The sequence below is a fragment of the Podarcis raffonei genome, chromosome 6 (assembly GCF_027172205.1).
Source record: "Podarcis raffonei isolate rPodRaf1 chromosome 6, rPodRaf1.pri, whole genome shotgun sequence".
Taxonomy (NCBI): Eukaryota; Metazoa; Chordata; class Lepidosauria; order Squamata; family Lacertidae; genus Podarcis; species Podarcis raffonei.
Genome location: NC_070607.1, coordinates 80,462,890 through 80,534,978, shown reverse-complemented (window position 1 = coordinate 80,534,978; position 72,089 = coordinate 80,462,890). Strand labels below are relative to the sequence as shown.

General features: G+C 45.9%; 1 protein-coding gene across 1 annotated transcript; it reads left to right on the top strand.

Moving 5' to 3' along the window:
- Positions 1-39,417: 39,417 nt before the first annotated feature.
- LOC128416449 (opsin-5-like) lies at positions 39,418-67,328 on the top strand. The gene is made up of 5 exons (XM_053394220.1): positions 39,418-39,505; positions 48,017-48,179; positions 49,709-49,836; positions 61,285-61,613; positions 64,947-67,328. Exons 1-5 carry the CDS (start codon positions 39,418-39,420, stop codon positions 65,532-65,534), a joined length of 1,296 nt encoding a protein of 431 aa, XP_053250195.1. The 3' UTR covers positions 65,535-67,328.
- Positions 67,329-72,089: the final 4,761 nt, after the last annotated feature.

Genomic DNA, 72,089 nt, shown 5'->3' with positions numbered 1-72,089 from the left:
CAATCAACACATGAGGAGTGCAATTTTTCAAAAAGAATCCTTTCTCTCATTAAACCTACAAGTGATGGCATTGAAGTTCTCGGTGCCTTGTAATGGAGATGTTTCCCAAGCGCTGCACGTCCCAGCTGTCCCCCTCTCTTCTCCCCATCCCATCCCACCCCGCCTGCCCCCACCCCCGTGGCGGGCCAGCCCTCCTTCTCCCCCTCTCTCTCCCCCACCCTCTGCGCCTCGTCCCTCCCCCTCGTGGTCCCGGCACTCACCCGCGGCTCTCCGTGGGTGGCAGGCAGAGGAAGGGCTGCGTGCGACTCCGCTCCTACATCAGACACACAGTCCGGCGCCGCAGTGGTGGCGGCAGCAGCAGCAGCAGCCAGCCAGCCAGCCAGCCAGCCAGCTAACCTTGCCCTGCTAGCCAGCAAGGTGCGAGCGCGCTGTCGAGGAGCGCTGTCCGCCCCCTGTTGGTGCTGAACAGCCCCTGAGCGCGCCTCTCTGCGCTCTCCTTGCCCAGCCGCGGGGTAAGGGAGGGCGGTGGCAAGAGGGCGCTGCCATGGGCGCCGCGGCTGCTCTCCAAAGTTTGCCGGTGCACAGGACGGAGCCCAGCTGAAGGAGGAAGCGCCCGGGAGTCCCCCTGCCCACACGCTGCACGCCTCTCCGCGCGGAGAAGGTAAGGGGAAACGAGGCTCGCCCGGTCCTGCTTGGGAGGGTGCGGAAAGGGAAGTCGAGGCAAAGTCGTGCGGACGCCCACGGGCTCCTGACACGCGCGGGTAGAGGGGTGCCTTGACCTCCAGTCCACACGAAAGCGCCAGGGGGCGGCGGGGAGAGAGACTCGGCAGCGCTGTCGTATTGCAAATCACTTGCCCCGAGTTACTTCCTGGGTTATTAGCTCTGATGGGGGGGGGGGTCGTCTTCTTCTTTGCAACCCGTTTCAATGCATGTTGAGGGTGGAAAAGAGTGGTTTCCGATCCGCAGGGATGGCCCGCCATACAGAGGCAGGATGAGTAGTAGCTTCTCATCCGGATTAATACATGCTGGGTATGAAGGGGCAAGGTTCTGCGTGCTATTACCTCGGGTAATGTTCCACCGCACTGTTTGGATATTACAAGGGGCCGAGGGGGGGGGGGAGAGAGAGAGAGAGAGAGAGAGAGAGAGAGAGAGAGAGAGAGAGAGAGAGAGAGACTGTGTACTGGGATAGGCGGCAAGTAGGACAGAAACACCCTGGCAAAGCAGAGATTGTGTGTTTGCAACTACCCCCAATACTTTTTTCTTTTTAAATCCACCACTACTTCCAGAGTAGGTATGGTAATTAGTCCTCAAGACTAAGGGCTCTATCCACAGCTATGGAAGAGCCATAGCTCAGTAGCAGAGCACGCAGAAGGTTCCAGGTTCTGTCCCTGGAATCTCCAGGTAGGGCTGTGAATGTCCCCTGCCTGAAACTCGGGAGAGCAACTGCCAGTCAGAGTAGTGCAATACTGAGCTAGATGAATGAATGACTCAGTTTAATCAGGGATTGTGTGTTTGTGTGTGTGACAACTTCACAACAACTGAGGATGGCTCAGTTGGTAAAGCAGGAGCCACATAATCTCAGGGTTGCAGGTTTGAGCCCCACATTGGGGGAAATATTCCTACATTGCAGGGGGCTGGACTCGATGACCCTCCTGGTCCCTTCCAACTCTGTGATTCTGTGAAGATCATTACATTACAATTGTGTGTGTGAGAGAGAGAGGAGAGAGAGAGAGAAGAAAGAGGGAGACAATTTGCAGAGCAGGTGCTGTGCTAGAGATTCCTCTGCCCCCCCCCCCCCAGTTAGAAGATTTGTGTGAGTTGGGGATCTTTCCAGCCACATCACAGAAGCAGGTGGGATAATACTCTGGACGGTAGTGGCTGTGTGCAATGCAGCATCCCCAACCAAGGGATATGATATCGAAAGCCAGTGTGGTGTAATGGTTAGAGTGTTGGGACTATGGCTCAGGAACCCCAGGTTCAAATCCCTGCACAGCCATGAATGAACCTCACTGGGTGACTTTGGGCCAATCAGTAACTCTCAGCCTAACCCCCCTCACAAGGGGTAGAGGGAAAAGCCACATGTGCTACCTTGAGCTCTTTGGAGAAAGCACAGGCTGTAAATGTAATACAACAAATAGATACATAAAAATAAGTACTACCCTCTATCCAAGGACTATGCTTTTCACCTCACTATTTTAAAAGCAGAAGCTGAAAGCTAAACTGTGCTGGAGGAGTATGCATATAAGTTTTCTGTCCTGTGAAGGAACATGTCTCGGACTGTAGACATGTTCACATGTTGCACTGAACACAGGTACAAGCTGCAGGTACACGGGTTTGTTTGAAAGTGCACACTTGTTGATTTGTACAGCTCAGGTGCACATAGGAACAAAGGAAGCGGCCAGCTTCTGTGCCTGATGTTGGTCTTTCAAGCTCAGGGTTGTCTGCGACACTGGCAGCAGCTCCCCAGGGTCTCAGTCTCTCCCAGCCCTGCCTGGAAATGCCCCGGGGGATTTACCAGGAACCTTCTGTATGCAAAGCAGGAGCTCCCTGGCTGAGCTATGGCCCTCCCCCCAAAAACACACACACCCAGATTGCACATTCATTGGATGTTATAGGTGAATAACTCTACAAGTGTGCAGCTAAACTCTTTGTGTGCACAGGTACACTCCTGTAATGTGCAAACACTCAATCTGAAATTCTCATATGCATTTGTGAGCTGGAGGAGAGGGAATACCAAACAGTAGGTGTTGTGTGATTCCTGCTCAGAGATCATGGCTGTGTTTACAGGCTTTCTTCCAAAGCCTGCAAGAGATTTCTTTAGAAAAGGATTTGCATGATACAGTATTCCTTCCAAAATAAGCAGGCAAGGAGGAGAAGTAGTGTGTGTGTGTGTGTGTGTGTGTGTGTGTGTGTGTGTGTGTGAGCTCCTCCCTCTCTCAAATATATGCCCATACACAAACACACCAGAGCAAATAATGTTGTCCTTAGTGCCAACGTAAAGGTTAGATTTTCTCCAACGGGAGGTGTGTATACATTTCTTTGTACCATCTCAGCTCCCCAGATCAGAAGCTATGCACTAGCATGAGCTGTATGTGTGCGAGACCCAGCCAGAATTGGGAGCTTAGTATGACCCTCAGTCCAACAACAGAGTATGTTCTATTAGCCTTTTACAAAGGTGGAAAGACATCTCCAAGGCCAGAGTGTGTGGTGAGAGAGATCTTTTCTCTTTGGAAGCATTTATATAGGCATTCCTCCCAATCTTTCCTTTAAGAAGTTCAAGGTGGAGCACCTGATTCTCTCACCTCTGTTTTATCCCCACAACAACCTTGTGGGGTAGGTTAAGCTGAGAAATACTGATTGGTCTAGGAACACCCAATGAGCTTCATGGCTGCATGGGGAATTGAACCTGAGTCTCTGTTGTCCTAGTCCAATACTCTAGCCCAGGAGTGGCTAACCTGTGGTCCTCCGATGTTGTTGGACTCAAACCCTTATCAACCCCAGCCAGGGATAATCAGGGGTGCTGAGAGTTGCAGTACAGCAACATCTGGGTGGCCACAGGTTACATCCCTGCTCTCTCCATCGCACCAAACTGGACCTCAGGAATACACTTCCTGTGTATGCATGAAAGAGAGACACCAGCTCTTGTGACTGGTCACAACCGAACCATACATGCAAAGCACATCTCTCCCCACCCCAAGCATCCTGGGATCTGTTGTTCGCCAAGAGTGCTGGAGATGCTAGCTTAAAAACTACATTTCCCAGGAGTCTTTGGTAGGGGGTGTACTTTAACTGTACAGTTTGGCTGTGACCGGTATGTCTCTGAAACCCATATAAGAGTCTGTGACCCACAAGTCACTCCTAAACCCTTCTGCCTAGGAATCGAGAGGGAAACACATTGAGAGGGTTGTGTTTCTGCATGAGAACAACCTCCCCCCCTGCCGCTGGATCTGTCTGGAAGAAGGGGTGGAGGAATGCATGACTAGGAAATCTTAGCCCAAAGGCAAGAAATGGAGATGGAAAAAAGGTCTCCCCTGGGAAGGTACACAGGAAGCAGTCTGGTATACTAAGCCAGGCTGTTAGTCCATCAAGCGCAATATTGTCTACAGTGACAGACAGGGAGCCTCCAGAGTTTCCTGGGCTTACCTGGCGATGCTGAGGACTGACCTTCTGCATGCAAAGGATGTTCTCCACTTTTGAGTTGCAAATCCTCCCTGCTGTGACTGTGTATCAGAAAGACCCTTCATAACATTGCTATTATGTTCGATACACCCCCTCAGAGAAGGAGCTATAAGTGGGAGAACTCTCAGAGCAAAGACTGAGTGGGTGGCATGTGTGTGCGATTTCGGGGTACGCAGATATGCCTTTGTGTGCACACGTACATTTCTCAGACAGACACTTCCTTTTTTCTTTTTTCTTTGCAAGAGCACCACCCCGCTCTGTTCTTTATTTCCTCATGCGACAGAGACACAGAAGAGGCATACTCAGGGCCAGTTCTGACGCAATGATTTGGAGGAATATATATTGAAAACGTCATGGCGGGATGGAAAAAATCTACATATGGTTCTGCAGGGATATGCCAGCAAAATCTTCAGGTTTTGCACTGTGGGCATAAGAGTTTGCTACTATACCCCAATACATAATCAGTGTTCAAAGGGGAAATATGTTGTATTCTGAGAGAGAGAATGAGAATGAACAAGTTACTCCAATGGGAGTTACAGTAGGAATAGTGATCGTGGAATCACAGAACTGGAAAAGATCATTGAGATCATTCAATCCGCACCCTTGTCCAATGCAGGTCTTACTCTAGGACATCTGACTGCATTGGGGGGAGGTAATGATCAGTGATAAGTTTTGAGGGAGACATAAATCAAATGTTTCTTTCAAAACAGGCCCATTCCTTGTTCATTATCTGCTACATCCAAGTCAGACCTAGACCCAAAGTTCAGAATCATTGGACCTTCTGTCAGTTTGTTTGTGCTGGTGTTATGACCCCTCAGATTTGGGCTGTGCCTGTGTTTTCTAGGGATGGAAACTGATAAAAGGATCGCTTATTCTTCTGTCTTTCATATGATCAATCAATTCATGAACTGGTTTACATTTCATTCAGTTTGCATATCCTTAAATCAGGGCTAGGGGCCCTGTTGTTGGACTCCCAGCATGCCTAATGGACTCCCAGCATGCCTAATGGTCAGCGATGATGGGAAGTGAAATTCCCCATCCCTGCCCTGAACCTTCAGTATAGCTCACTATAGTTCAAATTGTCTAAGATACCTGCAATTTTAATGAGAAGAAGTTACCACTCTTTGCTAGAAGGGAAACTTCTAAATATTACCTTTTTCATTCCCTTTTCATTTTGCCATCACCCAACAGTCGTCCCCACCCCACCCCAGAACTTGTGAATTTTTAATCCGAGTAGCATTTTGCCTCACTGAATGAAATTTGTTCCCCCCAATTAATCTGGTGAATGTAGCATAGGGCAGTGGTTATAGAGTGCTGGGTTTTGACTGAGGAGAGCTGGGTTCAAATTCTTGGCCAGCTACGAAGCTCACTATGTGACCTTGGACTGGTCAGATAGCCTCAGCTTCACTGGATTGTTGTGAGAGTAAAATGTAAGCCTCCCCAAGCTGTTGGGAGGAGGAAAAATATATTAAAAATGTGATGCTGATTGGAATCAGCTGACGAAAGCTTCCAGACCTAGCATTTTCTTCCCACACTATTCTTCCTTCCTAGAACTCGGGTGACCTCTTTACAGCAAGATCTACCATACAGCTTATATTTTTGTGAGCGAAGCATTCTTCTTTTGTGGGTGGAATGTGCACGTATAGCCATTACGTTTGTGTTCACGTTGTTTAGTGCTGTGGGTCTATTGTAGACGGACTTTATTGATGGGAGAAAGCACTCTAGAGAATAGCTGTCATTAGCTGAGCAGGTGGATTCACTTGAGAAGAAGTGATTGACGTAGAAATTGCTTGTCGTTTTGTCGACACATAGTGCAGATCCCCTCTTCTTATGAGCACATGAACCTGCCTCTTACTGAATCAGACCTCTGGTCCATTTGGGCTGGAGGTGACTTTCTATACAGGTCTCATGCAAGGGTCTTTCCTAGCCTTGCTAAAGAAGCTGGGAATTGGATGTAGGCTGTTTTGCATGCGAGAGCCGTGCTCTCCCACTGAACTATGGCCTCTTTCCCCTGCCTAAGGGCATTCTATCACTCTCCATTAAATATAGAACTTCATATTTATCAGTGACACCCTTTCCCCCCCACCCCCCTTCAGAAATACTAGACATTCAAAGCAGCAGAAGCTAAGATGAAAATCTGCCATGTTTCAAAGCTGAATGGCGTTCTTCAGATCTCACATCTTGCTGGTTGAAATCCAAACTTGGGGTAAAAAATTGTGCAAATTTAAGTTCAGAGACAGCTTGGCTGAAAAGGCAGAATCCAGCAATTTCACAGAATGGTATCTCAAAGTTCATGGTGCTCTGTACCTTGTCTGTGTTGAATTCCAAGACACAGGTTTGGAGAGTCAAATAAAAACCCAGAAGACATAGCCTCTCCAGCATAGCAGCTGCAGTTGTGGCTTCTTGAAAAACTTCAAAAAAATATTGTTTTTTAAAAAGACACATTTAAACTTTTTTTAAAGTGGGTAAGATGTGTATCTGTATCTTTTCCTGCAACCGGCTTGAGCAATGGAGCTTAAATCAAATCCAGCAGCAGATTTGTACATCTACAGAGTCCATGGATAAGCAGTTTTATTTTTTGCTTAAAATGGGAACAGTTTCACGCTAGGGAAGAAAGGTCAAAATGAGTTTACCCTTGGAGGCTTAGGGCATTAAAGGTGTATGTGTGTGTGTGCTTGCAAGCTTCCAAATGTACAGTATGCATTTTATATTTGCAAAAGGCACCCCTGATACTGAAGCATTGGCATGAGGAGCAGTACTGCATACTGTCTCTGTAATGAGCTGGCACGCTGCACAGAAGGTCTTATTGCAGTGGTGGGCAAGAAAATGCCATTAAAAGCTTAGAACTGATGAGAGCAGTAGGAAGACGGCCCAGAGACTGATTTCCTCCTCAAATTGGTGAGCAGGCCCCATGGTGTAGCAGCTACCAGAGCATGGAGAGATAGCTTCTGCATGGCATTTGTATCCACCCTTCCTCCAAGGAGCCCAAGCCAGCACCTCTAATTCACCCCCCCCCACACACACAACCACCATTTTGTCCTCACAACACCCCTATGAGGTAGGATAGGCTGAGCAAGTGTGTAATCCTCCCAAGTCCATAACTGGAGATTGGAACGTGAGTCCAGTTCAATTTGCTCTAACACCCTGGCTACCTTTTGAAGCGAAGCGGTCCGGAGACAAATGAGAAAGGAACCCAGGGCGGCAAACACTTCTGTGATAAAACAAACACACACACCCCAAATTAAAATGGCTAACAAACAAAAAATACCTAAAACTGCTTAAAGCATTCTTTAAAAAAACATGAAAGCATCTAGAACAAACTCAAGAGCAGGTATGGGCTTCCTCCAAATGTCAGTGCTACTCAGAGTAGAACTGTTGAAACGAAAGGACCTAAGTGAGTCATGTCCATTAACTTCAGTGGGTCTACTCTGAGTAGGGCGAGCATTGGCTACAGCCCTCTGTCTTTGGGCAGGCCTACCAAACAAGAAAATTATGTCTTTAAAAAAGCAACATGTATTACTCAATTCATTTCAAAATGGAGGGCTGTAGTTATGCCAAGTTTGCCCTCCCCTTGCTCTGAGTGGCAAGTCATGCCCTTGTATGCGCATTATATGTTTATTTCAGAAGGTGGCTTTAGACAAACTGTTATCTTTTAACTCTTCCCCTCCCCCAAATTGCCATAAGGGGACTTGGCCAGGCTCGCAAAGCTATTGCAAAAAAATCCCTACATAGAATTGGAAGGAACCTAGCCCACCCCACCCCCTTGCAATGCAGAAATCTCAACACACAGCCTCCCATCCAATTTTAAACCGTACTAAGTCCTGCTTAACTTTGCAAATGTGCTAGTAATTTTATTGCTACACCACTAGGGGAGACATAATTTGCATGAAGTATTTAGGAAAATAGGTAATTGCACGCATATTAAGTGTTGCCTGCCTGTGGCCTCATTGTGATCTTGTAAATCCAGTTGGTTCTATGTGCCCTCCAAATGTTTTTGGGACTACAACTCCCATCATCCCTAGCTAAGAGGACCAGTGATCAGAGATGATGGGAGTTGTAGTCCCCAAACATCTGGAGGGCTGAGTTTGCCTATGCCTGTAGTTGCACATATTATCAGACTCCTTTCAAAGAGGAGACTGACGGGAAATGTCACCATAGCTCTGGGATGAATTTTATTTATGTCATACCTTTTCACCCCACCTTTTCCTCCAAGGAGCTTAGGGCAGTGTGCATGGTCCTTTTTCATTCCCATGATATCTTCACCACAACCCTCTAAGGTAGGTTAAGCTTACAGATAGTGTCTGGCCTAAGAGCTCACCTAGAGAGTTTCATGACTGAGTGGGGATTTGAACCCTGGTTTCCACAGCCTCCCCGTCTGACACTCCAGACATCCTGGCTCAGAAGACAATTGTGACTACTGCGCAAGACTCTGGGATCCACCAAGAACCTCCCTCTGAAGCTGGTACACAGGCAATGCTGTATCACATCGCAGCAGCAGCAGAACTGTGCCGTGCTATTTATGGAAGAAAATAAACCCATGACATTTGGATCTATCTGCTTCAATGGCGTCAGGACGCACATTGACCTAAGACCTCATGACCATATCCTCTGTTCCCATTACTTCGTGCTAACATCAAGGTCAGGTTTCTCCAAAGGGCTGTGCCCCATTTTATTTCTCAGGGCAGATTTCCGCAGGAGTTGAATCTGAAGGTGGGATGAGCTCTTTAAAACAAACAAACAATAACAGCCCCCTCCCCACCCTCAAAAGCAAAACCCTGTGGCTTCTGCTATATTAAAATAAAATTATATATTTAAAAAAACCCACCACAAAGCAGAATTGGCACATTAAATACGCGGATGCTTTTTTATTTTATTTTAACCGTTTCTCCAGCAATATTACTGTAACTTCCTTAGATGTACCTGTGTCCAGTGCAAGGTGAATTTAAAGGACCTGGTTTATGGTCTCCCTTCAATGGCAAAAATTGACAAATCTCCTTGTTTCTGCACAACCACTTGCAGTAAGCGTACCTTACTGTTAATGATAGCAGCACATCTATCACTCTGATCCAGACATGCCTTTCATTATAATAGCCGAAGTGATAGATGAACGCCTTACAAATGGCTTCGGCATAACCATAAAAACGGACACATCTGATGTAATCTATCAGAAATAAAACTTCATCTCCTGGATTTCTTTTTTGGCCTGCCTGGTTTTACAGCTATACTCCTCCCTCCCTGCCCCCAACCCCTTCAACACTTGTTGCTTTGAATCAAAGGTTTAAATGGCAACTTGGATGGAAGGGGGGAGGGAGAGATTTACCTAGAAGAAAATCCCAAGGTTTCACAATAATTTATGTGGATAAACCACAGAGCCTAGGGCTTGCCGATCAGAAGTTCGGCGGTTCGAATCCCCGCGATGGGGTGAGCTCCCGTTCCTCAGTCCCTGCTCCTGCCAACCTAGCAGTTCGAAAGCACGTCAAAGTGCAAGTAGATAAATAGGTGCCGCTCCGGCGGGAAGGTAAATGGTGTTTCCGTGCGCTGCTCTGGTTCACCAGAAGCGGCTTAGTCATGCTGGCCACATGACCCGGAAGCTGTACGCCGGCTCCCTCGGCCAATAAAGCGAGATGAGCGTGCAACCCCAGAGTCGGTCACGACTGGACCTAATGATCAGGGGTCCCTTTACCTTTTTAAGAAACATCTCTTCATGATCTAAGTGGATGGGTAGGCAGAGAGGTGGTCCAGCAGCAGATTTTGAAAGACAGACTTGAGGGCAGCAGAATACTTGAGAACAGATGGATCTGACCCATGGGGCACAAGGCTGTAAGATGTTGTCTTCTGTAAGCCCTGCTCAAATGACTGGGAGCTGAGCAAGAGTGAGACCACAGCGCCAGGAAGGCAACTTTTAAAATGGACTATTGTGCTCTTCCTTTAAGCCCCCGCTTGTTCTGCAGACATTAGAAGGTGACTTTTTTTCTCAGCACAGAGCAGTTTATCGCCACAGATCAAATGCCTTTTAACACTCGGTGCAAGGGACAGTTTTTAAAGCTCTTGCAGTTTCCCTTCTCCTCGATGTGCCTTTGCGCAGGAATAATTGTCCCTCAGCCTGTGTGCGCCGTATGAATGAATGAGTGGTAAGGTACCATTCTGGATTTTTCTGCCTCGGGAGATCCCTGCTTTCCCCCTTTCCTCCTTTGTTAAATAGAAAATGTTTTCTGAATTAGTGCGCGGACATACAACTTGCCTCCTGTTCTGTGCCGTGGTTTCAAGGAAGAATAAAACACAGCTCCCAATAACCAGAGAATTCAGAAATTACCAGAGTAGAACTAAATAAAGGTTAGGTCCAATTAGGGTAATGAGGCTGCAGGTTTTGTTTATTTATTGCACCGAGGTCTGCAGCAAATATGGCCGAGTCCTTAGAACACCTTTCCATTGTGAGCCTGCGGCACAGCATGGGCTGAAGACATATGATGCTGTAACCTGATGAAGCTAAGCAGATTGCTGCCTGGTCAATGCCTCCATGGAAGGCTGCCTGGGAACCTGAGTCAAGCTGCCTGGAGGAGAAGCTGGAAACAAACATAAGAGCAATGAGCAATGTGATGGACCACAGTCTTGTCTTTTGTTGCCAAGAGGAATAAAACACACCTCTCCACATCTGTTGCACCTGAGGTCCTTCACCTAAAGAGGGTTGCTCCTAGTGAAAGCAAAAGAAAAATGCAGCCCGTAGAAGAGAGCTGGGAAGAAGGCAAATCAGAATCTACTCATCTCTGGATGATCTGAAGTTGGTCATCAAAGATTCCTGGCTCCCAAATAACTTCCTTCCCCTACTCAAATGATACCTCTGGTTTAGACCACAGTTTAGTCCATTGAGTAGGGTTTATTTCATAGCTCCCATCGTTATTTTGGACTGAGAAGAGGGAGGTTGTGGGTTTCTGGAGTAGTATTTTGTATATCATGAATAACTCCCCTCCTTTCATCACCCCCAAACTTATACTGTATGCAACATTAAAGTCTCACACCGAATATAACTGATATGTAGAAAGGACGTTATGATCTGAAAATAGACAATGTATGTACTTTTGTAACCCAAGAAAATCTGAATAAAAACAAAGGAAGAAAGCAAGGGGAGGAGTTACCCAAGAGTGGGGTGTTTTGTGTAGAAAGGTCTGTGAGCTCTGATTAGAGCTAGCGCCAAAGCAAACTCCCAGGCTCCGAGTTCTTTACTTCTAAGTGGATGCCTTCTGTGGCTGGTTCCTGTTGGTGGATCTTGGGGTAAATACCTATTGCCCCACCACCACTATAGAGGGCTTGCTCTGTTGAGAGCTTGCAGGAACATTCCAAGGGGATGGAATGTTCAGCCCAAGGGGAACATTCCACTCTGGTCAACCTTCCAGGGGCCACATGCCAGGGATGGGAGGGGCCAGAGGGCAAAGAGGGTGGAGAAAGGAATGCAAATGTCTCCATTGCACAGTAGGGTCTGGTTTTTTTGCGCACACGTTTCTCTATCCTTCATCTAGGCGAGCAAGAGGCATTAATGTAAGGGGTACATTAAAACTAGGCAAAAACAGATGGAGTGCAAAACAGGGTCAACAAGGCTCAGAGGCATAGGTTGGGCCTGGGAGGGTTCTGAGGGCCAGATACTGAGGAACGGAGGGCCATATTTGCCCCCTGCTGTAGTTCCCCATCCCCGATCTAATGGATTTGTTGTGCTAAGTCTTTTGTTGAGTTCCTGGAAACCTCAATTTCCTCTCCTTTGAATAGTTCTCAATGCTTGTAGGAAGTTTGATTTCTCTGACTTGGTCTCTGGGTCACTGGGCATGAAATGAACAGGTGAAGCTGCAGTGGGGCTGGCAGGGCAGGGCTTTGGAGCAGATGTCTGGGGCACAACTCAGAGAATGGGCTAGAAAGCGCCCCCCCAACGCAGCTTGCTCTGCTGACCACCCTTTGAAGTAATGCACATTACCAGAGGGGGACGAGAACTTTTGGCCCTCCAGATGTTGCTGAATGTCCCATCTGCCCCAGCAAGCATGGTCAGTGGCCAGGGATGATGGGAGTTGTATTGCAGTGTAAAGAGACTCTGATGTCCAGGAGTCTAAGGTGACTTAACTGCACCACTGCAGAGCTGCCTTGCTCGGAGTTAGACTATTGGTTCATCTAACCCAGAATTGGCCACAACCAGCAGAAATTCCTTATGATCTCAAGTTGAGTTCTTTCTCTGTTCTGCTACCTGAGATGCAAAAGAGGCCAGGGCATCTTTAACAGGGATGTAGAATAGAGGGTTTCAGCAGGTGCGGGTTGCAGGGCAGGCTACAGCTGCCCTTGCACTATGCATTTTAAGCACATGGCTTCCCTCAGAAGATCCTGGGGGAAGAGCTGTAGATCATCTGCTTTGCATGCAGAAGTTCCCAGGTTCACGCCTAAGCATCTATAGCAGGGCTGCCGTATGTCCAGAATTTCTGATTTGTCAGTCGAAAATTGCAATTTCCCTGAAAACTAGGTAAAGAAGGGGCAACTACTGCCAGTCAGTGCTGCCAGGACTGAGCTAGCTGAACCTATTGTCTGACTCAATATGATTCTTATGGAAACTTTAGTTTGCTAAAGGTGCTGGGAACCGCAGCTCTGTGAGGGGTAAACTATAGTTCCCAGGGTTCTTTTTCGCAGGTGCCATGTGCTTTAAACTCATATGAAGCCTACACCTGCTGAAATTAAAGGTGCAGGAGCCCTGACTTTTTAATCCAGAGACTTCATTTAACTGGGGATACCATAGAGTAAATTTAGGACCTGCTGAATGTGCAATATTGATCAACCCTCAGACTGCTAAATATGTCCTTATTTGGGATAGCTCAGAGCAAGAGTCCTGCATTGCAGGGGGCTGGACTAGATGGCCCCCGTGGTTCCTTCCAACTCTGTTATTCTCTCTGCTAGGGATTTGAGGGCTTGAACCAACTTGAGCAAACCTACCTGGCAATTTCATACTTCGGGATTGCACAGTTATTTTGGTTTGAGCTTCCAGCGTGCGGTATATCTAACGACCTAGTGATGGTCTAATAAGTTTAAACTTAGCATCAATTTAAATCAGCCAGACACAAAAGGAAGCAAGAGGTGAGCTCCCTTAGACATTCATCATATAGAGCACACGGAGACTGGATTTTCATTAGCTGTAAAATTAAACACTGCAAAGCAGCTTCTTCATCCTGACAATTATGGAAACATCAAAAGAGAATGATGCTCGCAAGCGCCTTTCTCCACGCACCGGTTGGGAGGCTCTAGCTAGTTAATATAAGGCAGCAACAAAGAGCTTGCATTCCAGAGCCTCCTTGAGCATGACCTCCGTGTGGGAGGAAGAAGGAGGGCCAGAGGACCATTTTCGTTGTTCCTCCCTTTTTGTGTTCCTGCTAGCTGAAGTTCTGTTGAAGGTGAAAGTTTATACAAATACATGAGCCAGATGTGATCATCACATGTAGGGACTGGTGAACCTGTCCATTTCAGTTTGTCTCAGTTTCTCTTTTTTTTTTCCAATCAAGTTCAGTGGTCCATGATGCAACATCCTTGTGAAAATTCACCATCATTTAAGCGTGATTTTTTTAAATTCACATTTTTTCCTAATACTGCAATTCATTTTTATTTGTTATTTTCACTAAAATGCATTTCATGCACACACAATTTTGCATGCATTATCTAATCTGAGAACCATATTGCAAAATTCAAAACAGTGTAATTTTGAAGAATGAGTGTTTCTGTATTTTTCAGAAAGTGCAGATTAGATAGGTTTGCCTTTAAAATGCCAACTGGATCCAATTTCTCTCCCATCCTTAATAGAAATAGAAGATAGATCCTGAATTCAAATAGGTAGCTGCACATAAGCATCTACAATCAAACCATCGTTCCTGGCCTGGGGGAAGTTGCTTTCAAAAACAAGCAAATGTTTGACTCTGGCTTGAGGCGAGCAAGTTCCTGCAGTGAGGAAGTCTGGCTTAAGTTAGATATAACTAGATTTTAAAGATCTGCCACTTGCCTCTGGGAAAAGTTTTGTGGTATTTCTCATTTTGAGGTCAGGCGATGCAAAAATGTCAGAGAGAGGGCTGAAAAATAGAGTTAAGTGTTTGCAGTAAAAACTTTTGTTTCAGGTCATAAAAGTGGTAGGTTTCAGATAATAAAAACCAGGCTGCATAACAGTTTTCCTTTACAACATTCACAAGCAAAGTTATCATCATATTTAACTCAATGGACTAGCCAAATTTAATGACCCAATATTATAGATTATCCAGCTACAATAACAATTGTCCTGGAGCTTTTCTGGCTAGATGCAAATAAGGACTTTTAGTAGTCATGCATGAGATGGGATTTCAGCAGATGTAGCTCACATGACAAGCTACACCTAGGAAAATAAGAAGCAGACTTACACCGAGTCAGACCATTGCTCCAGCTAGCTCAGCGTTGTCTACACTGACTGGTTTCCAACAGTGAGTCTCTCTCTGGAACCTGGGAATGTCTGCATGCAGATGTTCCACCTGGGAATGTCTACCACTGAGCTGCAGCCCTTCCCCAAATCTGTTGTCGTTTAGTCGTGTCCAACTCTTCGTGACCCCATGGACCAGAGCACGCCTGGCACTCCTGTCTGCCACTGCCTCCTGCAGTTTGCTCAAACTCATGTTGGTAGCTTCGAGAACACTGTCCAACCACCTCGTCCTCTGTCGTCCCCTTCTCCTTGTGCCCTCCATCTTTCCCAACATCAGGGTCTTTTCCAGGGAGTCTTCTCTTCTCATGAGGTGGCCAAAGTATTGGAGCCTCAGCTTCAGGATCTGTCCTTCCAGTGAGCACTCAGGGCTGATTTCCTTCAGAATGGATAGGTTTGTTCTTCTTGCAGTCCATGGGACTCTCAAGAGTCTCCTCCAGCACCAGAATTCAAAAGCATCAATTCTTCGGCAATCAGCCTTCTTTATGGTCCAGCTTTCACTTCCATACATCACTACTGGGAAAGCCCCAAAGCTACCACCTGCTAAAAGGCCTCCTTCTATGCCACTATTATAGGTGAAGGCAGTCTGCTTTTTTTCCTTCTGCATCTGCCTACCTGAGATGGAGCCTACTTCCTGGAGCAAGAGATCTGCTCAGGGTAAAGTTACCCCCAACATGATGAGAGCAAGCTCTCGGACAGGGCTGTCACACTGATATTCCCATTTGATCTTTCAGTCCTCGGAAGCCAGCTGGACAGAAACCATATGAACAAGCAACCTGCCTTGCTCCTCACAGGGGTTTGATGTGCAGAACTCAGCCAGGCCAGCTTTTCGTGGTGTGGAGCTAGAAGTCACCTGGCCCACTAGCAGCAGATCAAATGACTATTAAAGGAATAGCTGCAGGTACCAGTTCAAAAGAGAGCAACCTTATTTTAGTACACTGATGAACTGAGAGGCAAGCCAGCCATGCACTCTCTCTCTCTCTCTCTGCATGCACGCATGCACACACACACACACACACTGGTCTTTTCTCTTTGTTTTGTCCCACCCCCTCTCTTCTGGCTGTACCACACACCTGGACTCCTCTGCTGTTGGTTGCCAACTGAGCTCCATACTTGTTCCTTTCAGCAGTGGATTGAACTCCAGCAATTATTAGCAGATGGTCATAGAATCTTGGAGTTGGAAGGAACCCCAAGGCTCATCTCATCCAACCCCCTGCAACGAAGGAATCTCAGCTAAAGCATCCACGACAGATAGCCATCCAACCTCTGCTTAAAAACCTCCAAGGAAGGAGAGTCCACCACCTCTTGTGAGAGTTTGTTCCACGGCCGAACAGCTCTTACTGTCAGAAATATTTTTCGAATGTTTAGTCGGAATCTCCTTTCTTGTCGCTTGGATCCATGGGTTCGAGTCCTAGCCTCCAGAGCAGGAGAAAACAAGCATGCTTCCTCTTCCATGTGACAATCCTTAAGATATTTGAAGATGGCTATCGTATCGCCTCTCAGTCTCCTCTTTTCCAGGCTGAACATACCATTATGCTTCCATTACCTGCCATGATTTGTTTGCCTGCCTTCTTTGCTTCCTGGCCTGTTGAGAGAATTAAGGGGAACAAATAGGCAGGGCAGGGCAGGGCTGTGCCAGTGTGGTGTAGTGGTTAAGAGCAGTAGTCTCGTAATCTGGGGAACCGGGTTCGCGTCTCCGCTCCTCCACATGCAGCTGCTGGGTGACCTTGGGCCAGTCACACTTCTCTGAAGTCTCTCAGCCCCACTCACCTCACAGAGTGTTTGTTGTGGGGGAGGAAGGGAAAGGAGAATGTTAGCTGCTTTAAGACTCCTTTGGGTGGTGATAAAGCGGGATATCAAGTCCAAACTCCTCCTCCTCTTCTTGCTTCAGTGGCACACTGAGGGCTTGTCCACACTTCCGCTTGCTTTGTGTCTAGAAAGCACAAGTCTGGGAGGTTTTCTGCTCATGCTTTCTAAGCAAGAGTCCAAGTGGTTTTCCATTTGCCCTGCTGCTTTCTCCTGGCTAGGCTGAAATGGAGCAGTTGGCGCAAGGTCAGTAGACTTTGTAGTTGAATAGGGATTTGAACCAAGGTTTCCTAGGTTCTAATCAAACACTCTAACCCAAGCATAGGCAAACTTCGGCCCTCCAGATGTTTTGGACTACAATTCCCATCATCCCTGACCACTGGTCATGTTACCTAGGGATGATGGGAACTGTAGTCCCAAACATCTGGAGTCTGCCTATGCCTGCTCTAACCCAACCTTCTTCAAGCCTTCAGATGCCATTGGACTCCTACTTCCATCAGCCCTAGTCAACATGGCCAACAGGCAAGGAGTATGGGAGTTGTTGTCCAACAGCACTGGGTGGTCTCCTGACTGAGGAACACAACTCCAAGTGCTACACTGCACTGCCTGTTAACTGTACGTGACCAGATCTGGATCATGCCCCAAGTGCATAAAAGGTGAAACCCAGCAGAACAATGGTATGAGAAATGACAAATATAAATGATAATGACTTGATTCCATCACGTAACCAGGTCATGTGCTACCATATCGCAAGAGAAGCAAGCTGAGGGAGAGAGAGAAATGAATGAGGGATATATTCATAAAGGATCAAAGTAGGTGCCCAGAAATTAATCAAGAAAATGTAAATATGATCTATCTGGTGGGGCTGCTGAACTATTTGTTTCAGGTCTGTTTGAATGGGTATGGAAAGCCTATTTAAAGCACAAGCTTATAGGCTGTTCTTTCCTAAAACCCACTTACTTCCAAAGATTAATTACCATTCTGGGGAAAGGAAACCTTTGTCAAATGGGTTAGTGCTCACTTTTCTTCTCTTAAGACAGCAGAGGTCCTTGAAACTTTATCTCTACGAGTTTCTAGCATCCATAGGGAATGTCTCTGGCTTTTTCAGTTCTGAATTGCAAAATATATGCACGAGATCACACAGTATATGCATTTATATGAAACCATATATATGTATACTGTTATTCTATGAGCTAATGTTGTGGGGAAAATATTCAGGGATGGCCCCAGATAAGGAAGAGGAAGAAAATCGCTGCAGTTAGGATTTAAATCCAAAACCTGTCAAATTCACACTTTCTGAGACAAAAACACAACCATTGTTCACAATTCACACTTATCCCAATTTTGCAGTGCTGTTCTCCAACCCAACAATGTTTACAGAAAAGTAAGCTTTAGGGGAAAGTGGACAAAACAATGAACATATTGGTTAAACTAACATACAACACTGCATTATATTAGGAAAGTTTGCTGGGGAAAACGGGTATATTAGTTTGCCTTTTTAAACACACACACACACACACACACACACATTCAGATAAAGTGTTTAGAAAAGCAAAAAATTAGAAAATATAACATGACAAAAAGAGAGGCAGTCATAAGGATATTTTGCAGCTTTCATATTTGTTAAGGGTACCAACAAACACACACCAAATAAAATAAATAATAATAGTGTGCCCAAATGCTTTGGGGGGAAAATAGGAATCACATATCCCAAACGTCCAGCAAAGCAGGTGGCAATGCACTTTTTTCTTGAGAAATGTGGAGAACTGGATTTAAGACAAGAAAAATAAGAGAGCACCAACACTGGCACATCCTCCATGACCTAGCCCCAAGTACTGGCACCAGTGGGCACCTACTGATACCCCCCTCCCCCCCTCAGGTGGGTGCCCCAACGCCCTGCCCATCCTTCATCTTTCTTCCTTCTTGTTCACTTATACAAGCAGTGACAAGAGTAAGGAGAAGCAAGAAGCAGCCTCTACTTGTCTTGACTTCCTTCTATGCAGTGGTTTGGACTGGGTGCAAGAGAGGGCAGGTGAATAGGCAGTGATGAGGAGGTGGATCCACTTAGGAAGGGATCTGCTTAGGGAGGTGGAGCCACTTAGGGGGGGAGTTCACTGAGGACACCTCACCCAGTGGCCACCCCCTCCCAAAATCTGGAGCTGACAATGAAAGCATTTCTCAAATATGGGTGCAACACCACAGAGGCCCTACTGGACAATACAGTTCTGTTTAACATAGGGGTGGGAAACCTCAGCTCTATTACTGAATGTGGCCTTCCACCCCACTCTTGTCTGGCCCTTGAACACCCCAGTTTAGGGCTTTTTAGGTTTCTTTTTTTAAATTTTTAATGCATTTTAAGCATAAAGAATGTCACTGATTGCTACCTGCTCCTGCTGCTGATGCCTTGATTGCTTGATTTAGGAGTTTGTTCTTTGTATGATTTAAACTGCTTCTTAAGTTGCCTTGGAAATACAGGTGGATGTTGGTGTAAGGGGGGGGGAATATATAGGAAGGAGAAATATTGGATGCCAAGACCCAAGTTTGGGGAAAGTACCCTTTGGTGAGAGAATCCCAGCAGAGATTTAAAATCACAAAACATGCAGCAAAGTGTGGAAATATAGGCTTCTAGATCTTTGAAAATACGCCCTTATAAGTTCCAAAACTTCCATCTTCCCCCAGCATAGGAAAAGACCGCACATTTGGTAAGTTAAAATTTTAGATACAAACTCTTGAGAGGTCAGGTTCATGGGCATTTTCTTACATCAGTCAGAAAAGTTGCATAGGGAGTAAAACTTGGCTTTGTTGCAAAGTGGTGAAAGTTCCTAAATTATTGGTACAGGAACTCAAGAGAGGCTTGTAAGCCTCTTCACACTGGGAAAAACAATAGACTTGATTACCCATTTCTTCCCAAAGTAAGGGAAGTGGACATAGCTGAGCCTGGCAGGCCAGCTTACTCTATGGTATTAACCCCTTCATGCATTAATTATATTAAGCATGTTGGTTACATGAGGCTGGCTATCCCATAGTGGACAGGTGGGATATCAGTACTTTAAATAAACAACACAGCCAGACTGCACAGCTTTGCATTTAACATGCAGGCGTTTTAACAATTCAAATAGCACCAGAAAATTACCAGGGGAGGGGTGCTTATAATTATTGGCATCTCATCAGGCAAGGAAGGGAACTTTAACTCTTTTCTCCTCAGCTGTGGTTCTGAGGAAAAACCCTCCTTTTGAAGCAGGTATTTGCTTTGGACGTGCCAATGGAAGATTTCCTTCTGATGCAAACACGAGCTTCAGGGTTACTTGGCAAAAGGCTTACATTCTCCGTCCATGCATGCTGTGATCCTTATAATTCTCAGCTGCCTCCCAATTGAGGCTATCTGTATTCTTAATCACTCGCACTTCAAACGCAAAGATGCATTTAACATCATATTGAATTCAGCTCCCAGCCTCCAAAAATCTGTGCAAAGGCCCTAGCAATTGTTCCTCTGTGACAGTTCTACTTGGAAGCTGTCCCCAGCCTTGATGCCAGCAGAACAGAAGCTGTTTTGGACTGTTGTTTCCCCCCATGGCATTATGTGATCCAAGAAGTGTGCTCCAGGATCGCTTGAGGTACAAATGGACTTGCCAGTATTTTTTTTAACCAAAAATAAAATCACTCTGTTCCTGTGTGGGCTTATCCACACTTACCTTTCTCCTCCATTCTTTCCAGGCAGGATCCATGCTTAAATAATTACCCTCACCGCTTTGCGACCAGGAGGGCAGCGAATGGGGTGGTAGTTCAGAGCCTTTGTGTCACGGTCTGGATCACGAACAAGTCGAAGTCCTGGCTGGGGACGTCGGGACCGAGGGCAAGATGGCAAGATGGCAGGGTGGGAGCAGGAACGGGAGTCCAGAAGCCAAGAGTCAGGAAGCCAAGAATCCAAGAGTCAGAGAGCCGGGAGTCAAGAAGCCAAGGGTCAGGAAGCAAGGAGTCATGAAGTCAAGGGTCCAAGGATCAAGAAGCAAGGAGCCAAATGCAGCAAGGCAGGGAACGCATTGCTGTGGCAAAAAGCCAAAGGGAAATGCTGACCTTATATCCCTTCCTTGCTCTTGCCACCAGGTGCTTTGAGTTACCAAGTGGCCTCATCTGTGAGGCCACGCCTTGCCTCTTCAGAACAAAGCCCCCAGGCCTGCAAAGTCCTACTGGTCTCAGGGCCTGGCTCCTGCACACACTCCTGACACTTTGTGGGTACCAGGGGAAGATGTCAAAGGCACCCTTGCACCCACAGTTGCCTCAATAGTGACCCCGAATTGTAGGGTTGTTGTTAAATGACATTTCCTCAAATTCAGTGGTAAAGATCAGGTTTTCCAGGGGAGAAGCATTGGGACAAGAAGATGAGCCCCAAGAGAGATAAGTGGTGGATGAAGGGGTTCAGGCTGATCTGGGGTGCGTGGAAGAGGGAGGCTACAGATTCATCCAGCAATTCTGGCTGATTTGGGGCAGAAGGGAATGGACACTGCAAAAAGGAAAAGCACCGGCCCAGTTTCAATCAAAATGGAGCACCGGGCAAGGGGAAAGAGAGTCAAATTGCTTCGTGAAGCAAACTTGTTGCGAAAGCAGGCGGCTCATTTGCAGTTGGCTCACGTCTCAAAGTCAATAGCTTGTCTGTGTCACAATGAAATTTCATTTTTAAAAACAACAGAGGCAGGAGTCTGGGTTAAGTACAATGGAAACATTCCTACCTGTTGCCCAGGAACAATTTCATCCGCTTCTTTGGGAGACAAATGGGGGCAACGGAGAAGAAAAATGGGCCAGTCTGTTGCTCAACAAGCTGCGGCTATTAAACTGTTTGCTTTGCTGTCACCAGCAAAGGGGCTGGTGGGGAATGTCGGAGGTGGTGTGCTTGTTCACACAAGGAAGAAGCAAAACCTCGACTCCTGCATCTTTATCATTTGCCTAGCTGCTAGCACTTTAAGTGCTGTCCAAAGGTACACACAAACACAAATGGAAGAATCGGCTGGGACAAGAGATGTGTTGCTCTGGCTTTGTGGTATGACTGACATAGTCAAAGCACCCAATTCAGGCACCTTAGGGGATATGGTGGTCAGGCTGCTACCAAGAATTCCTGTGCTACCTTCCAAAAATGGCAGTGCTGCAGGATATTATGAATCAGCAGCACCTAGAGCCTTATTTATTCACCAGTTCTCTTACCCATCCGCTTCTTATGCCTATCAAGAGGGACGAAAGCTGAGTCCTGCTTGCAGCTTCTCTGGTTTGCAATCTGGCAAGCTTAATATGGGGGTTTCTTGGTCAAGAGAGGATTGTGCGTATCCAAACTGCCCGTCCAATTTCTTTTTTATTATTATTAAGCTAGCATTTTTTTTACATTGAAAATGCAAGTACTCAAAGGAAAACTAGCAAATAAGCAAACAATAATTACACAATTAAAAAAGATACACCAGATGTATGAGTAAACTTCAAATAACAATGATTTATTTTATAATCCAGAATGTCAGTCAAACTCTTAACAGTTTCTGCACCCATGTGTGAGCCACATCCGGCACCTAGGGCAGAGGTTTTCAACCTTTGTGAGTCCACGGCTCCCTTAACCAACTGCATTATTTTTGCGGCACCCCTGTGGGGCTCGGGAGCCCAGTTATGCCCCCCCTTCCCTGCAGAGCTGGCAGCCTCTCACCCTTTTTTGAACACCCTCCCTTGTGGAGTGTTCCCTCAGCCTCCTCTCCTCTCCCCTCTCCTTAAGAGTCCTCTGGGCAGCGCATGTCCCTAAGCTGCCTCCCCCACCCAAAAGAGAGGTGCCTTCTCACACTGCCCCGCAGGGGCCTGAGAAGCACCCCTTGGCAAGCCCCAGAGGCACCCTTCGCCTGGGGAGCTTGTAGCCAGGGCTGCTGCAACAAACAGCTGTGCAAGCCTTTGGGAGGCAGAGACGCAAGAGGGTATCAGAGGAGGGAGGAAAGGGAAAAGGGACAGAGGCCAGTGTTTCCCATGGCACCAACATTCAAGGCACCCCAGGGTGCCACAGCACAGTGGTTGAAAACCACTGACCTGGGGGAACCGAATACATGGCTTTTATAAGAGTGGACATGTGTTGTCTCTGCATCATTTTCCACAATTTGTTTCCCATGGTTTAGAGTAAGATAAGCAATGCTGCAACAGAGGACACGGAGTCTTTGTAAACCTCATGCATCTGAATGGAACAGGCTTGCCAATGTTTGGTCTGGAAGGGTGCATTGGTGCTTTTAATAGCTGCGTCTTACTCATGAGAGCAGCAATAATTGCTGTAGCCCTCGCTGCCAACACAACCATTAAAGAGACATGAACAGCCTTCTTTGGGTCTGCTGCTGCCAGGTTTTCCGCAAATGATGCTTACATCAGATTTTCCACTTCCCCACATGTTTAAGCTGAATAATAAAGTGACATTGATTAGAATGAATGCCAGGTTCCCCATCTCTCTCAACCCGCCCCCCCTTTCACTTGCTGCCATGCATAACAATGATTGAAGCGATATATTATGGATTAAAAGCTGTTTTTAGGGCCTTTCCAAATGGCAACAAGCTCCCTGGATTATTATTGTTTATTTTAGGCCTGGCCCTGATCCCATGCAGTCATGCAATACCCTGTCTCGTGTCTCCAAGAGATGGACAGGAACAACGACAGCCTTCCTACAGGAGGGCTATCTGCTCAGTGCTGTTTTGTTTTTTTACAATAGGAGAGAAGTGCTGTTCAATACGGAAAGACCATGCAGCTTTTGATGAAAGTTTTAGGAAAGGGAACCGGAGGAAAGAAAGACATGTGCTATTTGGCCAAGGCATAAATGATTGGTTTGGGGGATCCATGCTGGACTGGAAGAAACTCTTATACAGTGGTACCTCAGGTTAAGTACTTAATTCGTTCTGGAGGTCCGTTCTTAACCTGAAACTGTTCTTAACATGAAGTACCACTTTAGCTAATGGGGCCTCCTTCTGCTGCTGCGCCGCTGGAGCCCGATTTCTGTTCTTATCCTGAAGCAAAGTTCTTAACCTGAAGCACTATTTCTGGGTTAGCGGAGTGTGTAACCTGAAGCGTATGTAACCTGAAGCATATGTAACCCGAGGTACCACTGTATAACTTGTCAATGAGAGGTATTTTCAGAATGTTCAGTTGTTCTTTATGGAAATTCTCTGTCAAGCAGCAGAAACCACTACAGACCTGGAGTTGTACTCAGCTACTGGGTAGATAACAGGCACGCAGGGATCAGCACCTTAAACACTTGGGCCCCACCCACCGTCACTGTGCACAAGCTGCCCAAAGTTCCCACAATGCCCTGGAGTGTCACCACATCAAAAGCATTGTGGGATATGGGAAACGGTGGCTGATATCTGCCCATACTTCTGCCCCTAGGGAAGTCTGCAGCTGGGGGCCCACCAGTGGACACTTTGCTGAGGGCCCCCTCAGATTTCGAGCTGACCCGGACAAAGAGAAATGCAGCTCACCAGGGGAAATAGCAAACATTGCCTTACGCTTTGATGGATCGTGACCCAGGCATCATTTATGGAAAACAAGCGCTCGATTGCAGAGGTGAAATCTGAGTGAGTCAGAGGATTCCGCAGTGCACTTTTGCCTGGTGTAGGTGTGAAAGCACGCAGCTCTCCTTGATTACTTAGCAAATGCTAGAAACCAATATATGCAAATTCATGTGTCTGACGTGAGGTTTGATCATTTTCTTTGTGTGCAAACAATGTTTGTCACATGGGCAAAGCTCACGAAGAGATTTTTTTTCCTGCTCTCTTTCAAAGGCTGTCAGCTTATTATATAAAAATTAATTATGCTGTGTTTACAATTGCTGAAGGAAGGCCAGGAATTTTCCTCCATTACTACCAAATGTCACTGAGTGGGCAGAGGGTATACTGGCTTCTAAATAATGAAAGTATGGCTACAGGCACGCACACAAAATCCCACACATTAGGAAAAGATTTGAGAGGAAGGAAATACCCTCTTTGTGGCATGAATATCTTCCACTGCATTCCAGGCAATTAAGACAAAGTGGTGGGGGTCAGGGGGCAGAGATCAGAGGGATGAGTTTCAGAGAAGCCTTGCAAATTAATAACATTCTCGAAATCAATACAGTTAAACCAACCAGTCCCAAAACGGATATATTCAAGCATAATGCAATGGGATGGATTATCACTAGCAAGTAATCTAATGCCAAAATAACTGCAGCTGAACAAACAAAACAGCAGCCATAAAACAGGGCAGTAAAAGAGGATATTAGCTACATGTATATTAACTGTAAAGTACCTATTACATGAAAAAGCAGGTGGGGGGAGGGGGTTGAGTGGAATAAATGGCTGTTTGGGTAGTGGCTAATCCCATTGTTCCTCCTGGTTGGGATGCAGAGAGAGACCTGTGGTTTTCTGTTCTTTGCACATTTATAATGCCAGTTTATTAGTGCTGAGGATAATTACAAGTCTTGGCCACCGAAATGACAGATGCAGGCGAAGGTATCTGGAAGTGGTTGCATGCCGAACATGTACATGCCAAACTGTTGATTTGAATGCTGAACTGCAGCTGTTTGTGTTTCATTATTTATCGTGTTTGTACCCTTCCTGACCTGCAAAGATTTCAAGGAAACAGACATAGCTTATCCCACTTTATCCTTGCAGCGAGCCTATGAAGTCAGATGGGCTGAGAAATTATGAGATGCCCACCGTTGCTGAGAGCACTTGGTGGTTAGGCAGAGATCTGAATCGAAATTTCTCTGGAAAGTAGATTTCTTCTGGTCCCCGCATATCAATTCTTACCAAGCCGTGAGTCATATTATGCATCTTACGCATGTGTGAGTAATGCATAGTTGTGCGTGTGTTTGTAAGTCCTGCTTCGTTCAATTGGATTTACTCTCAAGTAAAACAACAACAGAGTCTTGTGTGAATTCTTTTGCATAGAGACTGTCCCATTTCTCCTATACAGAAAGGTATTGCTGGCAGATGACGGCATGTATCACTTTGGAAGATGGCGAATGAAACCCCAGATGTTCTGGATGACATAGCATCATCCATAGTATCATGACATTGATGTCCCGTAATAGTATTGTCATAAAAGATAGATGTGTGTCTCTGTGTGGTGCATATGTTTGTCTACCTTTCTGTCTCCCTGTCTACTCTCTTGGACTACTGCAATGCGCTCTACATGGGGCTACCTTTGATGGTGACCCGGAATCTGCAACTAATCCAGAATGTGGCAGCTAGACTGGTGACTGGGGGTGGCCACCGAGACCATATATCACCGGTCCTGAAAGACCTATATACTGGCTCCCAGTACGTTTCCGAGCACAATTCAAAGTGTTGGTGTTGACCTTTAAAGCCCTAAATGGCCTCGGTCCAGTATACCTGAAGGCGCGTCTCCACCCCCATCGTTCTGCCTGGACACTGAGGTCCAGCGCCGAGGGCCTTCTGGCAGTTCCCTCACTGTGAGAAGCTAAGTTACAGGGAACCAGGCAGAGGGCCTTCTCGGTAGTGGCACCCACCCTGTGGAACGCCCTCCCATCAGATGTCAAAGAGATAAACTACCTGACATTTAGAAGACATCTGAAGGCAGCCCTGTTCAGGGAAGTTTTTTAATGTGTGATATTTTAATGTATTTTTAATCTTCGTTAGAAGCCACCCAGAGTGGCTGGGGAAACCCAGCCAGATGGGTGTGGTACAAATAATAAATTAAAATTACTATTACTATTACTACTGACCTGCACAGGAGGACACTTTATGCACCCAGAGTCACTACGCTAGCATTTCTTTGTTTGTTTGTTTGTTTGTTTGTTTGTTTGTTTCATTTATATCCCACCTCTCCTACCAGGAGCTCAAAGTGGCACAAACAGATCTCCCCTTTCCCATTTTATTCCTCAAAACAACCCTGTGAGGTAGATTAGGCTGAGAGATTAGGCTCATAAAATTTGCAGATGGCACTGGGAGAGGAAGCCTTGAATCAGTATTCAAGATGACCTGCACAGATTGGAGAACTGGGCCAAAACTAACAAAATGAATTTCAACAGGGGCAAATTTGCAAGGTTCTTCCCTTGGGAAGGAAGAACCAGCTACACAAATATAAGATGGGGGGGGGCACCTAGCTTGCCAGTAGTACACGTGAAAAGGATCTAGGAGTCTTGGTGGACCACCAGCTGAACATGAGTCAACAGTGTGATGCAGCAGCAAAAAACAACAGCAAATGCTATTCTAGGCTGCATCAACAGAAGCATAGTGTCCAGATCAAGGGAAGTCATAGTCCTACTTTATTCTGCTTTGGTTAGACCACACCTGGAATGCTGTGTCCAGTTCTGGGTGCTATAAGTTAAGAAAGATATTGACAAGCTGGAATGTGTGCAGAGGAGGGCAGCCAAGATGATCAAGGGTCTGGAAACCAAGCCTACAAGGAACAGTTGAGATACTTGGGTATGTTTAGCCTGAAAAAGAGAAGACTGAGGGGAGATATGATAGCCATCTTCAGATATCTGAAGGGCTGTCGCATGGAAGATGGAACAAGCTTGTTTTCTCTTGCTCTGGAGGGTAGGACCCAAACCAATGGCTTCATGTTACAAGAAAGGAGATTCCAACTAAACATGCGGGGGGAAACTTTCTGTCAGTAAGAGCTTTTTTGACAGCAGAACAGACTCCCTCAAGAGGTGGTTGAGCAAGGTAGGCACGTGGAGGTAAGGTGCGGGGAGAAACCTTGTTGATTAGCTTAAAATATATGATCCAGCAAAGTATTAGGCTGTTTCCATTCTGTAGTGAAATGTAGCTCCCAATCTGACTTGGATGAATGGATGATGTCAAGTATCTGCAAGCCATTGTACCTTTCAGACATTGACTCCAACTCCCTTACAGTCCCAACCAGCATGGGCAATGGTCAGGGTCGTTGGCAGCTGGAGCTTCGTCTGAAGGGCACATGGCGAGTCCCGCTGATCTATCCTTTGAAGGCAGGTTCTGCGTGGCAATGTTCTATTTGCTTTTATTTGTTTTGTACAATGTGTGTTAATCGAAAGAGGCAGCTCCTCCCTTGCTTCTCATAAGGGGCAATGCTATTTTCCAAACTGAATGACAGCAAGCCCTCTGGAAAAATCAATGCAGCTTAAGGTTGGAGCAGCAAGAGGTCATGATGTAGCAAGAAAACAAATCAGTGTCATGAGATCCCTTTCTTTAAAAAAAATAAATCGCTAATAAAGATTTGCTGGGTTACTTTGCTCTTTCGTGAACATGTTACCTGAAAATACAGTGGAGACAATCCTGCCTGTCCACTTTTCACTTCCAGCTCCATTAGCACAATGCCCCAAATCTAAAAACTGGCAGTGAATGTTCAGCAAAGGGCCATATCTCATTGGTTGTGTACATGCGTTGAATACCAAAGATTCCAGGTTCAATCCTTGGTGTCTCCACATAGGGCTGGGAAGGACTCTGGTCTGAAGTTTTGGAGAGCTGCTGCCTTTCAGTGCAGAGAAAGCTGAACTAGGTAGATCAACACTCTCAGTCAGCAGGAAACAGTTTCCTGTGTTCCATCATCATCATCATCATCATCATCATCATCATCTCAAACCTTTTCAGTTTGGGTTCAGGCCAAGTTACAGAGATGGGGTGATTGTCTTTTGGCCCCCTGGTTCATTGTGCTATGGGGGTGCCACAAAGTATCAGCGTCCCCAGTGCTATTTAACATCTACCTTGGTTCCCGAACGGCTTGGTTCCCAAATGGCTTGGCTCCTGAACATCACAAACCCACTCTGTGGGTGGGTAATTTCCAAGTCTAGATAATTGTGCAGTTCCCAGCTTTGGATGGGGTCATGCTCCCCTTGAAAGAGCAGCTTTGTAGTTGGGGAGGGGGTGCTCTAGGATCCATTTTTGCCACTAGAGGTTCAAGTGACCACAGTGGCTAGGAGTGTCTTCTACCAGCTTCAGCTGGCAAGACAGCTGTGACCATTTCTAGACTGGGATAGCCTGACCACTGTCACCGATGTGCTGGTAACCTCCAGGCTGGACTAGTGCAATGAGCTCTCTGTGGGGCTGGCCTTGAGGTTGGTCTGGGAGTTGGTGCAAAATGTAACAGCTCAAGGACACACTGGGGCAAGATATTGCCAACACACTTTCCCACTGTTGAAATAATTGCACTAGCTGCCAATTAAGTTCAGTTTAAGGTGCTGGTTTTGGTGCATAAAGCCCTGCATGGCTTGGGGCCAGGATACCTGAAAGATCATCTCACCCCTTATATACCCATTCCTGACATTGTAGCAATGGGGCCTTTAGTGTTGAGACACCTGCCCATTGGAATGCCCTCTCTTTGAATATTAGGCAGCTGCCATCTCTGTTGTCTTCTTGGTGCCTGCAGATGACCTTCCTCTTCCAACAAGTCTTCTAAGTTGATATCTTTCCCATCTGTATTGGGGAATACAGATTTAACTGTTTTTTTTTAAAAAAAAATTGTATTGTTTTATCACTTGCTGCTTGCCACCCTGGGCTCCTTTGGGAGGAAGGGTGGGATATAAATTTAATGAAATAAAATCATCATATATAGCTCAGTCGGTAGAGCATGAGACTCTTAATTTCAGGATTGCGGGTTCGAGCCCCATGTTGGGCAAAGGATTCTTGCATTCCAGGGGGTTGGACGACATGACCCTTGGCGTTCCTTCCAACTCTATAATTCTATGATTCTATCATCAGCAGCAGCATCCTATTGTAACTGACAAGTACTATATCAGGATGCCACTGAGATAACATGGGAACAGCTGGGGCACCGCTGCAGCTCTACACATCTAGCATTTATACGGACAGTTCAACCCATCTCTCGTACACTGTCACAAGCTTTTATTGCACAGAGCCAAAGACCACTGCAAAGCTCACATCCTCCAGTCATACCACAAACAGATAATTTACAAAATAAAGTGTGCATGGACAGCATACATAAAAATCCATCATAAACAAAATCCATATTTTCCTGCACATCAAACTTAGCTCAGCTAGAAGTGTTAACAAAATGATTAAAATCCATTAAAATCATTATCAGAATAAATTAAAGAGCATAATTTCCCAACAGCTGCATCACACTGTTGATTCATGTTAAGTTTGTGGTCTACTAAGACCCCTAGATCCTGTTCACATGTACTGTAAGTAGACTTACTGATGGAGAGAACAGGGGGCATGGAATGTGTTGGGTCCCCGAAAACTGGAAGCTGACTGTTGGGGAGGGGGGGTTGGTGCCAACTCAAAACCTCAGTGCTTACCAGAGTCTTGAGTGGCTTATAACCATTTTATGCTCTGGGTACCTGTTGATGGTAAAGTTATATAATTCTACCTTGCCATTCATTGTTTTAAATCTTCCTTGATTCAGGCGTTTCTTATTGTTTTACATTATACAGCCTCATAGTCAGCATTGCTTGGAAATTCTAGGAAACCAAAAAATCTGCAGAGTTTTAAAATCAGTGCAGTTTTTAAAGGTACAGTCTAACATCTTGATTCAAAATGACAGCCAGTTGTATCCAAACAAACGCAGAAACCTGCTTCTTGGTCTCAGGAACCAACCATCCCGCAAAAATTTCTTATGTTATCTTAGAAGTGTCCGAATGCATAAAGAACAGACAAACAACTTTCCAAAATATAGTAGAAGTTGGCTTGGAGACCCTGATTGGGTCAACATTATAGCCATATAAATGGTTCAAATAAATAAAGAGATATCCTGATTTATCCAACATGGTAGGAATTTCATTTCCAATTTGGTATCATTGATCTTCCTGTTTTTGCATATACCATAGACTCTGTCCTGTTAATCAAGAGGAAATCATGAACATTGATTTATGGTTGGATTTTGCCCTAAATTTGCAAACCTGATTTGAGTTCAAAATTGGCATCACCTTTTCAAATTTCCTAGTTCAAAATCTACATTTTTTCCCCTTAGCATTCTTCAGATTATAGACTCCTTTTCTATCCCCAGACTCAAGAGTTTCCCAACAGGCTCCAGTTGGCTCTCAAGATGGCTTGCAGGACAGCTAAGGCAACAAAACTATAAATACTCCTTGCTTCAGAGGCGAAAGTCAGGCCAATGTGTCATTGCACAGCCAAGTAGCTGGTCAGGCTAATCAGTTCAAGAGTGTATGGGGTCCAGTTTCACAGGGAACTTAAAATCTATTGGCAGGGTGTATTGGCAGTTTAGCAACAATTAGCACGTTAAAATACACTTACTCTCTAAGCCAATTTACTTGCCACTTGAAGTAATTAGCTCCATCTGTCTGACTAGAGTGTTGGATGTGAGCATGGCTGTAAAAAAGAAGAGAGAAAATCAAGATAACAATTTGTGGTTGCTCCATTTGTGAGAGCCAATGTCATCAGCACTTCATGAAAAGAAACACTTCAGGAAATTCTCTAGGTAGTCTAGCATCTATTACAAGTTCCATCAAAGTGTATAATTAGTAGCATGGCCCAGAGAGCTAAATGCAGCCCTGGGAATCAGGAATTTGTCAGGTTTAATCCCAACCTGACATTCAGTTCCCTGGTCTGAAGATTCCCCCGGTGCCTTTTTTGCCTAAAATCAGGGACAGGTTTTCCGTTTTTCTGCAAAGAAATGAAGAATGAATGTTCGCCTAGCCTTCTATCAAAGCTAAATCCCTCTTAACTTCAGTGATGTCAGAATGAATTCTGAGACATTACCACACTTTCAGCTTAAGGCCGAGACAGGGGAGATCCATGATTGATCTTTTGTCTTGACTTTAAAAAAAGAAAAGAAATGCAGCCTCAGGGGATTGCTGAATTAATTGGAGTAGCCGTGTGTGTGTGTGTGTGTGTGTGTGTGTGTGTGTGGTTCAACCCTTTCTCTTATGGGCCACTTTTACTGTCAAAGGGTTGCATCCAAAAGTAGTCCTATTCAAAGCAGACCCATGAAAATTTATGAGCATGACTAACTTAGGTCCATTAGTCTCTGCAGGGCAAATATCAGCGCTTGAGGAGGGATCAGCTTTGAATGTGAAAAGGCATGGGGGAAAGTTGGACACCCATTTCCCCCCTCTGTCTCTGCTGTAAACAAATTGGCAGCCCTGCAGTGGCTGCATTTAAGGCTCTTTTTAATAAGTGAGGAAATCAGTAACAGATCTCCTTCGTAATGTGGTTTTGGGGCATAAAGTTTCAGCTGCCCTGCTCAGGTTTTTCAGAAATCTTAGCTTTCTGCTCTTTGGTTTCAGAAACTGAATGCCTTAATAGCTCAGTCGCAGGGCATAGCGTGGTGGGCTGCTGCTGAGGCGATCGTCCTGGGCACATTGTTGGGGGGTCGCAAACTAGTCTTGTGGTGCAGTGGTGTAACATGGGTTGTCAACACCCGGGGCAAGGCAAGTAATTTGCGCCCCCTAACCCATGGATTTGAGCCCCCTAACCCGTGGATTTGCACCCCCTAACCCGTGGATTTGCGCCCCCTAACCCTAACCCCCACATGTTGCGCCCGGTGCGGCCGGCCCCCCCTGCACCCCCCACGCTACGCCACTGTTGTGGTGCTTTGTGAGGCTGGGATCAGATCAGACTCCAGCCTCACAAAGCGGCTCAGGGAGGGTGGCGTGAGAAGGATGCCTTGTCTGGCAACTAAAGAAGAAAAAGGAAGATAGAATTATCAATAAAATTAAAATTGAAGACAAATGGATTCAAGAACCGAAGGAAATTAGTAAAAGCTTTACTAGTTTTTTCGGAAATCTATATAAAGAAGGTCCAGAGAATCTAGAAAAATTATTTGGGCAAAAATAAACTACCAATAATACCTAAGGAAAAAATTGAAATTTTGAATTCACCAGTAACAGCTATGGAGGTGCAACAAGCTATACAAAGATCAAAACTAGGAAAGACACCGGGCCCAGATGGTCTCCCAGCTAAATAGTATAAAAAGTTAGAACAATCACTATTTCTCCCCATGAAAGACCTAATGAATAATATTCTGACAAATGGAAAGCTACCGAAAACCTGGAAGGACAGCTTTATTACTCTTACCCACAAACAGAGAACAGATGCCTCAGTTTTGAGGGGCTGGGATTGAAGGGTACATGGCATCCTTCTCATGCCACCCTCCATGAGCCATTTTGCGAGGCTGGGATCTGATCTGATCCTAGTTTCCCAAAGCACCCTGTGCTGCTTTGCAAGACTGGGATCATTCCAGCCTATGATTGCAAGCGGCAGGCCAATGTGATATCTGAATGGTTGACTCATGGGTGATGGTGAACAGGGACTTTGAGCCTGTGCTTCTTCCACATATGATGGATTCATATAGAACCAGAGACTTGTAGAATTGGAAGGGACTCCATGGGCCACCTGGCATGACCATAGCTGTCACCTTACAGATTTGAAAATAAGGGACCAGCCGCCTCGAAAATAATGGATCAGCAGCCAAAATAAGAGATCAACAATTACTTTGATAAAATACATACTTTGTTGCGTGCAAATGGCTTTAGATACCTATTAGGTCCATAAATTACCATATAGCATATATTCAACACAAAAAACAGCAACAATTTGTTGTTGACAAAGGACAGCTGGACATAGAAAGGGCCCCATTACCTTCAGTAGTTTATTTAAGGGACATCATCAATAAGCGGGACATGGCGCTGGGATAAGGGACTGTCCCGCCATATAAGGGACGCTTGACAGCTATGGGCATGACCCCACTGGATCACTGAGATCATTGCTGTTCTTTACCTGATGCAAGTCCCCCTTCTCCATAGTGAAATTGGGTACTCTGCAAGGTTAATGATGCCCACGTCAAGGGCGACGCTAACAAACAGAGGTGCTTGCAAAGAGCTCCTGTACTATGGAGACATTTTCAGCTCTGACCTATGTGCTGTTGTTATTATACAGCAATCACGGGTGACTCTTTTTAAACCAGAGACTCACCTCCTGCACAGGTGTTCAGGAAACACACAGGAGCAAAGTGGGCATTAAGTATAGCAGTTGCAAGGTAGCAAACAGCCGTTAAGATGTGCTGTGAAGTCACCCACCCACCCTCCCCACTCTGTGAACTTCCGCTTCTTATAAAGCAAGCAAAATATTTCCCCCCACTTACTTGTTATCAGCAGAGGGAAGGAGTACTTTGAAGAAGGGGGAAAAAACACTCGGCATGTTCCACTCTATTACCCCCTATTAACTTTCTAAACACCCTGGAACCTTTGCATGAAATACCAGGAAAACTAATTAGGGCAATAAAGCATGATGATTTTTGTCAGGCACACTCTGAGAAAGTGAACATAACTTTTCCAACTTCCACTTTATTGTTTTTTATGCGCACACATTAGCGAGTGAGTTCCTTGCCATCCTCTCTGCCAGACTCCATAATGAGAAATTGCTTTGCAGTCAAAAACAGAAGTGCAAGGCTTGAAGACAAAAGGGAGGCAGAAGGAGAAAAGGCGAATGACTGAAATGCAGTGTGAATGAATGAATGAATGAATGTATGAATGAATAAAACTGCCTTACCCAGAGTCAGACCGTTGGTCCATCGAGCTTGGTATTGCCTACACTGATGGGCAGCACCTCTCTAAGGCAGCCTTCTCTAACCCGATGATAAGTGTTAAGTTGTGGGTGAACATATCAGACGACACAGCGATTCTCCAAACAGCTCTTGCTTATTCACAGGTCTGAACAGAACTGAACTGAAGGGTTCAGCCAGCCTGCTTATATAGAGCTCCAGTACAACGTAACTGTAACAACTTTCTGTAACTATCCAATCACTGAACATCACTTTCAATCCCTTATTTGCATATGTGGACCTGAACTATCTACAGTATCCCCCTGCTGGCCCAGGGTGAGAACTTCAGAACATAACAATAATCTCAAATTATTCTGGGCTCCAATTCTCATCATCCCTGTACATTGGCTGCACTGATGAGAATTGCAGTCTGCAATACATGGAGAATACCTTTGGTTACAGGCAGGGATCCTTCCAGGGCTGGATTAAGATCTTCACAGGCCCTAAGCAGTTAAAAGAATTTGGTATCCCCATATAGATCTGTTTCAAAACATAAACATAATAAACTGTAGTTTTTTATTTTTCGAAACACAACCTACAGTAAGATGGAAAATAATGTTTATTTTTGGTATCCACTAATGCCAGTTTATTCCTTTTCAAGTTGTTTGACCCAAAGGCTGCTGTTTCATTCTGAGTTGTCATTTTATTTAACTTTTGTTTGTTTTCCCTACACCACCTTGTTGTTGTTATTCATGGAACATAGAAATACTTCACTAAATCAAATCAACAGAGTGGGTTGTGCTAGGCTACATGGATTAATGGTCTCTGATACCAAATGAAGCATCTTCAATATCCTTACATACGGAGTGGCCTCATTTGGCATCAGACTCCAACTCCCAGCATCTCTCACTATTGGCCATGCTGCCTGGGGCTGATGGGAGTTGTAGTCCAAAAGTGCTTGGTGAGTCATTAAGGCATTGGGCAGAATATAGGGGCCGGTTGAAGGCAAATGAATTAAGGTCATGTTGAAACAAAGGCAGCTTATATTCTGCACAGCAGCCACAGGGCCCTTGAGAGAAATGCCACAGTCACAATTAAGTTGCTCCAATGTAATGGGAATTCTCACTGTAACTGTGTCAGGGCTTTCAAGCGCAGGTAGGTTTTCTTCCTCTCTTTTATTGAAATAAACTTACCCCACCTTTCTGCAAAAAAAGGAATGCAAGGCAGCTGGTGACATCCGGTAAAAGCCGCAGAAAGCTGCAAAATACAACACAATAACATTATAATTCAGTGCTTCTCCATGCACACAACCTTTCAGTCCTGCATATAGAAAATTAGACGTCTTCCTTAAGGGCCCACATATAGAAGACTCAGGGTAGGATGCAACTAACACATCCATTCCTGCTTGCACAACGGTACTTCCCCCACCCTTCCTCCTCCTCCTCCTCTCCTCTCCTCTCCCCCTCCTCTCCCCCAGCCTTCCAGAGCTGATTTGGCGATGGTAGGGTAGGCGTGCGAGGGGAGGAGAAGAGGGAAAGTCCCATTGCACAAGTGTAAATCCTTGCACGGATGTTGCTTGCAGACTATCTTCCTACAAGCTTTTCTGATTTTGGAGTTTGGGATGGAAATGGAAATTGGAATGAACTGTTGCAGAGATGGGTCTCTTTTGTTTTGTACTGGAATAATAACTTTAAGTGTTCTCAATTAGAGGAACATCTGCTGTTCGATTCTGCTCCGTTGATTTGTTTCGGCCATTGGCGATAACAGGACATACGTTTTCTGCTTGGTAGTTTCCTGTTTATTTGTTTTATCCTCATCATCAACAACAACAGCATTACATGCATCATCTACACTTAGATGTCAGGGATAAGGGTTCATTCCAATCTTTCCTCAATATACATTTTCTCTCTCTGAAGACTTTGGCACAACCCTTCCAATTCCAGCGTTCTACTATAACTAAGTGCAAAAGAAGACACCATTTTTCTAGGAAAAGAGGTGCCAGAACTCACCATAAGCCAATGTGGTGTAGTGGTTAAGAGCGGTAGACTCGTAATCTGGTGAACCGGGTTCGATACCCCGATCCTCCACATGCAGCTGCTGGGTGACCTTGGGCTAGTCACACTTCTCTGAAGTCTCTCAGCCCCACTCACCTTACAGAGTGTTTGTTGTGGGGGAGGAAGGGAAAGGAGAATGTTAGCCGCTTTGAGACTCCTTAGGGTAGTGATAAAGTGGGATATCAAATCCAAACTCCTCCTCCTCCTCCTCTTCTTCATAAACTTATCCCTTGTTCTCTTATAATGGCAATGGCACCTACCTGAGAGGTGCCGGAACTGAGTTCTGGTGAGTTCTGACTGAATAAAAAGCCCTGTACACAACATTCACACGATTTAGCATTTACCACGGTCTCCCCTATGCCTCATTTCCAAAAGGAAACACAAACCCTGGCTAAGAGCCTGGAACCCCTGAAATCTTGCACCGGTCAGAGATTGGGGCAGCATGCAACAGTACAGAACTGTGTAAATTAGGGGATTTTTAAAAACAAAAACAAAATTCCAAATTGATGTGGAAATGTGCAGAATTTAACTTAAGACTGGGAAAGTGAGCAACTGAACTTACCAGGTTCATCCATCCCTAGAGACAGGGGGAATAGAAAAGTATTACACTAAAAGGGAAATTATAAAATTATCCCTATCCGAACTCGCTGCATGTAGAGTGCTGACCAGCACTAGGTTATATCCTTCCAACTAAGGATAGCTTCCATAATTGTTATTATTTGTTGATGGTTTTTTAATGTTGGAGGATGTGCATGGGAACCTAAGGATTACCTTGTTAAGTTGTTTTTTCTGAGTAAAGCTCCTTTCGTCTCGGTTCTAAGGAAGCCAACTAAGATTAGTTCACATCTTTCAGTTTAATGAAAGTAAACCAATAGAAAGCCCTTCAATAAGCTGTTTGCTCCAGGTTGGAGAAAGCAAAAAGAGAGCGAGAGCCCTCACATCTCCATTCTCTTGAGCCTTGGATTACATTTTACAGTAAACCATACCTCCGCTGGACATTGTGCAACACTTCTGCGTCACAGATGTGAAAACTCACAGAGCCAAAAACTGTTCTGTTCTGTCAAAACCAAAGTTATATCACAAAGGCCTCCTTTCCCTCCCCCATTCAGTTAAGAGATTTGGGCAGCTCAATTCTGTGCAAGTCAACTCAGAAACAAATGCCAGAGTGTTCAGCTGGGTTTTAAAAGCAGATCTTTGCCAGATCAGACTAAAAGTCCACCTGCAACAGGAGCCAACCAAATGCTCTGGAAACTTGCAGATAGGGCACAAAAGCAGCAGCCCCACACTCTTTCCCTGGGTCTACAGCTGCTCTTTGTCCACTGGTAGCTACCAACCTTGCCTCAAAAAACAAGGCTACTTGGAGTCATGCCTCCCCAGCTGATCTCAGTAGCCAAGCAGAAACATATGAGATCCATCCACCACTGAAAGGCCTATTCCCTTGCTGCCACTCATTGAACCTCAGAAGACACTTGAAGAAGGACCTCAGAAGATGTCCTTAATATCTGGACAGGTTCATGGGGCAGTAGGTGCTCCTTTGGATCAGGGATGGGAAATCTGTGGCTGGCTCCAACTCCCATCAGCCCCAGCCAGCATAGCCAAAGGTATAGGAGCTGCAGTCAGACAACATCTGGGGGACCACAGATTCTCCACCCCCACTTTGCATGCCCAGGTTCCAAACTGTAAATGTTTTTTCATATATGTAATCAGTCCCTGGGGGGACGCGGGTGGCGCTGTGGGTAAAAGCCTCAGCGCCTAGGGCTTGCCGATCGAAAGGTCGGCGGTTCGAATCCCCGTGGCGGGGTGCGCTCCCGCTGCTCGGTCCCAGCGCCTGCCAACCTAGCAGTTCGAAAGCACCCCCGGGTGCAAGTAGATAAATAGGGACCGCTTACTGGCGGGAAGGTAAACGGCGTTTCCGTGTGCTGCGCTGGCTCGCCAGATGCAGCTTTGTCACGCTGGCCACGTGACCCGGAAGTGTCTCCGGACAGCGCTGGCCCCTGGCCTCTTAAGTGAGATGGGCGCACAACCCCAGAGTCTGTCAAGACTGGCCCGTACGGGCAGGGGTACCTTTACCTTTACCTTAATCAGTCCCTGTTCTTCCTTCTCCACCTCCTTATTACTGTTTACTCACCCTCCACTCTAAGGTTCCAGACAGTGCTTTTTTAAAGGAAAATAGGTGCCACTACTCACCATGAAGTTATTACAGTAAGCGCAACACTTTTTAACAACAACAAAAGAGGTGCTGGTACAGTCAAGCCTTGTTTCCCGAACAGCTTAGTTGCTGAACAAATCGGCTCCTGAACACTTCAAACTCGGAAGTAAGGGTTCTGGTTTGCAAACATTTTTCGGAAGCTGAAAGTCCGACGCGGCTTCCGCTTGAGTGCAGAAAATTCCTGCAGCCAATCAGAAGCTGTGCCTTGGTTTTCGAACATTTCCGGGAGTCGAATGGACTCCCGGAACGGATTAAGTTCAAGAACCAAGGTACCACTGTACTGCGTACCCTTGAGTACCCCCTGAAAAAAATGTACTGGTCCCAGGGCGAGTTACAACAATTAAAACACAGTGTTAAAAACAATTTAAAACAGCTTGCAATCACATAAGTTAGGTCCTACAAATACTTATCGCAGGTGTCAAAAGCCAGAGTAGCAGGCGGGAAATGGCCTCCAGGTGACAAAACTAAGAAACAGTTGAACATTTAAAACAGAACTAGTATTTTCGTTTTGTTTTTATTCTCCTTTTAGGCTGCTGTTGCATTGCAAATAACCAATGTACAGGCAAGCGAAAATGGTAAACAGGCCAATAAAAATGTGGACTAGTACGCTGCTTGTCGTTATTTGCCAGGTTGCTTTAATTTGTCATTTAAACTGGACCTGACGCAGAGGCTGCCTGGAACCTGGCGGAAAATGTAATCTTTGGCTGCTCCTTTTGTGATTAAGCTGGCAAAGCCCGTTGCAATTAGCATTAAGGCTCAAACTGGCAGTCCCCAGAGGAGCCGCAAGCCGGGGAGATCAGAATCTCACAACATCCTCGGCAAATAGTATTGATGGAAGCGTAACAGCTGGACCCGCTAAGTGGCCTTTTCTTACTGTAAAGTACCTAAATAAAAAACTTAAGAAGGAGAAGAAAGTATTACTCAGCAGCTAATCAGCACGATCTGTAATTAAATGTGCCAGCCTGTAATCAAGTGGGATTACCGGGAGCTTGGCGGACCAGCCCGATCCTATTATCAACCCAACGCACAGTCCAAGTTGCATCGGCACCAGCAATAGGAACTGTCAGTTCCTTTCTTCATAGCAACATGCTCAGAGCTCTGGCAGTTGACTTTGCTTTGGCAGCAGCCCGCAAAAAAAGGCACGTGGCCAAAGTCATGCCATCTTTCCCGACAGCCGTCCTGTTCTCTGAAGGAGACACATACCAATGGCTCAGCGGCTAACCCAAATTCATCCTGACTTACATTTTCTTTCTCCCCTCCCCTTTTTGTTTTTGCAGATGGAAAATGCCTCCAGTTCCTCAGCATTCCTGTCAACCTTATCTGAAGGAGAAGACCTGGTTTTTGGAACCCTCTACACTCTCTTTGGTAAGAGTAGGGATGGGGAGAGACATAGCTTTGTGCGAAAACCTGCAAGCTACCAGCAGATCTAGCATGGGGATGTGGCGGGGACCTTGTAGTTTGCTTGAACCAGCGTTATTTTATTGCCTGGAAGTGCTTTGCTGTTTGGCTCTAGTCACGAGATTCCACTACAGCTTCATGTGTCAGGGAAATGCTACCCGAGGCAGGAATCCAAAACTGGAAACCTCTTGGGAATTAAAATCCTGGCGCTGGATATAGGTGTTATTTTTCATTCAAAGCGAGGATGGGGAAGCTGTGTCATAGAATCATAGAATCATAGAGTTGGAAGAGACCACAAGGGCCATCGAGTCCAACCCCCTGCCAAGCAGGAAACACCATCAGAGCACTCCTGACATATGGTTGTCAAGCCTCTGCTTAAAGACCTCCAAAGAAGGAGACTCCACCACACTCCTTGGCAGCAAATTCCACTGTCAAACAGCTCTTACTGTCAGGAAGTTCTTCCTAATGTTTAGGTGGAATCTTCTTTCTTGTAGTTTGGATCCATTGCTCCGTGTCCGCTTCTCTGGAGCAGCAGAAAACAACCTTTCTCCCCCCTCTATGTGACATCCTTTTATATATTTGAACATGGCTATCATATCACCCCTTAACCTCCTCTTCTCCAGGCTAAACATGCCCAGCTCCCTTAGCCGTTCCTCATAAGGCATCGTTTCCAGGCCTTTGACCATTTTGGTTGCCCTCCTCTGGACACGTTCCAGTTTGTCAGTGTCCTTCTTGAACTGTGGTGCCCAGAACTGGACACAGTACTCCAGGTGAGGTCTGACCAGAGCAGAATACAGTGGCACTATTACTTCCCTTGATCTAGATGCTACACTCCTATTGATGCAGCCCAGAATTGCATTGGCTTTTTTAGCTGCCGCGTCACACTGTTGGCTCATGTCAAGTTTGTGGTCAACCAAGACTCCTAGATCCTTTTCACATGTACTGCTCTCAAGCCAGGTGTCACCCATCTTGTATTTGTGCCTCTCATTTTCTTTTGCCCAAGTGCAATACTTTACATTTCTTCCTGTTAAAATTCATCTTGTTTGTTTTGGCCCAGTTCTCTAATCTGTCAAGGTCGTTTTGAAGTGAGATCCTGTCCTCTGGGGTGTTAGCCACCCCTCCCAGTTTGGTGTCATCTGCAAATTTGATCAGGATGCCCTTGCTGCTGGACTCTGACTCCCCATCAACCCCACTGTTGTACCAAGGCTCTTGCCTTATGTACAAATCACTGAACAACTTGGGGCCAGGGTACTTTAAGGGACCGCCTGAGTCCTTATTTCTCAGCTCGATCACAGAGGCCACCCAGAGGAGCGCTATAAGTTGCACCTCACATTACAGAGGTCCAGCTGTTCCAGATCTGAATTCTGCTGCTGCTGCTGTTAACACTTTTAAAAACGCACAAGAGATCCTGTTCACAGATTTCCTTCAGGACAACTAGTTTGGCCCAAACGGAAGGAATGAAAGACTAAGGCTGTATACACACCATACATTTAAAGCACATTCCTCTACCACCCACAACAAATTCTGGGAACCGTCGTGTTTAACCTCACTGAGGTACAATTCCCAGCACCCTTAAAAAAACTACAATTCCTAGGATTCTTTGGGGGGGGGATGTGCTTTAAATGTATTGGGTCTATGCAGCTATTGACTGTCTCTCTTATCCCAGGGCTTGAGATACAGCCCCACCTCCTACTCCTTGACTGGACCCCTATTGGGTGTTCCTTATATTTCAAGGTAGTATTGTCTACTGTACTAAATCAGCTCATCTGGCTCATTTCCCAGACTGGGAGTGGCCACCAATACCATATAACCACCAATACCATATAACACATTGGCTCCAAGTACATTTCCAAGCGCAATTCAAAGTGTTGGTGCTGGCCTTTAAATCCCTAAATGGCCTCAGCCCAGTATACCTGAAGGAGCATCTCCACCCCTATTGTTCAGCCCAGACACCGAGGTCCAGCTCCGAGGGTCTTTTGGCAGTTCCCTCACTGTGAGAAGTGAGGTTACAGGGAACCAGGCAGAGGGCCTTCTTGGTAGTGGCACCTGCCCTGTGGAAAGCCCTCCCACCAGATGTCAAGGAAATAAACAACTATCTGACATTTAGAAGACATCTGAAGGCAGTCCTGTTTAACGTTTGATGTTTTATTGTGTTTTTAATATTCTGTTGGGAGCCGCCCAGAGTGGTTGGGGAAACTCAGCCAGATGGGTGGGGTATAAAATAATAAATCATGATGATGATGATGATGATGATGATGATGATGATGAAACAACAGGGGGCTGTTAGAAGGATGCTTTGCCAGGTACCATGTACAGTACAGGGTAAATAACCACAAGAAGGGAGAAAAGGGTCTTGAAGTTGTTTGCACCTGGAAATCAGACTGAGCAGACACACAGGACACCTGGTTGCAGTTCCCCCCACTATGGTGAAATGGATTCTATTTCTATTGAAATTATAGTAATTATTTCAAAATTTGCATCCATGCATATAAATGGCAACATTCACATTTTATGCAAATCTGCACCCCCTTTCTGGCGATGCGCTTCCTTTTTAGCGTGTGTGTGATATGTAAGTGAACACCCTCACCCAGCTTTCACAGACTGTGATCCTGGTCACAGTTCCAAAAGCGGGGTAATTCTACGTCAGCCACTCTCAGCACTGGGCTAACAGCGCGGCACGAGAACAGAAACTCGATACACACGATCCCAGCCATCTGCCTTGCCGGGGACTTGTCTGTTTCAGGCTTCCAAAGGCAGCAGGGGAAATTAATCAGTGTCAGACCTGTCTGCTTCCTGGAGATGCTTAATGATGCACTGAAAAAGGGATCACTGCTGTCAGAGTGAAAGGGGATTGATGGTCCCTTGGCAAAAATAACTTGGAAAATGAAGGGATCAACCTGGGTGTCTTATCAGGCAAGTGCTCTGAGCTCGGAGATGCAGGCAAATCAGTCCCATGCCCTCACGTTCTCACTTTTTATACCTAAACCAGGAGACTGCAAAATGGGGTGTGGAAAACATTTCACTGCATGAGTCACAAGAATACTTAAGTGTACCAATGTTCATGAATGTTAACATACCTTCATATAGAACATACTGGAAGAAAATTTCCTCGTATACACTCAGTTGACAGGGGTGCCAACTTGAATAAAATATTGGGGAGGGGCAGGTAAGCCCTGCCTCACATAATTGATCACATAACATGGTGCATGCACAACATTTGAATGGCAATGCCCATCAACTGGGGGGGGGCAGCTCCCTCAAATATTTTACCGGGGGGGGGGGCAAAGGAGTTGGCTCCCATGCCCTCTGATCAAGGCTATGTGTATTTCTCATCTTTCAAATAAAAGAAAACTCCAACTCCAAATTCTGCAGCTAGCAAAGCTAAATTCTGCAACCTGCATAAAGTATGCAAATTGGATAGATCTGCATAACTTTATTTTGTCTAATGTGCATGCCTTAAAAAAAAAAGCAAGTCCTATATGTATAATCTGTTCTGGGAGGAGTAAAGAGCTATATTAGTCCTGGAGTCCCATCTGTAACTACTAGGAATTCTATTCCACTACCTCTTTTAAAAATGAAAGCAGGGGTTCTCCAGAAGCCTAATTACTTAATTCCACTTTCTGCACATTAATCCCATGCATTTCTAATTAAAAAAGAAGAAAATGTGGGTTTGTATGTCAAAACCACGGCCGGGGTCCACATATTAGTGCTGCAACTGGAGGTCATGGCGTGACTCACTGGACCAATTGCCTTCTGTGCTGTGGACCTCTAGGGGCTTGTAGGCTCCGGTGGAAATCAGCACTCCACCAACACCTCCGATCCTTTGTGTCGGAGGATCCCAGAACTGCATCTAATGCACTTTCAAAACACTTTCCAAAAGTGTCACACAGAAGTGCTCTAAATAAGTAGCACTCATTTGCCAGGAATAACTCAGCATCAGTTTTGTATTACGCTGTCGATGCCAAGTTGGAATAAGTCTGTGGCTGCAAGGTAGACATGCAGGAAGTTTCTTGAGAAGCCATTGCCATTTGCTCTGGCCACTTCACCTCTACCACTGCCCTAAATTATTGCTTTGTCCTTGACCATCAAGCCAAACCTTAGCAATTATCCTGATGTTTTGAGCTGGTCTGGCAATATTCTTGCACTGACAGTCCATGCTTTCTTGGTGACAAGTTTGTTCTGAAGTCAATCAAAGAAAAGGCAGGCTTCCTCCAGGGAACCTGACCAGATATTATGGTCTGTGTTACAGGAAAAGGGGAACAGCCAACCCTGTCCTGGAAAATCTCTCACGGCACAGAAGCTTGATGGTGCAGGATTGATTGATTGATTGATTGATTGATTGATTTTTGATGGTGATGCCAATTTACTCCTAGCTTGTGGGGTGGGGTTGGAGGGGCAGATAAATGCTATCTCATTAACTGCGCTGCAAGCATGTTCGCAAAGACAGGCCAACCTGCTCAGAATTGTCCATTCACATAATGCATCTCAACTGCAGAAATTTGAATTTTCACTCGATGAGCTTCAGTACTGCTTAAGAATGGCAATCCTTTGGACATGTTTCACTTTTATTTATGTAATAAATTTATATGCTGTTTGGTTGCAAAACAAAAAACCAAAACAAAAAACCCTCAAAACGGTTTACAAAAGATCAAACAGTAAAACTGAGAAAAAAATCACACCCCTACTATAAACATACAAATGCTAAAACAGATTACAATTACCAGAGTTTTCTAAGCACCTGGGTAGGCTTGTCTAAGCAAGATTGTTTTTTGTTGTTGTTTAGCCGTTTAGTCGTGTCCGACTCTTCGTGACCCTATGAACCAGAGCACGCCAGGCACTCCTGTCTTCCACTGCCTCCCGCAGTTTGGTCATGCTGGTAGCTTCGAGAACACTATCCAACCATCTCGTCCTCTGTCATCCCCTTCTCCTTGTGCCCTCCATCTTTCCCAACATCAGGGTCTTTTCCAGGGAGTCTTCTCTTCTCATGAGGTGGCCAAAGTATTGGAGCCTCAGCTTCAGGATCTGTCCTTCCAGTGAGCACTCAGGGCTGATTTCCTTCAGAATGGATAGGTTTGATCTTCTTGCAGTCCATGGGACTCTCAAGAGTCTCCTCCAGCACCATAATCCAAAAGCATCAATTCTTCAGCGATCAGCCTTCTTTATGGTCCAGCTCTCACTTCCATACATCACTACTGGAAAATCATAGCTTTAACTAGATGGACCTTTGTTGGCAAGCTGATGTCTCTGCTTTTTAAGATGCTGTCTAGCTTTGTCATTGCTTTTCTCCCAAGTAAAGAAAAGATTGTTTTTAGCAGATGCCAAAAAGAGTACAGTAAAGGTGCTTGATTGGCCTCAATAGGCAGGGAGTTCCGAAGTGTAGGCGCTGCAACACTAAGGGATTGAGTTCTTACAAATGTGGCTTGTAAGGGTTTTGTGTGGCACCTGCAGTAGCACCAATTCCACTGATCAAAGCAGAAAAGTGGGCAGATGGCAGGTAAGGCGACCTTGCAGATGTTCTTAACATGGGTCTCCACCGTGGAAGTTCATGTGCTTTAGGACCTGTGCGGGCAGAGGCGGAGGAGGAGCTGCGAGGAAACAGGTGTTAGCAGGGAGTAGGGCTAGATGCACAGCCCTGCAGCCCCATGTGACCTCTTGAACATCTGATTAGGTTTCATCACTGGAGGCCAAGAGACACGCCCACCCCATAGCTCAGTGGTAGAGCATCAGTTTTGCATGCAGAAAGTCCCAGGTTCGATCCCCAGCCTCTCCAGTTCAGGCTGGGAAAATTGATGTTTTTTAGTTATTAGATCTGTATACCACCTTTCATCAAAAGACCTCAGGGTCGCAAGATAAAAACACGAGATAAAAGCACAAATAAATAGTTAAGGAACATTGTTGCCTGGTGCCTAAAGAGATATAATGAAGGCGCCAGGTGAACCTTCCTGGGGAGAGCATTCCACAAATGGGGAGCCACTGCAGAAAAGGCCCTGTTCTTGTGTTCCCACCCTCCGGACCTGTCTCTGAAACTCTGGATAGCTGCTGGCAGTGAGGTGTAGAGAACACTGAGCAACTTTCAAGGATCCCGTGTTTCTCTAGTCCTCATCAGAACACAGGAGAGAACTCCCAGATGTTTTGCCTATAGCTTACACAGAAGAGCACACGCTCTCTTCTTCCCTTTAACCCCCGTGTTCGCCAGTGACTGTACAGCTTTTTACAACCACAATTGTTTTCTCCATGCCGTTTCGTCAGCTCATCCAGGATGATTCGTCAGGTCACGGGACGGAGGAAAACCTGACTCGGCAATCTTTCTGCACTGCTAATAAAACAGCCTGTAAAATAATATGCGTAATGGATATGGTTAATAAAACGCCATGTAAGGGAGAAAAAGAAAAAAGCTTTGCACTAGAAATCAGGAAGAGGAGTGGAAACAAGGACATATGTTTCATATTCTTTCATGTGATTTACACTCCACACTTAAATGCGTGTCGCATAGGAACAAGCTGGGGCAGGCGTCGCCAATGTGGCTCATTCCAGATGTTATGGTAAAGGTAAAGGGACCCCTGACTATTAGGTCCAGTCGTGACCGACTCAGGGGTTGCGGCGCTCATCTCACTTTATTGGCCGGCGTACAGCTTCCGGGTCATGTGGCCAGCATGACTAAGCTGCTTCTGGCGAACCAGAGCAGTGCACGGAAACACCATTTACCTTCCCGCCAGAGTGGTACCTATTTATCTACTTGCACTTTAACGTGCTTTTGAACTGCTAGGTTGGCAGGAGCAGAGACTGAGCAATGGGAGCTCACCCCATCACGGGGATTTGAAACGCCGACCTTCTGATCAGCAAGTCCCAGGCTCTGTGGTTTAACCCACAGTGCCACCCGTGTTCCAGATGTTGCTGGACTCCAAATCTCATCATCCTTGACCATTGACGATTGGTGGGAGCCCCAAAATATCTGGAGGGCGCCATGTTGGCTACCACTGATCTAGGGCCACAGAGGACTTGGCACAGGAAAACTGGCTACCGAGGCTGTTCTACACCTCCAGCATGTTACTGTTATCATAATATTTAATTTGCAAGCTAATCTATCAAGAAGTCTTTCCAATCGCCCATAGCCTGCCCTTGGAGTAATCAGGATCTCTTTGGTGGTTACACAGGAAAACTCTTTTTAAATGAAATTAGCATGACTTAATAGAAAAGGAAAATCCAGGGCATTAAATTTTAATTACCACTATTGTCTCAACTATGTTCAAACAAAAGAACAGCTTGTCCTTGCAGCCCCCGTTGGATTTTGCATAATCTCCACAATGTTCCTTCTCCTGTTTATTTTGTGCACACAATATATTATTGTAGAAAGCAGATCTATATGTGAGGAAGATTGCCAGGAAAGTCTCGGGGGGGGGGGAGGTGGACGCGGAGGGGGGGAGGAGAAGGAATTGGACATCGCCGCTCTCAAGCTTGTAGGATGAAACTCAGCTGAAAACGGCGTCTCCTGCTTTGCAAGCATGAAGGTCGGGTTCTGCCATTCAAACCACACGGGGCATTATTCCGGATCAAAATACCCCTATGCATCACTGACATTTATGGGGAGACAATGTGAAAAAAGTGCCGCTGGACCCAACCAAAGGTGCATTTAGTGGTCTTACAAATGATATTAAACTGCAACTCTAACCAGCCCCCACCAGTGTAGCCATTGATCAGGATTTGGGTAGCTCAGTTGGTTAGAGTTTGGCACTGGTAACACCAAGGTTGCAGGTTCGATCCCCATATGGGACAGCTGCATGTTCCTACATTGCAAGGGGGGCTGGACTAGATGATCCTCAGGGTACCTTCCAACTCTACAATTCCATGGTTCTGTGATCTAGTTCAGTACCCTGCTCCCACAGTGGTTGGGGAAAAGCTGCCCTCAATAATACTAGTAGCAGCAGCAATGGTAACAAGGTAAAGGTAAAGGGACCCCTGACCATTAGGTCCAGTCGTGACCGACTCTGGGGTTGCGGCTCTCATCTCGCTTTATTGGCCGAGGGAGCCAGCGTACAGCTTCCGGGTCATGTGGCCAGCATGACTAAGCCTCTTCTGGCGAACCAGAGCAGCGCACAGAAACACCATTTACCTTCCCGCCGGAGCGGCACCTATTTATCTACTTGCACTTTAACGTGCTTTTCAACTGCTAGGTTGGCAGGAACAGGGACCGAGCAACGGGAGCTCACCACGTCACAGGGATTCGAACCGCTGACCTTCTGATCGGTACGTCCTAGGCTCTGTGGTTTAACCCACAGCGCCACCCGCGTCCCTATAATGGTAACAAATAAGTAGCATATTACAGTAACATGTAGAACAAATGTGCAGACTGGGTATTGCAACTCAGCTAGGTATTTGTGAGTGGATATAGCTATGACACACCTTTGTCCCATTCTTTCTCCAGCCATTCACTGACTGGACGTGGAATTTAGTACGGCTCACTCTTTCCTTTTCCCACAGGTGTAGTCTCTCTCTTTGGAAACTCTCTCCTGCTGCTGGTAGCTTATCGGAAGAGAGCCGTCCTGAAACCTGCCGAATTCTTCATCGTGAACCTTGCCATCAGTGATGTGGGCATGACCGCAACCCTCTTCCCTCTGGCCACGCCATCCTTCTTTGCACACAGGTAGCTGGCTTTGCTCATTTGGTCATGTTGTTGGGTTCCACTCTTCCGTTTCGAAAGCTCAGAGCGGCTGATGGCTTCCTAAGAACACAGGAATGCCATAAGCTAGGCCTGGTACTGAGTCTGGCTCAGTCTTGTTTCATACCAATTGACAGCAGTTGCTCCTAATATGTGACATCAGGGATTGAACCTGTGACTTTCTGCGTGTGAAGCAGAGTCTGTACCACTGAGCTACACCCCTTCCTCTCCAAGCAACGATCAAGTTCCTCTTTGGCTTAGCTTGAGTGATGATGTTGCTTCAGGGCCAAACTACATTTGGCATGAGAGCTCCATGTTTGAAGCTCCCAGCATCTTTTTCATTCTTGAAAAGCAGGTGGGGGGCAATTTGGATAGGTGCTGTAGGGCATAAAAGGGGGTTAGCTATCTCCCCCCCCATTTGCATTTCCTACCACAAAAGTACTATCACCCACAAAATGAAAAAGGTATGGATTTCTGTTCTTAAGCCTGCATATTTCCCCCTCTGCAGTTGATAAGCAACTTTGGGAAGGCTGAATTTTGAAGTAGGGCGATACTGTAGGGGCAAAGCCTTTACACACTGGAGGCAAAGTCCAAACTGGACCCTTCTGGAGTTTTCGTAGCAGAGCTTGACCCACTTTCCACCCTTTGGAATGGTTCGTAAGACCACTCTGCTAACAGCTGGATCCAACTGTACGTTTCTTGAATCTAAGTGGGTCATCTGAACCATCTGCCATGTTTAAGAAAGTTCAGCTCTGACTCCACCACTGCTTGAACACCACCACACCTAGAAATTTTCTGCATTTTGGAACTTTCTAATGACAAGAGGTGTTTGGTTTTTGCTTGTTGTGCTTAGGAAGTGCCGTGCAAAATCCAGTCAAAGTTCAGAAAAGCTGCATCCTGGCCATCTTGGCTTTCATTCTGAAGTAAAACCAAATTTCTAATCCTTGTGGGTAAAACTGCATGGACGATACATGGCTCGTGTCAGAGGACTGGGGGTGGTGTTCTGCTGCCTCGGCACCGTAGCTCATTCCTGCTCTCCCTGCCCAGCAGAAACAGATTGCTGGCAGGATCAACAATCCTAACCAAGTCTACTCAGAAGTAGGTCCTACTGAATTTGAAGTGACTTACTCTCAGATAACCGGGGTTCAAACTGAAGCCTAAATCACGCAAAAGCTGTTCCGTTTGCATAATTTGTGTGCAAATTTGCAAAGTTGCAATCATTGATTCTATGTTTTCGAAATTACAAGAAAAGAACAAGTGACTGTATGTTGAATATTGATTTTACACAGGTTGCGGAATTCAACTTTTCCTGTTGCGGGATGGCTGGATGGGTATCTCATGGAGCACACACGGCTCTGTGATTAGGATGCTTTTTTTATCCTTGTTATTGGCCGCTGTGCAAAGTCCTGCTTGGACCAGTGATGCTCAAGCATCTCTTTCTGTGACTGGGTTGCCTGGGACACAAGGCCTTGTGGGAAAATCATTTATTTCCCCTAGTTATCTCTCCCTTCCAGGTGGCTGTTCAACCATGCTATGTGCACTTTCTATGCCTTTTGTGGAGTTCTCTTTGGCCTGTGCAGTCTTACCAGCCTGACAGCCCTGAGTACCGTTTGCTGTATGAAAGTCTGTTATCCGGCGTATGGTAGGTGCTGGGGTACACAACGTAAACATCCTCCCTCTTGCTGAGCATCTCTGTCTCTCTTCTGTTCCTCTCTCTCTACTCCCTCCCTCCCCACCCCAGGGCTTGGCAACTCTTTCACAGGGTTAGGAAAGTCGTGAATCTCTTAGCAACATCTCTCCTAGGAGAACTGTCCATTAGGGAGCCTATTCATCAAAGGTTTGAAATTGCAGTAATTAGCACAAAAAAATAATACAGCAGCTACCCATTTTCCCCTTTTCATTTGCATATGTAGATTAATCACCAGCCTGTCTGCTATTTTGTGTCCAACTTCTAAGTCCTAAGATATATGATTGTGGAGGGAGACAACTTATTTTTCACCGCTGCCAGTCATGGGGGCATATTATTATTTGTCTCCTTCTTGCACTCAGACAATTCAGAACCTTTTGGTACATCAGTAAAGGAGGACATAAATGCTCACAATGGTGAAAGAGGCAAATAAAAATTGCTCACGCAAGTTAGCATTTTGATGACAGAATCGCATAATCTGAAATCATAAAGCAGGGTTGGCTAATCCTTTTCAGCCCAAGAGGGGCATTCAAGGTTGAATGGGTAGAAAGAGTCTCCCATTGTGAGAGACTTGGAGAAGAAGTAGGCTCTTAGGTGGCCGCTGGGAGGGTCTACTTCTCTCTGTGTGGATAAATGATAGGATATACATAATATAAATATGATAAAGGGCCTTATAGTTATCTTCTTTCTTTCCTTTTTGGGGTTGTTTTTTTCTTTTTATTCGTCTTGTTCTGTAGACTGGGGTGGAATCTACACACATATAAAAAAAGTTCTGAAAATGCTTTTTTTTAAAGCATATTTAAAAATAGATTGAATTTTCCATAAGGCTCCCCATCGCCATCTAGCATCACATTGTATATTGTGCTTAAAACACACTTGAAATGTTTTAATTGCAGCTGTATGCAATTGGTGTTTGTAGCAAAGGTGGTTTCCGAACATGCATAACACCCACTGCAAATCCATACACACCCCGGCAGCACGTGCAGAAACACAACTCTCTCTCTCTCTCTCTCTCTCTCTCTCTCTCTCTCTCTTAATTAAATTTGTCTACCGTCCTCTTAGATCTCAGGACAGTTCACAGCATAAAATTACTATCTTTCTTCTTCTTCTTTGGCGATCACTTGTAGCTGAGTAAGATTGTCTTCCATAAACACGGTTTTAACAATGAGTCCATAAGTGACTATGGAGGCCAATTCTGGACCCACACGTCCTTCCACAGTGGGGACATTGGTTTCCGGGCGGGAGCTGGTCACGGTGTGGATTTGCCAAGCGTACCTTCCTCTTAGCACATTTCTCCCTTGCTTCCTGAGTTCGAGTATCTTCAAAGCCCATGACACCTTTGGAAAAGGCTGTTCTCCAACTGGAGCGCACACAGGCCAGTGTTTCCCAGTTATCAGTGTTTATACAGTGGTAACTCGGGTTAAGTACTTAATTCATTCTGGAGGTCTGTTCTTAACCTGAAACTGTTCTTAACCTGAAGACCACTTTAGCTAATGGGGCCTCCTGCTGCCGCTGCACCGCTGGAGCATGATTTCTGTTCTCATCCTGAAGCAAAGTTCTTAACCCGAGGTACTATTTCTGGGTTAGCGGAGTCTGTAACCTGAAGCGTATGTAACCCGAGGTACCACTGTACTACATTTTTTTAGATTTGCCTTGAGACAGTCTTCAAACCTCTTTTGTTGACCACCAGCATTACGCTTCCCATTTTTAAGTTCGGAATAGAGTAGTTGCTTTGGAAGACGATCATCAGGCATCCGCACAACATGACCAGTACACATACACAAATACACAGAATACATAATAAAAACAAAAACAAAGACAACCCAATAATCCCCCAATTCCACAACACATTTTAAAAGGGGATCAGATGTCAATCAGCCCAAGGCCTGGTTAAAGAGAAACATATTTGTCCAGCATCTAAAGATGCATAGTGAAGGCACCAGGCAAGCTTCTCTGGGGAGAGCATTCTACAAACAGGAAGCCACTGCAGAAAAGACCAGTTCCCGTGTTGCCACCCTCTGGACCTCTCATGAAGGAGGCACACAAAGAAGGGCTTCAGATGATGGTCTCAGGGTCCAAGTGGGCTCATATGAAGAGAGGCTGTCCTTGAGGTTTTGCGGTCCTGAGCTGTTTAAGGCTTTATAGGTCAAAACCCAAACCTGGGCCTGGAAACTCATTAGTAGCAAGTGCCGGTGGGACTGGATCAGTGTAATATGCTCAGCTGAACCAGATAGCACATAAATGCTGCTATGGCCTAACTAGGGATGGGAGAAGAATTAGATTCAGTTCTTGTTTAAAGGTGAACTTGATGTAATCCACACTTTCCAAAACAGTACAAGAACCAAGGTACAGTCGTTCTTTCAAATTTGCACTTCTCCAAATTTTCCAGTGCAGTTCTCCAGCCAAGCAATGTGTGCAGAAATGTGTATACTAGCATAAAGTGTGCATATAAATGGTGAAATCAGCATGCGGATAGGCATTATATGGGGGAAAACTGCTCGCAGAAATGTGTAAAATAAGAAGTGAAATTGACAGGTCCGTCCTTCCCTAAACCCAGCCGAGAAGTGCATTTTCTCTCTTAGCAAGCAAAAGAAAATGAAAAAGCTTCCTTTTGGGCAGTGTGGGGTTATTCTAGCCCTTAGCCCAGCTCCCCCCAACCTGGAGTTCACCCAATTTTTTGGACTACATATCCCATCATCCCTTGCCATTGGCCCTATTGGTCTGGGGTTGTTGGGAGTTGTAGTCCAAAACATCTGGAGGCCACCAGGCTGGGTAAGACTGCCTTGCTTTTTATTCATTTACAGTGGTACCTTAGTTTACGAACTTAATCCATTCCAGAAGTCGGTTCTTAAACCAAAGCGTTCTTAAACCAAGATGTGCTTTCCCATAGCAGTGGGGGACTCAATTTACAAATGCAACACACTCAACAGGAAGCGAAACATGTTCTTATTCCAAGGCAAAGTTCACAAACCAAAACACCTACTTCCGGGTTTGCAGTGTTCTTAAACTAAGTTGTTCACAAACTAAGCTGTTCTTAAACCAAGGTACCACTGTATTTGTTGGCAGCATCTGTGTGCCACCATGTAGGCTTTGGGTACCAAACAACAAACAAAATATAAAATGTAAATCTAAATCAGGCCTTTTCTTAGCTCTGTTTCATCTGAAAACCAGTAAAAAAAATATATATATATATATATATATATATATATATATATATATATATATATATATAAAAATAGAAAAAGTTGTAGGACATTTGTTGTCGTGCCACTCCATGCCCACTTTGTGTGAACGAAATTTAGCACCACCTGCTTGTATTTCGGTCAAAAAAACTCACAGTTTGGTAATTCAACAGGTACTGCAGTGTGAAAGGAACATTAGAAAACTGCAGAGAAGCAGTAGCCTCATAATCAGGAAAACTAATGCAATGTTCTCTACGTCTGAATGCACCCCATGAAAGCAGAATAAATCCACCGCTAATGCACTGTTATTATTTTGTCACGAGCGCACGGCAGAATGCGCTGGCAACATCACATCAGTCTGAAGGGGCCCAGAGATTGCAGCACAAGGGATCAGTAGCAGCACCTTCTTTCTCCTCCCAGCTCCTCCAGCTCCTACAAACATGTGGCCTGTTTCTTCTTCCAACCCAGATTCTCCCCCAAAAGTTGAAATCCAGCCACATCCAAGCTGCTATTAGAGATGCTAAATGCTTTTACCGACAGCTCTGTTCGCAGAGGAAATAGGAAGGCCATACAAAAGATGGCGCATGTTACTGCCATTCCATACTCTCCACCATTCCTCAGGTGAAAACATGGACATTTCTCACTCCTCACAAATGACCCTCCTCAAACCCCATTTTTTTGTCATCGTCCCAGCGCTGCAGAGCATTTCCAGTCAGAAAAGGGGCGATTGCCACCAAAACTACACAGCACATGCACCCTCTACTGTCCTAAAAAACCCCCATAATCCTTCTTTTATTTTATTCTTCAGTAGATTTACAAAAAGAAAAACACATACCAATAAATAAATTTTAGAACAGGGCAAGATTTGACGTAGACACACAAACATTAAAAATAAATATATCAAGACTCCTTGCACTCCACTCTGCTCCTCCTTCCTTCCTGCCCAGGGTGGCCCTGCCTTCTGCCTGTCCCTCATCATGTGGGGCAGGGCCTTGGCGGTGGTGGCCTCTCTTCCTCCTTGCCTGCTCTCCATCAGCCATTACAAGCTGCCCAAAGGAGGAGGCTGGCAGTGGCGGCCAGGGAGTCACAACAGGATGCACCTTTGCAGCCACCGCTGTCGTCCTCCGCTGTCGTCCTCCTTCCCCAGCTCAGCAGTGGGGGCACTGGCAGAGGAAATAAGGACCTTCTGGGATCAAATAAGAACGTGGGGTGGCTTTCGTAATTCTGGGACTGTCCCTTGAAAATCGGGACACTTGGAGGGTATGCCATTTATAGATCCCCCCCCCCATACATTGAGGCCCATGGGCTTTGTGTGCAGCCAACACGGAGCTCAAGAGACATCTCTTCTTAGTTGGACAGATTACTGGAGAAGGTGGAAGAAAGATAAAGGCTACCTTTAGCTACTAAGCTTCAGCCAACAAGCAGCTTTGCCTCCCCTCTGCGATTATGGCTTCTGTTTTCCCAAGGACTATGGAACACAGTTCCACCGCCTCACAATCTTATCTTTCCTCTAATGCACTACTGCATTTCTCCGCTAGGAAACGACTAATCTCAGCATATCTTTAATTGCCTGGTTTCAAAGAAATGTTAGCCTTGCATATGTCTGAAGGTTGTTGTTGTTGTTTTTTTAAAATTAAGCCTTTAGAAGATCAGAGAGTTTAGGATTTAAGCAAGGGAGGCAAGGGAGCGCTCAGAAAAATCCAGCTTGCCTAGCACAAACTGCCTTTTAGAGGAGGGGAATTCTGATAAGACAAACATTTTATTTTACATTAAAAAAAAAATAAGCTGCCCTTCTGTCACTTTGCAAAATCTTTCTTCACGTTGGTTTTTTTAAAAAGTGTTTTTACCAAATGTACAAATGGAACTTTGATGCCAAACATGAGCAGTAAAAATGATTGAAAGTAAAAGAATATAAAATATATGGACCGCTTTTATGTCCATTGGCTAGCGTCTTCACCCCAGTATAATTTCCAGCCTATTCCTTTGCTGTATTTAACTTCTACTCTTTACTACTCGTCCTCACCGTTGCTCAGTCTGGAAGCCTTACCAATTTCCTGCAGGTAATTTATTACAACTTAAGCATTCACTTTGTCCAATGCTGCATCTCATGAAGAATGGAAGAGCTGGATTAACACTGTTTCTAGATACATCTTTGCATGGGGCCTTGCACGGAAAGGGGAGTTTCCCTACCACAGCAGCATTCATCAAATGCCCACTTGCCCTGTTCACTGCCTGCGGAGGTATCTCCAAACTACTGCTACCAGGTTCCTTTGGGTTTTTCATTGGGGAAACATAACAAACTGGCCTGGAACCAATATAGCAGGGATGGGGAACCTGTGGCCCTCCATATGTGGTTGGAACTCAGCTCCAATGAACCCCAGCCAGCACAGCCAATGGCCAGGGATGATGGGAATATAGGATTGTAGTGCGCGCACACACACACATTACACAGGTGTGTAGTATATATTAAGTGTGTATGTATTAGGGATGTGGAAGGGGATTTGGTTTTGTTTGCATTTTAATTAGAAACTCATGTATTCTAATTTCAAGCCAATGCACCAACCAAAACACAACTCTCCTTAGAAATTCGCTAAATTTCGCAATGCAGTATGCCAGCCAACCAATGCGTATGCAAATGCACCTACAGTCATACCTCGGGTGGAATATGCTTCAGGTTGAGCGTTTTTGGGTTGCGCTCTGTGGCGACCCGGAAGTAACGGATTTCACTGCTCGTGCATGCACAGACGCTCAAAATGACGTCAAGCGCATGCGCGGAGGCAGACATGCAGACGTGGGTTGCGTTTGCTTCAGGATGCGAACGGGGCTCCGGAACGGATCCTGTTCTCATCCAGAGGTACCACTGTATCAGGAGAAAGTGTACAGAAAGATGCATACGTTAGTGGAAACTAATGTATCAATTTTATGTGTACTAGGGGGAAGTTGCTTGCAAAAATGTGTATATTACTCAAAATTGCATATGGAAATGTGTGGGAGGGATTCAACTTTGTGCCAAGGCAGTCGTTCCATTGGAGCAACTATTCAGGCTTGTCAGATGGAACAATCTCCCTTGTCCTCATCTGCCCTGTGTGCTGTTCTGGAGCTTCTCCTGATACCCCTCAAGCCTATTTCAGGGGCTGCACAGGGCGATAGAGAGTCCTGTTGCCCACATGGAAGTCCTTGTACAGGGCTCTGCTGATACGACTCATTAACTGAAGCTTCTCCTGTGTTTTTTTTTTGGGGGGGGGCGGAATTTCACTGAAATGCTGATGAAGTTTCACAAGTTGCTGCTGAAATGTGGAGAACTGAATTTAAGAGAGTGTGTGTCTGTTCATGCACACGTGGCTGTACTAGAACATTGTTTTCCATTCCACCTTCATCCCATGCATTCCACCCCATGTAACACTGTGTTTGCAGTGCTGTTTCTCTTCCGCTGCAGTTCATCTTCCACCAAAAGCGATGTCATTCGGCTCGCTGGTTGGCAAAACGACGTGACCTGCGTATTTTTCACATAATTCATGGCGTAAAATATGTAATTACATTGTTGTTGCATTATTCCACCCCGTTCATTCCAATGCAAAGGAAACGCAATGCAAACAAAGCAGGAGAATAACATAATCAATTACATAACATTTGCAGACTGAAAGCAGCAGCAAGTACCAATCACATTCGTGGGATTGCTTTCTGCTCCAGACACGGGATGAATAAGTGATAGGTAGGTAGGTAGGCAGGTAGGTAGGTTGATTGCTGGTAGATAGATGACAGATAGTAGATAGATGATAGATGATAGATGATAGATAGATAGATGATAGATATAGATAGATAGATAGATAGATAATAGATAGATGATAGATAGATAGATAGATAGATAGATAGATAGATGATAGATAGATAGATAGATAGATAGATAGATAGATAGATAGATGATAGATAGATAGATGATAGATAGATAGATAGATAGATAGATAGATAGATAGATAGATAGACAGACAGTAGCACAGATATGTCTAGATTGTGGAGTGACCAGGAAAAGCTCTCTTTTCCAGCATCTACATACCCTAAAGCTGCTACTGCTGCTTCTGCTCTAGTGTCAAAGGGAAGCAAATGCGAATTTGATCAATGGGCTGCTGATCTGTCCCCACACGGCAACTTGACTCCAAGTAGTCCATTTACTGCTTCTGATTACGGCACGGATAAAAAGCATGTCTGAAGGAAGGGCAGATGTTTCCTTGTTAACAAGGGCAGCATCAATATGGTGTGCACTGCTTTGTGAGGCAGGCGCTGATGTGTCTGTATGATCGCTCATCTCAAAGCAAATGGGAGTTACTCTTGCATACTGAGAGGATAATACAGCCCTCACATCTGAAGCTTTCTATCAGACCTGACATTAAAGGTAATGTGTTGAAAGGGCTTCTGAAAATATTTGCCAGTGCAGCTCTGCATGCGAGTGTAAATATGCAGTTTCGTGCTCAAAGGGCTATTTATCAGGCTGTTTGCTGCGGCTTTTCTGCAAAAAAAGGGGGGAGGAGGGAGGGCACAAATGCAAATAGTGGTGCCCCCACCCCACCCCGCTCTATTTTCTCCCAGCAGTTCTTTGGAAAAGGTCATTCAGAGCCAACATAAATCTCAGGGCTTCAAATGTAAATCTTTTTCCCTCAGCGGAACGTTCGTTATCGTTTCCCCGAGATCAATTCTCCGAGAAACAAAAACGGAAAATAATAGTTATTTCAAATAATGGCCCTAACTGAGAATGGGAAGGTGGAAACAACTCCTAAGAGGATAGGGCTGCTAACATCTCCCCCCCCCCACAACCCAAATAATCCTTGATAACTAAGAATAGTCATATAATAGCCATAAGGGTGAAGGTAAAGGGACGCCTGACCATTAGGTCCAGTCGTGGCCGACTCTGGGGTTGTGGCGCTCATCTCAATTTATTGGCCAAGGGAGCCGGCGTACAGCTTCCGGGTCATGTGGCCAGCATGACTAAGCCACTTCTGCCGAACCAGAGCTGTGCACAGAAACACCATTTACCTTCCCGCTGAAGCGGTACCTATTTATCTACTTGCACTTTGACGTGCTTTTGAACTGCTAGGTTGGCAAGAGCAGGGACCGAGCAACGGGAGCTCACCCCGTTGTGGGGATTCGAACCGCCGACCTTTTGATCGGCAAGTCCTAGGCTCTGTGGTTTAACCCACAGCGCCACCCACGTCCCATGTAATAGCCATAGTCACTCCCAATAAGGGAGTGGGTGGGTTCAACCAAGAAGTTGGGCACATGACACAAACCACTTCTTGGATGCAAGCAGCCTAATCTCAAACAGTATTTTTTGGAGGGGTGGGGAGAGATCTAAATGTGAGTTTGCCCTAAGAACAGGCAATTGGTAGCCAAGGGCTTGGTATGATTCCTAGTGCACCACTGGTTCCAAAAACAACTCCTTATTATATTCTCTAGGCTAACTTTTGCCAACCTGGTGCATTCCAGATGTTTGGGACACCACTTCACTAGGGTTATGGTGGAAACGGTAGTCCAATATATCTGGTGGACAATATATCTGGTTGGCAAGGCTTGTCCTTGATACTTGGCCTGAGACCTGGTCTGTAGATTCAGCAGGAGCTGATAGAGGCCCTGAGGTGGTAGAACCTGTAGCATCCTAGAATCATAGAGTTGGAAGAGACCATGTGGGTCCTCTATGTACCTGCAATGCAGGAATCTTTTGCCCAGCGAGGGGCTCGAACCCACAATGCTGAGATTAAGAGTTTCGTGCTCTACCGAGGGTCAGACTAGAGGCGAGGGGGCCATTTTAAAGCCCCCCCCCCACAAAAAAGGCAGTCTGCAAGTTAAAAAAAAAAGGACATATCCGACACTTGAAGAACAATTTTTTCTCTTAAACTCCTGGTTACTATACTATTGTTCTACTTGCAAGCAAGCAATACACACACAGAGAGAGGAAGCATTTAAAAATGGAATCCCCACCCCAACCCGTAGCCTTAACTAGTACATTCCATTCTTTCCCCACCTCAAGGAATTCTACCACCTCCTTCCCATCTGTTCAGCAGTTTATTTATTCCATTTTCACAACTTTCCCCTAACAGTTAAGTTCAACGTTATATTCTTCTGGGACTGTAATGGAAAACAGTGCAAGTTTTAAACTGCCCCCCCTCCCCCATTATTACAGTCATACCTCGGGTTGCAGCTGCTTCAGGTTGCATTTTTTCAGGTTGCAGACCACCGAAACCCGGAAGTATTGCAACGGGTTACTTTTGGGTTTCGGCGGTCACGCATGCGCAGAAGCCCTAAATTGTGCCTTGCGCATGCGCAGAAGCGCCGAATCGCAACCCGTGTGTGCGCAGACGCAGGTTGCGAATGTGCATCCTGCACAGATCACATTTGCAACCCGAGCGTCCACTGTATTATTATTATTATTTGAAATTTTAATTGTATTATTACTGGTGTGTTTGCCATCCTGAGCTCCTTGGAAGAAGGAGCGGCAAATAAATGCAACAAAAAATAATAAATAACCATGGGAGCCGCCACACTCAATCTTGGCCACACCCATCAGAGTCACACAGCGCATGGAGTATCGGCCAAGGGTGGCCTTGGGTCGAAAAAGTTTAGCCACTGCTGTTCTGTTCTGAACCTCTACCTAGAGCCTGTGCATGTACAGCCTTATGTGTAGAGTTACTGCCCTCCCACATTGCAATGGCTTCCTCCCATATTATAACCACAGCTACTATTTTATGGTCCAACAATGAACACCTTGGAGGAAGTCAAGTTTGATTGATTTGCCCTTCCTACCGGCAACAATTTGCAAGAACCTTCAAATGACTTCTGAAGCTCACAGGTCTCAACCACGTATGTGTAATACACGAAGTTGCTCTTTAACAGTTACCCTGTTGTTAGCCAGGGAAATAAAAGCGCTGGACCTTAATCTATCGTTGGCTGAGCACCTTCAAGGTCTTCTTTCTCCTTTGTTCTACATAATGAAACCAGTGGCCTTCTTTTGTGACATTTGCTCAGCAAAATCAAACTTCTGTAGGGCATGATTCATATACCTACTTTGTTTTCTCTGAATCTTCCCCACCCCCCTAAGATCAAGGATAGCCAAACTTCCAACAATTGCAGGAAGAGCCATAGCAGAGTGTTAGAGGATATGCTTTGCATGCCAAAAATCCCAGGTTCAATCCATGGCTCCTCCAGGTAGGACTGGAAAAGACTCCAGATGACAGCCACTGCCGGTCAGTGTAGATGTGGGGCACCTGTTGCCTTCCAGATGTGTCATGGATTGGTTGGACACAGAGGAATGGTGGAAGGAACCAGCTGGAGAGTTGTCAAGGGAAGAAGGCTCAGAGCCAGGAAGGACAATGAGTGGTCAAAGGATGAAGCAGGAGAAGACTGGGAGGAGGCAAAGTAGGGAGCTGAAGAGGTAACAGGGCTTAGTGAGCAGGGAGATTCTGTGTCAGAGGGAAGTCCAGAATCAGGAGAGGAGGGAGGCCAAGAGGCAGAGATAAGTCAGGCTGGTGAAGAAGCCAGGGTGTCCCCCTCCTGCTGCAACAAGCTCCCCTCCGTGCTGGTCTCCCAGAACCAGGAGAGGCATGAAGCGGGAGGAGCAAAGACTGAGTCTCAGATTGCTTGGAGAAAACCCTAGAGAGGAGGAGACTTAGGCAGCTGTTGGAAGGCAGGGACTTTTAGTCACCACCCAGTGAACCAATTCTGGCACAAGAGGCTCAATGACAGCCCAGTTTCCATCCATATTTTAGATGGCTAGTTCCATTTGCACTCACCTTGCTTCTGAATTCCAGGCCCCATCTATACTAAACATTTAAATCAGTGCCGTGCCACTTTAAACAGTCATGGCTTTCCCCAGAGATCCTTGGGAACTGTAGTTTGTTAAGGGTGCTTAACAAAGGAGGCTCTTAGTCATCTTGCAGAGTGACAGTTCCCAGAACGGCTTAACAACCAATCGGCTCCTGGAACTGTCGCTCTGAGAGGGGAGCAGGGGTTTCTTAACAACTCTCAGTTCCCTCAGCAAACTACAAGTCCCAAGGTCCTTTTGGGAAGCCCTGGCTGTTTGAAGTGGTATGGTGCTGCTTCAAATGTATAGTGCAGATGGGGGGGGAGCACATTATCTCAGCAGTATCATTTTTGAAAGAACAAAAACCTCCTGTCAGGGAAAGTTCTGAGCAGATGGGCTCTCACTTTCCGCCTCTCTCGTTTGTCCTTATAGGCAATAAGTTCTCTCCTGCATGTGCTGGGGCACTGCTATCTTGCGTCTGGGTTTACGCCCTCATCTTTGCAGTGGCCCCTCTGGCCAACTGGGGCAGCTATGGGCCAGAGCCCTACGGGACAGCTTGCTGCATCAAGTGGAAAGTGTCCACCAGAGAAACGAAGTTCTACATCGGGGCCCTCTTTGTCTTCTGCTACATCATCCCTTGCCTCCTGATCCTCATCTCTTACTCCCTCATCCTTTGGACTGTGAAAGTGTCCCGAAGAGCCGTCAGGCAGCACATGTCCCCGAGGACCAAAGCCAACAGCGTCCACACTCTGATCGTTAAGGTAAGAGAACTAGATTGGGAACAAAGGCATAGATGGGCGCATTATTGTTATAACCATGACCATGTGTAAGTGTAACCTTCAGGTTTTTCCCTGATGTCTTAAAACTCCCTTGTGCTGGGGTCGCCAGTGTGACGCCAGCCAGCACCTCCTGCAGTGCCTCTGAATGGTCTCAGTAAATACCATGTTGAAAATCCACAGGGCATGAGAAACTGCTTTCTCTTTCCAATCAGTGCCTGTTTCTTTCTCTCTCTCTCTCTTTTGGAAATAATTTTACAAATACAAAGTTATAAAAATCCAAACATATATCCATATACAGAGATTGCTCTGAATCTCACGACTTCCCCTCACCCCCTCCATGGGGTCCCATTTTGAACATTTGCAACTGCATATTCTTCCATACACTAACTTTTATATCAATCCGTATGGTCCATGGTATTTGTTACACTACAAGTGGAATCAAAATCCTGCCAACGTTTCCATCTGCTTAAAGTGGTCTCCTAAATAACTTGCAAGTTTTTCCCATTCTTTTTTAAAGTTTTTAACCTCTTGGTTCCTGAGTTTTCCAGCCAGTTTTGCCAAGCTGATGGACTATGCTGAAATGGCAGCCAGTGCCTGTTTCATACCCATCAACAACTTGAGTGCCAAAACCAGGATGCACATCTTCCCGTCTGAGCTCCTGCACGAGTCATGTGACCTGTGCAAGATCACAGAGCTGAGAAAGATGTGCTTTTTCAGGACCGTGCTCACAAAAATGCACATTTTGGGGAGCTCCATGAGATTGTGGCCCCCCAAAAATGCTTTTTTCCCAGGTGAAATTGCACAAGATTTTGGCACCCAAAATGGCCGTCGTGCTCTCGTGTGAGAAAACGGAATGTCCCCCTTTTTTTGCGGGACACTTGTGGGTTATGCTGTTTGTGCTGGCTCAGGCTACATTCACACCAAACATTTTAAAACACCGGCTTCTCCCAAGGAATTCTGGGAGCTGCAGTTTGTTGAGGGTGCTGAGAGTTGCTAGGAGAACCCTGTTCTCCGCAGAGAAATGCAATCCCCAGAGTGGTTTAAACAATCAAGAATTGTAGCTTTTAGTTGGAGTCCATGCTGTGGCTTTCCAGATCTTGTTGAACTACAGGTCATCCCTGACCATGGACTGAGCTGGCTGGGGCTGACGGGAATCGAAGTCCAACACTTGGAGGTGCTCCAGGTTCACCATCCCTGACCTAGAGTGCATAAACTTCCATATGGGCACATAATGTTCGATGGCAGCCATTTGCTTGCTTCTAAATAGTGCATCTGATTTCCATGGCATCCTCACCACAGGTAGAAATGCAGCCTTTGGTCCTTACTTGTGCCGACAGTTTGTTCTCTCAGAACCCCTTGGGGACAAAGTATAACGAATCTCCAGCACAGAGTATTATTACTTTTTTCAAAAAAAAAAAGTTTCACCCACACATATTTCCTGTATGCCATATGGTGGCGGGTGGGGGAGCAGGGAAGTGATACATGCTCTGGAGTGAGCAAAAGTAAAATATAACTGGGTTCTTCTATCACACCAGGATGATTTGCTCACTCATGTTGCACGGCTGTCTGTCACGACTTGACAACTTAATTTAACTGTGCATACACCTTACCCTCCTGATTTGCAAGCGTTTTGTCATCGGTAGATTAAGGGCTGCTTATCTGAAAAAGAAGAGGAGCTCCAGGGCTTGTTTATAATCCAGCCGAGTGCACTAACCAATTCACAGGTTCAGTTAATTAACTCATTAATTACAGACTAATGCAATTAATATACACATGCACAGAATATTATTTGCAGCCGCAATGTATAGCTTCTCATCAGAGGTGAGAGAGGTCGGTTTGCCGGCTTGCTTTTCTTTTTTTGCAGGCAGCTGGTGCTATTTGATGGTATCCTGCTTCTAAGGTGAGATAATTAAAAAGCAAACTAGTTCATCATACACAAGGAAGGGTCGTAGCTCAGAGTTGGAACGTCTGCTATGCATGCAGATATTCAATCCCTGGCTTCTCCAGGCAAGGCTGGGAATGTCCCATGCCTAAAATCCTGGAGAGACCCTGCCAGTCAGTGTAGACAAGTACTGAGCTCCATGGATCAATGGCCTGACTCAGTAAATGGCAACTTCCTATGTTCCTATTGGACTCACTGGGTTGCTGGGTTCAAGGAGTTGATTTTCAAAATTATGTCCTTTCCTCTGGAAAGACGCTTGCCCACATTGGATGAAAGCGACACTTAAAAAAGGAGAAACCCTCACTCCCCTCCTTCATTGTGCTGATACTTGCATAATTCCCTTCCATGATACGGACTGCAGCAGATTAATCTCGCACCAGCACCTCCTTGGGCATATTACCTACCTAAAAACTGATTAATCTGCATCCTCTCCCCGGAGGAAATGGGGGGGGGGAATGCAGTTCTGTGAGGAAGTTATGAACGTTTAACAAAGAACTCTCGGCACTCTCATCAAACCACAGTTCCTTGAATTCTTCACGGAAGCTGGGAAAATCCCATTCCTTTAAAACTAAGTGCTCATCCGCACAGGAGTTTAACATGGATTCGAAACTGCTTGTATCTCAAGGTTTGTTGTTGTTGCATCCACATTATGTCCTCATCTAAGCAGAAGTCTGCACTCCCTCCTCTCTGCTTAAATTTTAATTTTCCCAATCTGCAGATAACCCTCTGTCTGCCTGGACATTATTTGCCCTCACAGTGTGTTCCTTAGTGGGCTGCTTGCTCTATATTTTGTGGAGCTGGGTGAAGTACACATTTTTGTTTAAATGGTTTTGTGTCTAATATAAGTTTGGAGTGCAGTTCTCTATGTGTGAGCTGCAGAGCTTTGTACTGATTCATCGCAATATCTGCAGATCTTACGGTAACTCCTTACCAATATGCCATGACGCTCCACATGCAGAGCCAGATTAATACATGTGCTACAAATGGTGTATGAGCATACCGGAGTCAAATTCGACAGTGGATGAGCCATGGAGTCTTGGCATGGGGGAAAGTGCCTGCAGGCTGTTCTACCATTTTTAAATTGGTTGTTGTTATGTACTGAAGTTCTCACCCTGGGCCAGCAGGGGGATACTGTAGATAGTTTTCACTCAGGTCCACATATGCAAATAAGGGATTGAAAGGGACGTTCAGTGATTGGATAGTTACAGAAAGTGTTACAGTTGCGTTGTAGTGGAGCTCTGTATAAGCAGGCTGGCTGAACCCTTCAGTTCAGTTCTGTTCTGGCCTGTGAATAAACAAGAGCTGTTTGAAGAATCGCTGTGTCGTCTGATATGTTCACCCACAACTTAACAGTTGTCCTCTCTCTCTTCCAGCTTAGTGTTTCTGTGTGCATTGGATTTCTTGCTGCTTGGACCCCCTACGCTATTGTTGCCATGTGGTCAGCGTTTGGCGACGCCAGCCAGGTGCCCGTCCTGGCCTTTGCCCTCTCTGCTGTGTTTGCCAAGTCTTCGGCAACCTACAACCCTCTGGTTTATCTGTTCTTCAAGCCCAACTTCCAGAAGTTCCTTTCCAAGGACCTCTCCCTGTTGCAAGCTGTCTGCGCCGTCTTCTGCTGCAGCCGGCCAAGGGTTATCACCCTCCAGTCCTTCCACACCCGAGATGGCCGGGCTTCCATGAAGTTCTCCACCGCTTTTACCGACCACCGTGGATCCTGCAGGAACTGCACGGACACTTTTGAATGTTTCAGTAACTATCCCCGGTGCTACAGGCTCTCTCCGAAGTCGGACACGACCGCCAAGGCCAAGCCGCTGGCGATCCTGGCAGACGGAACGACTTGCCGGCCAAGTCTGAAGAGAACCGTGCAGGTCATGGTGCTCGTGACGAGGAAGAAGACCGGGATGGGGACTAGGAGTGTGGCTGGGGATGTTCTGCCTTCAAATATTGTCAGAGATCTTATGTGAGCGAGGGTTCAAAGGCAGGGGGAGCCCCCTTTCTGCCTAGACCAATCAGAAATGTTTGGTTGCCATTTCAAAATCCATTTTCTTCTCCATATGTATAGTTGTTTCCAAAGTGTGCTTTGCAGGCTAGGGGATACTGCAAATCTTACACCAGCATTCCTCGCCCCTCTCAGAATTCCCCTCCATTGTTTCTTTAAACAGCTGCAACTTTGTGCCAACAATTTTGCACCTGTTTCCCCCCCCCCCCAAAAAAAAGATCAATAATGCAGAGCAAAAAAAATAAAAATAAATCCTGCCTCTTCATAGGTTCCATTTGGCATTTGAGACGTCACAGTGCCACTACAGGCAACTCCCCACTTGCGCAAGATGTCCTTGTGCATAACTGTGCATGCGCAAAACTTCTCTTTCTACTCTGGGGAGGGTTTCCTCATTAGGCAGAGGCACAATGGGGCTTTTGTTGAGGCTGCTCAGCTGACACGCAGTAGTTCAGCTGACCTCACACATCAGCTGTTAGCTGGGGAGGCTGAGCAGCCTCAACGAAGCCCCGCTGTCCCTCTGGCTCCTGTGGAGACCCTCCCCAGAGCCTGAAGAGGACATCTTCTTTGAGCTCTCAGAAGGGTCTTCTCAAAAGCCGCAAGGACTCTCCAGGGGGCTCCCCACAACACACATTTCACTTATGCACCCAGGGCCCCGGAACATAACCCCTGCATAAGTGGGGAGTCGCCTGTATTGATGTGAGGCATAAATTTGAGTTTTGGTTCCACACCTGTGCAGTCTGCAGCATGCTAACGTTCACTTGCACAACTAACGTTCAGGTCAATCCAAGCGGTTGCTATTTGGAGGCAGGTACAATTAACCGCTCGCATAATTGGACTGTAAAAGATTAATCCAATCGAGCTGCGTCAGCTGCAGCTCAAATGCAGAGGATCAGATCATCAGAGGTGTGCAAGGCCATGTGGATTGGTTGAACATCCGTTCAGCCAACCCATGCCTTCGGAACGGCAGGCAGGTGCAACGGCTCATACAGTCATGTTGTTCAAGTCTACAGTGGTGTCACCGTTAGGTTCTCCTCTGCACCACAGTTCTCCTTTGAAAAGTTCATCCTGATCCAGCTGCAGGTGCAGACACAGCCCATACTCATCTAATTCCCTACAGCAGGGAACCTGAGGCCCTTCAGATGTTTTGGACTACAACTCCCATCATCCCCTGCCGGCACAGGGGCTGATGGGAGTTGTAGTCCAAAATATCTGAAGGGCCTCTAGTTGACGAAGACTGTCCTGCAACATCTTTCTCTCCCTCTCTCTCTCTGTTGTTACGCACACTTTCATGGTTAATTTTTATAAAAAAAACAACTGAAGGAACACAACTCTCTCTAAAGGCATTAGGGTGGGAAGCTAAGAAATCTGAGGTGCTATTCCAACCAACTTCTCACCCTGACTTCTGTGGTCTCCATTCAGTTGTGGAAACACACAGCGAAGGTGCTTCGTTTCCCTCTCTTGCATCTGAGGGGGAATGACAATATCCCTCTACCTCATAGGAGAGGCTTGTTTAGTAGATGAAGCAACCTCATGTTTACAGTGTTTTGTACACGACAGCATTCAGTATTGCTTCATCTGATTTTCCGAGGCCATCGATACTGTAGAACGCAACAACCGCTTATGGCCCAGAAATAAAGGCTCGTTCTACATGGAAGAATTATGACCAATGGATATTAGTCCACGCCAAAACAAGGCATAGAAGATACTGGACTCCAAGGACACAGCATCCTTTCTGGCCGGACTGCAGTCTGGGTTTCATGACGAGTTTGCCGTCGTTTTAACAATAAAAGAAGGCAGGACATTCCCAACAACTGAGGGGTGAGGAAAATCGTTTTCAATGACAAGGCCGTTTGCACCCCCCTCAGTGAGTCCATGAGAGCAATCCCGTCAATTTCAGTCTGGCACAAATGAAGAAACCTAACCTCAAAGCAAAACCACCACAGCTATCAAACTAGCTAGGACTCTTTTGGAAGCAGTCGTTGTGGCAAGAGACTGCTAACAACCTAGAATGTTCTCTCTGGCTAGCGCACGGCAATGCCTTGCTCCTCAGGCTCCATCTGGTGAAAAGGTACAGTTGAGCCAACAGAGATACGGTATTGAGAATCAGATTCTTTTTTACAAAAAAATAAATAAATGCAGAGCGGCTCTTTCAAAAACAACATTATGCTTTAAATAAGAGGGTGCACACAAGAAGAGCTGCAAACCTCAACACTTCCCTTCCTTTGACAAGGGAAAAAGATGGGCTGCGTGGTCAGCAGAGTTGTTCCACATCTGCAGTGTGGATTAGCACCAACCCATGAAAATTAGCACAGCAATTCTGTCCATGGAAATAGAAAGGCATTCAGGCAATTTCACAGGAAGCAGCAGCTTTAAGCCAATTCAGGCTATTTATCTGTTTGGCCACCCAAACTGGCCGCAGGTCTCTGAAGCAGAGGTTGAGGAGCCCTCAAGGTATTGATGGACTACAACTCCCATAATCCTCAGACCCTGGTGAAGCTGGCTGGGCTGATGGGAGTTGAATTGCGGCGGCATTTGGAGGACCACAGGTTCCCCATCCCAACCCTTGTGCTAGTGTTTCAGATGGATGTCTTTCCCTTCACCTGCTACCAGATCCTTTGAAATGGAGAAGCCAGGGAGTCAACTTAGGCCCTTCTGCATGCAAACCATGCATTCTGCTGTGGCTCCTATGATTTGGTATTGACCTCTGAGTTGACAGTGGGAAAGGTCAGAGTACATCTGGGACAAGACGATGCTTTCAACCCAGCTCAAGAGTGGTTCATGGACCCAAGCTACTGCCCCAAACCCAGTGTCCATGATCCTTCCCCATAACATTATTACAAACTCAAATTTGGTGGGTTTTGTGGGGTTTTTCCCCCTTTTGCTACTCCGCCCCCAATTACCATAGTTGTAATAAGCCTCCTCTGCAGTTTTTGCACATCTCATTTCATCCTCGCCATCTCAAGATTGCTTTGCAGTCAGCAATCCATCACATGTCCTGACATCTTTGCCGCAAGGTGGGTGGGCTTATTATCCTTCCCCATTTTGGGAAGGTGGGCGAGCAGAGTTTGCACAGGGAGATCCAGCAGTTTTCTCAGCATCGCTGCAATGAAGTCTGGGCCAGAGATGGGGGGAAGGAAGCCAGAGCCTTCCAGGGGTCATTAGCCTGGGCTCGCCTCCCTGCCTCCCACCAGCACCAGAACCAGCACCCCGATGGCGAATGAGAGGCTTGTTGCCACTGTGTGTCCTATCAATTGTCTGGTATCATTAGCAGCTGTGCTGCTCCACACGTGCAGCTTATCTGAGAGCCCTGGAGGGAGAATAAGGCACTTAACGAAAGAAGCTGGGAAACAGCTTTGCTCCGTAGTGAGCCATAAGAGCAGAGTCTCTCCCACAGCCTAGGCGGCTGCCATACCACTTTACTCTATATTCTTTGCACAGGGTAGGATAAATTACCTGTCTTTCTGTATTCTATAATCTGATTCTCATCTCCTTCTGCTGGATTCCTTCTCTGGAGATACAGTCATTGCTATTCTCCATGTGAACTCCTGTAGAAGAAGAAGGAATGTTGGAACTGTACCTTTTTTCGTGTAGACCACCAAACAAGAATTTGGGAGGTAGGCTGTCGGGGAGATACTTAGGCAATAAGCCCACAGTTTTGTCTCTCCAAAAGTCCCCTCTATTCCAGACAGGCTGGAGGAAAGACCTTGCTAATCGACCACTTCCACGAAGCTAGGAAAAACAAAGGAGAAACCAGGGCACCAGAGACGATGCAACACGCAAAAAGATTTGTGTCCAGACACCGACAGAGAAGCCAGACGGGCTGCCAACTTGGGATGTCACAGCAAAGGTTATCAAGCTGCCTTTTGCTCCATCAGACTGTCAGTCTACCAAGCCCAGCACTTGTCCACATTAACTGCTGGCAGCTCTTAAAGGTCTCGGGCAGGGATCACTCTCAGCCCCGTTGCAACCTGAGATCCTTTTAAACCAGAGACACCAGGGATCAAACCTGGAACTTTCTGCATGCATAGCATGTTCTCTCCCACTGAACAACTGCCCTTTACAAAAGCACACACAACAACAACAACCTGCCCTTGCTTCCATTTGATTAAGTTCATTGTGAGTAAGGCTGAGAAGAGGAAATGGATATTCCTTTTTTAAAGAAAAAGAAAAACAAACTATGCAGTGGGAGTCAGTCCAGGCCAAGAGAGAGAGAGAAACCCCAGACAATATCTGAAGTGCTTTCCTCTTGTTTAACTGGGGCACAGAGCAAGAGATCTGTAAGCACGTCACTGTTGGCAAGTAATCTCCTCTGCTTCATTGAAGCATTTCTCTACACAGGGGAGATAATGTCAGAAGAATAGCTACATCCAAGGAAGACAAATGAAGGGATACAAAGGGGAAAAACAAAAACCAACCACAAACCAGTGGCTTTCGCTATTGGGAACACGTCTACGAGACACATGAGACACACGTCAACCTAAGATGATCAGGATAGGAACCTTCCTCTCTTGCCCTTTGTAGTGGAGGGGCACAGTCTGGAGCAACACCGCTCCTGTGGTTCCTCCATCTTGTCAATGTTTCAAAGCAAGGCCAGCTGAGGGCCAGCTATTTGTGCAATATATTATTGGGCATTTGCTAGCCGTTTCAGTTCTTAGCTAGGTTAATATGCTATTGCACCCTCTTTGCAAAGCAAATATTTATGCAAATATGCAACTAGCTTATGCAAAAAAAGAAAAAAGGAGGGAAAGGAACACCCACAGAGTGATAACACTGGTGAAGCATCAAATGGACTAACAGGAAACATTTGCGAATTAGGGCATCGGGCCCTGTAAAAGAAACTGGGGTGAGCTGTCATCTGGTTGGCAACCAAGACAAGAGGTGGACACAGTCTTGCTTCCATGATACCACATGGGCAGTATAAATGCAATGGAGATTCCTTCTCTCAACTCCCTGCCTGCCCATTGTGGGGTCATGATTGGGGCTGAGTGTGATTGCAACCTAAGGGTTAACTGGGGCCTGCATGCATGCGGTTAAAATAAGACCAGTGGCTGGGGTTGCCAACTGTTCAGCCAGCCACTCTGCTCCATGCACTGCAACGGGAACGGCAAGTGACAGAAGGCTTATATTCCATGCTGCAGATAACCTCATCTGCCAATTTCTGCTGCAGACCAAACTTGCTATTGGGGCAGACCACTGGGCGATTTTTTGCGCTAGATCAGTTGGCAACCCCAGTTCAAATGTAACCTGGATATGCTTGCTGCATGCAGCCCATCCAGCAATCGTCCAAGTAGAACGTGCGGCTCAGCCACCCCCAGAAGGTATCGGATGAAAGAACAAAAACTTTACCTAGCTTTGATTGCTTGATATTTCCCCCTTCTGAGCTGTTCTTCCCATGGTATTTCTCGCGTGCTTTAGTCTCATTTAGGCTGAAAGAGGAAGACCAATAACGCAGACACTTCACGTATTTGTGCTGGCAAATTCATCAAATCCCAAGCTGCCATTTAGATGCTTTGTACCTGAAATTCCCTCGTGCCGTTTCCATTGGGTAAAGTGTTCTTCCTTGCTTGCTGTCCTTAAAAAGAAAAAAGAGAGAAAAAAACCTAGCATGTAGCGTTGCTCTGAGTTGTCAGACAGTTTGCTGCACTTCGCTGCGGGAGCGTTGACACTCCTGCAGCATTTGCAAAGCGACTGCTGCACATGTTTCATGTACCAGCCCGTCGCTCAGAGGCTTGTAAAGCACTTTGGGATCCATCAAGATGGAAGGAGCTTCCTTTATATGTATACTCGTTATCCCTAATGCCGAGAAAATGCTGGTCGTAGCTGTAGCAAGCATGGCAAAGCATGAGTCATGCAAAACGTGGCAGATGCCTTGGTCCACTGGTGGTCTCAGCTAAGCTGCTGTTGTAAACTAGCATGTTGTCTATGGTGTGAGGGGGAACAACAAACAAGAAACAGGATGGGACATCTGATCTGTCCCGGATTTCCAGGACTGCAATGCAAAAGGATGCGTCCAGATTTTGTGACAACAGGCTCACAGCCAGCATGAGCACGTGCAAATAAGCAAGCAAGCCCAGATGATTCTGCAAAGTTGCATGCACACTGACAACTTTACTACCATAATGTGTCTTATTGGGGTCCACAGAATAATCTGTGCAGAATAATTAGCCACTAGCTTGAGGGCACTGTGGAATAGAGTCCCAGCACAAAGGAAGCTAGCCCTCTGCTATAGCACCTCTGCATTAGAGTTGCCACCTAAATAGCCTGAAGCATGGAAATATGTTAGGCTATAGAAGGGTCACCAGGGTCAACCCAGAAATGTCCCTTGTGGCTTTAAATCCACTGCTGATTCAGGCAATCAGGAAGCCTTGATGCTTCTCATCCACTGGTCTCCTGATCCTTTGGTGTAGCCTTCTCCTTTGTCTGCTGAAGCAAGTAGGGCACCAGGAGGACAGCAGCAGGGCAAGCAGGGCAGGAGAAAAACAGACAAAAAGATAGGGCAAAGTGAATGTGAGAAGTCACT

Excerpts from the sequence above, each read along its gene's own strand:
- LOC128416449 (XM_053394220.1), top strand. The coding sequence starts at position 39,418 with ATGGAAAATGCCTCCAGTTCCTCAGCATTCCTGTCAACCTTATCTGAA. Across the intron at positions 48,180-49,708 it reads CCATCCTTCTTTGCACACAG|GTGGCTGTTCAACCATGCTA; the intron begins GTAGCTGGCTTT and ends TCTCCCTTCCAG. Across the intron at positions 49,837-61,284 it reads AGTCTGTTATCCGGCGTATG|GCAATAAGTTCTCTCCTGCA; the intron begins GTAGGTGCTGGG and ends TTGTCCTTATAG.